The sequence below is a fragment of the Pseudochaenichthys georgianus genome, chromosome 16 (genome assembly GCF_902827115.2).
Source record: "Pseudochaenichthys georgianus chromosome 16, fPseGeo1.2, whole genome shotgun sequence".
Taxonomy (NCBI): Eukaryota; Metazoa; Chordata; class Actinopteri; order Perciformes; family Channichthyidae; genus Pseudochaenichthys; species Pseudochaenichthys georgianus.
Window position 1 is genome coordinate 34,228,951 of NC_047518.2, and position 63,783 is coordinate 34,292,733.

At 39.5% G+C, this 63,783-nt stretch overlaps 7 protein-coding genes, 1 long non-coding RNA gene and 1 pseudogene across 9 annotated transcripts; 5 read left to right on the forward strand and 4 right to left on the reverse strand.

The window, feature by feature from the left end:
* Window positions 1-3,136: 3,136 nt before the first annotated feature.
* LOC117460309 (B-cell receptor CD22) lies at window positions 3,137-9,238 on the reverse strand. 2 transcript variants are annotated; one of them, XM_034101654.2, is made up of 8 exons: window positions 9,046-9,238; window positions 7,737-8,138; window positions 6,902-7,213; window positions 6,571-6,834; window positions 5,472-5,744; window positions 4,998-5,100; window positions 4,741-4,912; window positions 3,137-4,628 (listed from the first exon to the last, which is right to left on the reverse strand). In XM_034101654.2, the coding sequence occupies exons 1-8, from the start codon at window positions 9,086-9,088 to the stop codon at window positions 4,476-4,478; spliced, it is 1,722 nt and encodes a 573-aa protein (XP_033957545.1). In that variant the 5' UTR covers window positions 9,089-9,238; the 3' UTR covers window positions 3,137-4,475. The 2 variants fall into 2 exon arrangements, with proteins under 2 accessions (XP_033957545.1, XP_033957544.1); XM_034101653.2 differs by having other exon boundaries at window positions 7,737-8,141.
* Window positions 9,239-10,025: 787 nt separating this feature from the next.
* Window positions 10,026-15,458, forward strand: LOC117460308 (NLR family CARD domain-containing protein 3-like). Its single transcript, XM_034101652.2, has 8 exons — window positions 10,026-10,110; window positions 10,257-10,595; window positions 11,216-11,290; window positions 11,374-11,424; window positions 11,533-13,342; window positions 13,521-13,607; window positions 13,873-14,040; window positions 14,170-15,458. The coding sequence occupies exons 2-8, from the start codon at window positions 10,271-10,273 to the stop codon at window positions 14,501-14,503; spliced, it is 2,850 nt and encodes a 949-aa protein (XP_033957543.1). The 5' UTR covers window positions 10,026-10,110; window positions 10,257-10,270; the 3' UTR covers window positions 14,504-15,458.
* Window positions 15,459-15,851: 393 nt separating this feature from the next.
* LOC139435409 (uncharacterized) lies at window positions 15,852-18,230 on the forward strand. Its single transcript, XM_071206065.1, has 3 exons — window positions 15,852-15,942; window positions 16,451-16,689; window positions 16,837-18,230. The coding sequence occupies exons 1-3, from the start codon at window positions 15,852-15,854 to the stop codon at window positions 17,767-17,769; spliced, it is 1,263 nt and encodes a 420-aa protein (XP_071062166.1). The 3' UTR covers window positions 17,770-18,230.
* A 5,020-nt stretch (window positions 18,231-23,250) lies between these two features.
* On the forward strand, window positions 23,251-27,075 carry LOC117461374 (sialic acid-binding Ig-like lectin 14; annotated as a pseudogene).
* A 3,405-nt stretch (window positions 27,076-30,480) lies between these two features.
* LOC117461589 (uncharacterized) lies at window positions 30,481-31,598 on the forward strand. Its single transcript, XR_004553720.1, has 4 exons — window positions 30,481-30,638; window positions 30,888-30,929; window positions 31,018-31,074; window positions 31,297-31,598. It is a non-coding gene; the product is annotated as an uncharacterized lncRNA (long non-coding RNA).
* Window positions 31,599-33,506: 1,908 nt separating this feature from the next.
* On the forward strand, window positions 33,507-38,810 carry LOC117461263 (free fatty acid receptor 3). Its single transcript, XM_034103076.2, has 2 exons — window positions 33,507-33,739; window positions 37,267-38,810. Exon 2 carries the CDS (start codon window positions 37,274-37,276, stop codon window positions 38,177-38,179), a length of 906 nt encoding a protein of 301 aa, XP_033958967.1. The 5' UTR covers window positions 33,507-33,739; window positions 37,267-37,273; the 3' UTR covers window positions 38,180-38,810.
* On the reverse strand, window positions 38,497-40,346 carry lim2.5 (lens intrinsic membrane protein 2.5). Its single transcript, XM_034103077.1, has 4 exons — window positions 40,169-40,346; window positions 39,267-39,416; window positions 38,943-39,077; window positions 38,497-38,584 (listed from the first exon to the last, which is right to left on the reverse strand). Exons 1-4 carry the CDS (start codon window positions 40,344-40,346, stop codon window positions 38,523-38,525), a joined length of 525 nt encoding a protein of 174 aa, XP_033958968.1. The 3' UTR covers window positions 38,497-38,522.
* Window positions 40,347-45,766: 5,420 nt separating this feature from the next.
* vsig10l (V-set and immunoglobulin domain containing 10 like) lies at window positions 45,767-51,724 on the reverse strand. The gene is made up of 12 exons (XM_034103114.1): window positions 51,529-51,724; window positions 50,908-51,237; window positions 50,073-50,342; window positions 49,716-49,979; window positions 49,104-49,346; window positions 48,708-48,986; window positions 47,706-47,798; window positions 46,975-47,199; window positions 46,764-46,883; window positions 46,637-46,677; window positions 46,137-46,223; window positions 45,767-46,039 (listed from the first exon to the last, which is right to left on the reverse strand). The coding sequence occupies exons 1-12, from the start codon at window positions 51,596-51,598 to the stop codon at window positions 45,965-45,967; spliced, it is 2,097 nt and encodes a 698-aa protein (XP_033959005.1). The 5' UTR covers window positions 51,599-51,724; the 3' UTR covers window positions 45,767-45,964.
* A 1,132-nt stretch (window positions 51,725-52,856) lies between these two features.
* Window positions 52,857-58,419, reverse strand: etfb (electron transfer flavoprotein subunit beta). Its single transcript, XM_034103189.2, has 7 exons — window positions 58,274-58,419; window positions 56,378-56,536; window positions 55,578-55,736; window positions 55,421-55,483; window positions 54,677-54,835; window positions 54,225-54,437; window positions 52,857-53,500 (listed from the first exon to the last, which is right to left on the reverse strand). Exons 1-6 carry the CDS (start codon window positions 58,325-58,327, stop codon window positions 54,267-54,269), a joined length of 765 nt encoding a protein of 254 aa, XP_033959080.1. The 5' UTR covers window positions 58,328-58,419; the 3' UTR covers window positions 52,857-53,500; window positions 54,225-54,266.
* Window positions 58,420-63,783: the final 5,364 nt, after the last annotated feature.

Sequence of the window (63,783 nt, forward strand, 5' to 3'; positions counted from 1 at the left end):
CGGAAACAGCTCTAAATTGGTTTGAATCCTACTTAAAGGACAGAAACAACTTTGTTTCTATAGGTAAATACACATCTGAGTTGACAAATATGACATGTGGGGTTCCTCAAGGCTCCATCTTGGGGCCTCTTCTCTTTAACATCTACATGCTACCACTGGCTCAGATAATGAAGAACAACAAAATAAGTTACCATAGCTATGCAGATGACACACAAATTTACGTAACAATTTCACCAGGAGACTATGCTCCAATTCAAACACTGAGTAAGTGCATTGAACAAATCAATGACTGGATGTGTCAGAACTTTCTCCAATTAAACAAAGATAAAACTGAGGTAATGGTCTTTGGAGCCAAGGCAGAACGTTTAAAAGTTAGCGCTGAGCTTCAGTCTGCAATGTTCAAACCAACAGATAAAGCCAGAAATCTAGGTGTAGTCATGGACTCTGACCTGAGTTTCAACAGTCACATTAAAACAGTTACTAAATCAGCCTACTATCACCTAAAGAATATATCTAGGATTAAAAGACTAATGTCACAGCAGGATTTGGAAAAACTTGTCCATGCCTTTATCTTCAGTAGACTCGACTACTGCAATGGTGTCTTCACAGGTCTCACTAAAAAATCTATTAGAAAGCTGCAGCTGATTCAGAACGCCGCTGCTCGAGTCCTCACTAACACTAAGAAAGTGGACCACATCACTCCTGTTCTGAAGTCTTTACACTGGCTTCCTGTGTGTCAAAGAATAGATTTCAAAATATTGCTGCTGGTTTATAAAGCACTGAATGGTTTAGGCCCAAAATACATTACTGACCTCCTGCTAAACTATGAACCATCCAGATCTCTCAGGTCTTCAGGGACTGGTCAGCTTTCTGTCCCCAGAGTCAGAACTAAACATGGTAAAGCAGCGTTCAGTTATTATGCTCCAAATATCTGGAACAAACTCCCAGAAACCTGCAGGTCCGCTGCAACTCTTACTACTTTTAAATCCAGGCTGAAGACTTTTCTTTTTGTCGGTGCTTTTAATTGAACTTTTCATATCTTAAACTGCACTGTAACTTTTATCCATGTACTTTTTCTTGTAATGTTTAAACGTAATTAAACTCCATGACATTTATGAGAGGGACTGCTCGAAAGCAGAGATATTTGGAATATCTGGCATCGACGGATGAAAAATAGTGTTTTGGTAACACTTTAAAGACTTTGTTATGGAAGCAAAGCAGGGGAGGGGGTGTGTACAGCCTCCTGAGGGTCCGATTGTGGATGTCATGCGAGCAAAATATGGTGAAGAAAGTCTGTCTAAATTCATATTTTAGACTGCACTGTAACTTTTATCCATGTATTTTTCCTTAATGTTTATTTTATTAGCACTGTAACTTTTATCCATGTACTTTTTCTTGTAATGTTTAATTGAACTATTCATATTTTAGACTGCACTGTAACTTTTATCCATGTATTTTTCCTTAATGTTTATTTTATTAGCTTTTCTTTTTTAATGCTTAATGTCTTTCATTTCTTTTTTGTAAAGCACTTTGAATTACCCTGCGTCGAAAAGTGCTATATAAATAAACTTGCCTTGCCTTGCCTTGCCTTGCCTAGTGTTTATATTAGGGCTGTCAGTCGATTAAAATATTTAATCGTGATTAATCGCATGATTGTCCATAGTTAATCGCGATTAATCGCAAATTAATCGCACATTTTGTATCTGTTCTAAATGTACAGATATAGGAATATATTTTTCAAGTTTTTAATACTCTTATCAACATATGAGTGGACAAATATGCTTTATGCTAATGTTTATTATCATTTGAACAATGACAAATATTCTCATGAATATTAAACACAACAACCTCTGAACATTACAAATATTCGCCTCAATTCAACCTGGAACCTCTCTCATACAATAATACAATACAAATGGTGTGTGTGTATGTGTGTGTGTGTGTGTGTGTGTGTGTGTGTGTGTGTGTGTGTGTGTGTGTGTGTGTGTGTGTGTGTGTGTGTGTGTGTGTGTGTGTGTGTGTGTGTGTGTGTGTGTGTGTGTGTGTGTGTGTGTGTGTGTGTGTGTGTGTGTGTGTGTGTGTGTGTGTGTGTGTGTGTGTCTGTGTGTGTGTGTGTTGTGGAAATTGATGTGAGATATTGTACCAAAGAACTGTGATACATGTAAAAGGGCAGAAAGTCTTGTTGCAATTTCTAGACACTAAAAGAGGTCTGTTGAGTTCCCTGGTAATTATCAAATAGTAGCAGTTAAGTGAATACTGTTCAAGCAATACCTGTGTTTGTGTTTTATAGTGATTTCTCTGTTTTGATCCTTTCATAAATGTGAGGATTAAAATGGCGAGAGACAAAGGGCTGTAAAAAATGAGTTTTATTGCGGTGGGGGAGGTCGAGGTATGCAGCACAGGGTGTGTGGGCCAGGGGAGAGGAAATTCTGTTTGAGATCTCTGGCAGGCCAGGTTTAAGGAAATCTATGTATCTTGAATAAGTATGTGTGAGTTTATACATTCCTGTGTGTTAATAGTTGAAGGAACAAAAGGTACATTTTTCCTCTCCAATATAGAGAGGTTTTTTTATATAGATTTCTGAAACAATGTTCCCTTTTTTGTTAGAAATAGATGAGCACAATAGTTTTTTCTTTGACTTTTTACCTGTTTATCAAAAGAGTGTTTTAAGCTATTTGTGAAGAAGGAAGATGCAGAATTAAGGGTGATTTCTGTTTGGAGTGTAAAGATTATCCCTGATAATGTTTTCTGGGTTAAACCATCGATAAGTTTTACAAATGGGGAGGGACATTTTCCTTGAGTTTTAATGGGGTGCCTTCCCAACACCTGTGGCTTTCAAAGCTGCCAGACGCTGATTTCCCTGTGAGATAGCGTTTTGGTATCTCCCCAATGAAACGCCACCCCTTCTTTACACTAGGGAAATGTTTTTCTGGTGGTTAGTCCTCTCTTCATGCGTGTGTGTGTGTGTGTGTGTGTGTGTGTGTGTGTGTGTGTGTGTGTGTGTGTGTGTGTGTGTGTGTGTGTGTGTGTGTGTGTGTGTGTGTGTGTGTGTGTGTGTGTGTGTGTGTGTGTGTGTGTGTGTGTGTGTGTGTGTGTGTGTGTGTGTGTGTGTGTGTGTGTGTGTGTGTGTGTGTGTGTGTGTGTGTGTGTGTGTGTGATGGATCGTTGGAGCTATGTGCAACTCAAGGCATATGCTCGAACGGGAGCTGCCTGGACGCTGCAATCATGTTGCCCACTATCCGTGCTGAGTGTGCTGACTTTTCGTACAGTGTCCCACTGTCTGGCTGCCTGCATAAAGTCAAGTGCTCGGCGCAGTTGTGGTGAAATGTCGCTCCTCTGTTTTCATTTAAACAGCTCCTTATATCCGTTAGCGCAGCTAGCTAGCACCAGATGCTAACAACAACAATGCACGTAAGGTCTCTCTCTCGCTCGCTCGAGCCACACATACACACACCCTCCCGGTCCTCCCAATAGCCAGTCGGTGCCTGCCGGTGAGCGTGGAAGTGTGGTCTGCTGCAAGCGGGCAGCAGGAGCAGGGCTGTCAGCATCAGCTTGTAGATGGTATTTTAAACTCGATGCGCTCTGAAGCTACGGGGCGGCCGAGGAAAAAAAATACACATGCGTTAATCGCGTTAAAATAATTAGTGGCGTTAATTTTTTTTTGTTATTAATGCGTTAACTTGACAGCCCTAGTTTATATATATCTCTGCTCCTTAGCAACGGTCATCACAGTCCTTGACAGTGGTCTGTTCTACTGGATTTACAACGTGTCACATGTTCTGAATTGACCAATCACAACTTTGTTTAGCCTCCGTATTGTTTATGGTTGAATGTGGGCCGCAACATTTTTTTTTTATTCTTAACTGGGCCCTGAGTTGAAAAAGGTTGAGAACCGCTGCTGTAGAGCTTTCTTCACACTGGCAACCCCTACTGAGAAACTTAATAGAACAGAGCCATTATTCTTGTTATAAATTACTCCTGGGCATTTCCTGTAATGACATGTTTGCTTTTGGTGAGGCATATTCTCTCATGAGCACTGGGAAACACTTTCTCATTTATGTAATAAATGTTGCAAATTGCATTACAGGTCTTTCTCCCTCTAGGAACTCCAAAATATCGCCTGAGGAACACTTTCTGTTAGAGTCTAACAGTTAGACATGCGGCAACTGTTGTGAATAATTTGAGCAGTAGAACGGTAAGACCAAATCAAATATGAGGGCTTGTGATTTAAAAAAAAAAAAATCTTCGTTTATAAAAAAAAGCACAGCCGCAGGTTACAGACAAAGACTGAAAACACTTAATTTGTTCGATTTGGAGATTATAAGAGACTAATATTGAAGATATCACAAAATGTATGGATGTATGATATTTACAATAACTGAAATATACAATGCATTACCATCAGTGTAAGAAAAAATATGAAGTGAAATGAGTTCAATGTATCAGGTTGATCCTGTGACTTATCCACAGTGAGTTTAAATGATCTCCAAGTAAATGGCCGTCTCTGCATCGGCCACATTACTCTGCACCTCTCTTGTGCCTCTGACTTCTAAACCTTCTCGTCTGTCGATGCCTCCGCCCTCTCCTCTTCGTCTTCTCTCCCCACCTCTCCTGCCTATCGGATGGATCTGAAAAAAAAGCACAAATGTTGCTAATCCGTCAAATATAGGAAATATATAATTTGTAGATTTAATGTTTTCTTTTAATGCAATGCCTTCTGTTGAAAAGGACGGTACCTACCTGCTTCGTATGGACAAAATTAGGTGTACAGTTTTGGTATACAAGTTGGTAGCTGCCGTTGGTGTAGATATGAGTCACCTCCGTGCAGTTAATGTAGAGGGGCATCTGATCCTGATAAATCCCCATTCCTTCAGGGTACACAGCTGGGAGCTGTGTTCTTTTCAGAACATGTCTGAAAGGAGCAGCACATGAATACTCACAATAAGCATGAGAACATTTTAGAGGAACATTCTTTAGGGCTGATTTGCTTCACATACTTTTCAGATCTCTTTCGGCAGCAGTAGAAAGAAAGAGACAGAAGGAATAAGACCAGGCAGATGGACACAGCAGGTATCACCAACCACATCAAAAAGGTTGTCTCTGTTTTAAGACAAAACAAGCAGCGAGGGATCAGATGTGAAACTCAGGTGGTTAACTACATGGATTATAGTTCCACTCTTGGCATTTCAGAAATACTGCTTGACCCTCGAGCTTAATGTAACAGCTTCACTTAGATATTCCATTATAAGAGCTAGCTTTTTTTTACGTACAAAATATATACATGCTGCCACAACTGAAAAGCTGTAAGAAATACAGCTCAAGGTTATCTTTGCAGCATTCTTCAGCAAATGATCTTATGTTTCCAAGCTGCAGGCATGTTGCACAGATGTCTCAGTTCCATCCCTATATCAGAGTGAATAAACAAGAGGCAGAGCTCGAGACTTTGTTAGAGTTACAAACTTTTAACACACCTTCTTCTCCCTGCAGCAACAACAGGGAGTCATTTCCCAGTGCGTTGAAAGCAAAGCAGATGACAGTCAGAGGTTTGTCCATGTGGCCCCTCAGAGTGGCTGTAAGCGCGCCGGGCTCAGATGTTACGGACCCGTTGTAATCACGAGGGGGAACAGTACCATTCACGCTCCAGGTGATGGCCGGTTTGGGTTTGGAGTCGACTGAACAGTGACACAGCACCTCCAGATACTCCACAACACAGGTGGAGGAGAGCTGGAGGATCACTGGTTTATCTGTAGGATAGAAAGAGCACATTTCAACTTCGCTGATAGCCTTTAAAGTATTGTTTGTGTGGGAGGAACTTTTTAATCTCTTCTTCTTTTTTTAACTATAAAGGATAACACATTTTTTGAAAATACGCTTATTGGCTTTATTGCAGAGCCAGTAAGCTGCTGAGTTGAGTACAAACTCTGGAAACAGAGAAACAGCTTGCCTGGCTCGGTCCAAATTAAATGAAATTACCTCTATACACTTTTAAAGCTCACTAATTTAGATGTTATATGTTGTTTGTTTAATCTGGAAACATACCACAGTGTAAAAACAACGATTTACCATTGTACAATGTTTATGCACATAACTTCCTCGAGTCCTTGACTGTTGGTAGTAGCTTCGTATTAACCATACAGACATTGAAGTGGCGTTAACATTTACATAGTGGCATTTGGCTACATTCCAATAAAAAAGGGAACCATGAAAAGTTTTCTTAAAAACCCTTAGAACTCTTTCAAGAAAAATGGAAACAAAGCCAACAAAAAAATCATGTTTTTTGCCGACCTCTATTGATTTATCTTCACCTTGCTGCAGTGATGTTAAAGTGTACTCCAGGTTGTGCACACTTTTACATCACTGTCGGGTGTGCAACAGAAACAAATCCTGACCCCCACAGGATTTCAAACAACCTTTCAACACAAAAGGGCGGTGAAACTTGTGTTATCTTGCTTATGTTACTCTGTCAGCAGCAAAAACCCAACACATGTAGGTGAGGCTTGTTGTCAAATATTCCAAATGTGTGTATGACCATCAGAGGGAGGGGTACAAGAAATTAGAAGAAAGTATTACATTGTATGTTCAGCGGCGTGGGCTTGGACTCTCCTCGACCAATCTGGTTTTGAACTAAGCAGCGGACCCTCATGTCCCGGGTCACGTTGAACACCCGGATTGTGTGTGTGCGATGGTGGAGGTGCACCGTGCGGCCGTGCTGACTGTAGGACCAGCGGTACTCTGACACCGGAGGGTCGGCTTTACACGAGCAGACCAACAAGGCGCTGCCCCCCTCCTGCACCACCAAGGTCTGGATCTGAATTACTACATCTTTGGGTGAAACTAAAGAAAATGTGTCAGTGTCAAACAAGCCAGGAAACACAAAGATAGTAGTCAAAGCCATCCTTACAGGTCACATGCAGATCCTTTGACGTGGATAATGCTTTGGCTCCTCGGTAGCTGGCTTCACATCTCAGCCTGGGTTTCACCTTGTGTGACGCAGTGAAGGACAGAGTGGAGAGTAACATCGGCCTGTGGGGCTCGGGGTGGAGTGTCTGCACCCCCGCGGGCTCAGTGCCGTTGGGCCAGTCTCCTCTCTCCCAGCTCCAGCGAAGGGTCGGGGGTCTGGAGGGACAGGAGTATCTGACGGAGCAGTTCAGCGTGACCAGCTGCCCCTCTGTGGCTGACAACATGCCGCTGATGACAGGAGCCTCAGGGGTGTCTGTCATTGAGGAATAACTCCATCAACGCTTTGCTTTTACTATACTGTGTCATGAAAACAAATTTCTAAAAGAGCACAGACGAGTATTTTGGATTATTGGTCTAAATGTCCATTACAAAGCTATTCAATCAATCATCCCAAAAGTGGTTGTGTATTTAGGGTGGATGATTCCAAATCATTATTATGTGATTATTATTCACATAATAATCACATAATATTATTATGTAATAATTTTGTTATTATTACATAATAACTAATTTATTATTTTGTTTCCTTGTAGAAAATAACTTTGTTCTATACTGCTCATTTTAGATATGTATTTGTATTTATTTGTTTGGCTATTTGTTTTAATATTACATTTAGCTCAGGTAATTTTTTTTAACTTTATACCGTATTTCTACTCTACGCTTTTATCTTTCCAAATTCTGAAGCTTTGAAAAGCCTACATTATCTTGTTGTCAAAGTTCCAAAGCAACAACTTCTTTTATGAGAGAAGAAAGAGAGAATATAGCAACCCACTCACCCAAAACATCCAGACTGAAGCTCCTTGGCTTCCCCCAAAGTAACTCGTCCCCTCTCTTCAGAGCCATCTCAAACTCCCGGGAGTTGTCCTGGCTGATCCTTTCGATCTTCACTGAGCAGTCTCCATCTGCAATTCGCCCAAAGAGAGACGCCCGGCCTTGGAAATCCCGACTCACTTGATCTCTGTCCTCGCTGTTAAAAGCTGTGCTGCGGAATGGAAAGATGTGTCCACCACCTCTGAACCTAATCCGAACGTCCACCCTCTTCCTCCCCCTGAGAGGGTGAGGAGTTTGAGGGGTGAAAGAGCAGGGGACCACCACACAGGAGCCCACCAGTGCTTGGACATGTGCAGGGACTGAGGGCACAGGGGACACAGCCTGGACCCTCCTCCACAAGGCTGCTGCTGCTGGGACAAAGAACTGGAAATAATTACCAATATCCATACACAGGATCACATGTTACTAGGCCAAGGTCTACAGTATAGGATCAGGTTCAAATCACAGTAGACAGCAGGTTTATATCAAGCCATCCTGCCATTAGTTGCCTCATAACTGTTCATGTATGATGTGTTCATGTTTGTTTAAACTTTGAGCAGAATTAAGCGAGAGACCATTTGCAGGGAACATGGCCAATTAAAGCATTAGTGTTCCAAGCCTTTATATCTTAAAGAAAGCTCATAATACTGAACACATTTGTAGACAATCAAAGGTTAAAGCTGCTGTATTTAGCTGCACTGTCTGCATAACATGACCCAGGACAGTTTTGCAACAGATGTATTTTTAGAAACGGGAAGAACCCCTATCCCCAACACAGCAGCAGTTTTTGCTCTGGAAAATCTACTATTAAACTGTTTTGTACATTGATATTGTGAATTTATCCTTATTGGTTTAGGGATTATTTGCATATATTATTAAACTTTTATTAACAGATAATAATCAGAATCAGATTGCCTTTATTCGTCTTACATAGGGGAAATGCATATCAAGCAAAAGTGAAGATAGACAAAAAGTAAAACACTATTAGATAAGGGCATGTACATATATTGAAAACAGAAATTAAGAATTAAAAAGTGTTTCCAGTTTATATGAAGATAATAAATGAGCTTGTAATTATTAAAGAAACAGGATTCATTGACTACAGTATGTTCTGCAGGAGACAAAAAATACCAATATCTCCATCTCTACAGTAGTAATTATGGTAATAAAAGAGATATTGGGATAATTTATTTAGGATAACATGACTTGATAAAGAATAACTTTGTAATTTATACAGATATCTGAAGCTAGTTAATTTAAATATGAATTACTCACCAAAAATGAGAGGACACAGAAGGAAGACAGTGTCAACGTGCATGACTGCAACCCTGCTCTGCCAGCACAGACAGAGGAAAGGATGAACAAAGGAGCAAAGAGGGGGAAGTGTTACATCGTGCTCCTGACTTCACTTTAATACATCCTCTTACTCTTCCAATATCTTCTATATCAGCTATGCGTAACACATAGATTTATAACAGACCACTGAGGATCATTTTGAATTTAGCAGTGGTAAGTTAACAACTTTCCCACATTTATTTTAACATGTAAACATATTCAAATACTCTTTCAAGTGATGAGGAATGGTTCGGAAAGAAAGACCTCAGCAAGTATCTATGAGACGACACATGACAAAGGGTGAGTCACTCTCATGCTGCTGGCCGTTTCCTCAAAGACTCCAAACACCAAATGTGTTCATTTCTGATTCCCTCTGTCTACGCACACTGTCCCAACCAAACCTCGAACAGTGTTAGAAAAGTGATAGTGGTAAAACTCCATAGAAAGTTGAACAAAACAAATTAATGATTAACTTTTCTGCCTGACACTGATTTGTATCCGTTCTGTCAACAATAAAGATCCGTCATTATAAGTAGGTCAGAGCAGTTGTGTAAGAAGACGGAGGGAAAAGTAAAAAGTGTCAAGATAAACATTTTGTATTTGAGCAGATACTGTTTAGACTGCTGGTCAATCTGTTAATTTACACACAAATACATACAAATATAATACTGCTATATAATATACACACAGTATACTTACTGTATAGTACGTTTTATTTCATTTGAAATGCATAATAGTTTGATATTTTGCTTCATAATGGCAATAATACCAAGTCACTTGATTGGCATGTTTCTGCAAGATCAAACATCGGCGATGAATCAGAGGCAGGGACAAAGAATGAACACTTTGAACTATGGACTCTTTGAATTATGCTTTGAATTGCTGAATGTACTCCTCCTCCCTGCACCTTACGGCAGAACACTATCAGCACTGCCAACACAAAAGTGCAATGGCACAAATAGACGAGAGGGAAGGTGACAGAGAACAATAACATATTTCGTTAAGGTAAGAATTTCAAATGAATAAGCATGGTAATGTGTTTTCCATATTGAGTTATAATAGTTTACTGAGTGTAAATGATAAGTAAGACATATTTCCCTTAATGTATATATTGTGTATTGACCATGTATTTATTGTATTCCTCCTGACAGTATATTCCAAAGCCATGAACTCAGCTCAGCACCTGCTCCGGTCTCAGAGGGACTTGCTGCTGAGCTTGACTCTGGATCACCCTGCTCCCTTGCTGCGTTGGCTGCGTGATGCTGAGGTGCTCTCTCCTGCTCACTACCTGTCCCTGCTGGAGAGGTCACCATCCAATGCTGTGGCCCAGGCCATGGAGATGGTGTGTGCCACTGAGGAGAGCAGCCAAAGGTTCCTGCAGGTGCTACGGGAGGTGCAGGACTATTACTGCAGAGATCTCCAGCTCTGGGTGGAGAGACACTGCAGGGAAGGTGTCAGTAAGCCAGCGCCTGAACCTTTGAAAGTCGAAGGTGAGGTTGTTTTAATATACTGCAGAGGATTGTTTATTTAAGGTGCATTTAAAGTGAGAAGAAAAGTGACTAACTGGAACTAAAGACAATAAGGTTGTACTGCCTGAGTACCATGCAGAGGTTGAGAAGATTATTAACACAGTACAATAATCGGTGATGTCTTGCCAAGTGATTTCTGCTGACTTTGGCAATTAAGGAGGGTGTACATGCACAAAAAGAATGTAACTCAGCTATCATAAGTTCAATGTTATGCCATTTTGATACCATTGTGGCTTTAAGAATGGCAATGCTTACCACATATCACTTTTGTCCAGACTTGTAAATATCTCAACAATTTATAACCAACATATCCCATGCTAAACAAAGGCAAATTGGCATTTCCTTTGTAAGCATTGTAGTATTTATCTCAAAGCACTTACAGCCTGAGTTGGTAGCATGTCTGTAGACTCCAAATGTCTTTCATATAAGATCATTTGTATTGAAAATATGCTCAGGAAACACCTTCTCCTGTGAATCTGACATTATAAATAAATGTATGATATTCAAACCATCTTGAAATTACACTGTGCAATATCATACATATCAAATATGTTAGCACATGCATCCTGTTTAATCCACAGACAAGAAGCCTAAAGGTTTTGCTAAACTGTTCAAAGGAAAGAGCAAAGGATTCACCCTGACTACTGAAGCAAAAGGTATAATATATCATTTCTACAACTTTCTTTGTAGTTGTCTGTTATTTGAAAAAGCATTTAAGTGAAATTATCTTTATGTGCAGCAAAAGAACAACTGAAACCTAGCAGGAGTTTAAAGCTGGCCAACCTCCGAGGTATGTAATCTTAGGGCATTGAAAATAAGTCAAAAGTATTTATCATATATATAAATAATAATTGAAGTTTGTTGGCAATGCATTTCATCTTTCTGTCTTCCATTGCAGTTCCTATTTCTGCCCATAAAACAACCCTGCTGAAACGCACAGAGCAGTTGAAGTGTTACTCAGAGGGAGAGGGAGTGGCTTCAAACTCAGCTTCTCACATCGAGATCCGCTACACTGACCTTTTCGTGACAGAAGATGATGACTTTGTAGACAGCAGCAAACATGAGTACTTTGACCTAGCGAGCAGACGGGCTCGCATCTATGTTCATCAGGCTTGCCAGCGTATACGACCATGCCATTTATTGGACCCCCAAGAAACATCAGGACGGCCCCCTAAAAGGGTTAAAGTGAAGGGTATTGCTGGAATCGGAAAGAGCGTAGTAGTACAGAGACTCGTCTATGAGTGGGCGATCGGGAAGAACATGCGTGAATTCACCTGCATTTTTGACCTACGCTTCAGAGAGCTCAATCTGATTGAAGCTCCACTGAGCTTATTTGAGCTGCTTGGAGAACGGTTCCGGTACCTAAAGGAAGCACTACCTGATCTCTTCACTTCACCAAGCTCTTTGCTCTTCATCTTGGATGGATTAGATGAGTTCAAATTCACCTTGGACTGGAACAGTCCTGACAGAAACATTGACTTTCGCTCAAAGGTGCCAGTGTCTGAGCTGGTGGTGGCTTTAATCAAGGGAAGCCTTCTCCCAGAGGCATCAGTCATTCTCACAACAAGACCGTCTACTGAGGCACCCAAGCGTTTCTTCCAAAGATGTAGTGTGGTGCTGGGCTTCGAGGAGGAACAGGTAAAAGAATATACCACCAAGTTCTACAAAGACGGAAAAGTTGCTGAAAAGGTCTATGATTATATCTTGAACAATGACAGCCTTTTCGTGCTTTCCTTCATTCCTCTTTATTGCTACATCATCTGTACCGCTATGGCTGAGTTCTTCTCTTCAGAAAATCCAGATGCGGGTGACTCAAAATCTCTGGATCTAAACCCGCCCAGAACGGTCAGCGAGGTTTACTTCTGCTACCTGTTTACAGCAATCAAGCACCATGCACTAAGGGGTAGTGCAGAGAGAAGCACCTCAAGATCGGAGGTTCTCTCCCTAGCAAAGCAACAACTGACAAAGTTAGGAAAACTGGCCTATGAAAACCTTCTTCAGAAGAAGATCATGTTCAGCAGAGCAGATTTGGAGAAGTATGATGTTACACCTGGCGATCTTCAGAGCACATTTCTCTGTCAAATCCTCCAGCCTGTCGAAGAGGAAACAGTGGATATGTTTTCTTTCTTTCACTTGACTGTTCAAGAACATCTGGCTTCACTCTACTGTGCCGTTAACCTCTTCAGCCAGGAGGACATAATCCAAGCTCTTGACTTGTGGTGCTTGGGGCTACGCCCTCCATCCTCCACAGCTGCACCCCTGAGAAACACAGACATCAACATGGACCAGCTGGAGAGTCTCCAGATGTTCACACGCTTCTTCTTCGGGATGCTCCGAGCTCGGCTGGCAGGTCAGTTGGATGGCCTTGAAGTTTCCCCAATGGAGCAAGGGGATGGCATCCCCACCAGGCTGGGTTTGTGGTTCCAAGAGCAATTTAAGCATGGGGAGCTAAAGAACCAGGCATCCCTAAATCTTCTCCACTGCCTGATGGAGTTCCACATGAAGGAAGCCACCAGCCTGGCAGCACCAGAGATTAAGAAACTGTACCTGTTTAAAATTAAGCTGAGTGTAGTGGACTGTGCAGCCATGCATTACGTGCTGCAGTTCTCTCCACACAAACTCCAAGAGCTCAACTTGGGCTACTCCAACATTGGAAACAGAGGCCTCAAAAGACTATGGCCAATCCTACATCGCTGTGAATCTCTCTAGTGAGTAACTGACTCTACATTAACCTTTCATATAGATGATACATTACAATATTACTACTCGACAATAAAAACAAGTTATATATAATGCATCCTGTGATTAAGGTCAGCTCCACTCTTTTTTAAGAGAGGAATGGTATGCCACAATCAATGTTAACTTGTTTTTTTCTATATTTTTCAGTTTGAGATACAACTGCCTGGATAGGCAAGCTGCTATTTTGGAATCTGCAGTTCTGAAGTCGAATGAGTGCCAAGTGAAGAAGCTCTTGTAAGTCATTACAGAGTATATTTTAGAGCTATCATAATAAAACTTTGAATAAGGTTATAACGAATTACATAATAATATAAACAACTTTAGCTAACTGTCTTCAGCAGATTGTATTTCAAGATTCGCACACATTCTAAGGCCTTTGTTTTTGAGGGACTGAATAAGATGTTTGCTGCAGATAGCCTGGCCCTGGCACAAAGCCCTTGATATGAAACACTACACTTTAGGTATTTAATTGCAACACAATTCCTCTGCATGTCCACAGTATGTGTGGCAATAACCTGGGACCAGACGGGGTTTTGGAGCTGTGGAACGCTCTTGAGCACAACACCACTGTGGAGGAAATGTATCTAGACATCACCGGCATCACAGAACGAGGAACAGAAAACATTGTCCACTGCCTCAGCAAAAACAAGGCCCTGAAGACACTGACGTAAGATTGAAACTTCTGCTCCGTGGTCTCATTGTTATAATGCATGGAAACACTGCCCTATAGTGTGAGTCTATGCTTTGAAAGGTAATACAAAGTAATCTCTTACCTGCTTATCTTCTCCTCCATCAGCATTGTTGGGAATGACATCGGAGAGGTGGGGAGGGCGAGGCTGAGGGAGCTGGAGAAATGTCGACCTGGACTCCGGATTATTGCAAATTTTGTGGATGACCTGGGATTACTTCAGGCGTACCTGGACTGGGTGGAGGAGATCCGGGAAGACAGAGATCAGATGGATTCAGTGAAGAATGCAGACGCCCTGCAGTCTGTGCTGAGAGGGCTCCAGGTGGCAGAAGAGCAGGTGGAGACAGGAGAGAACGCAGAGAAAGCCAAGGAGCTCAAGAAAAATATTTTAGAGTTGCTGGAGTCTTCTACAAATCTGACCGGAGGAAGACATGTTATGTAGCAAGTGTTTGTAAAAGGTCTCCATCTAAGCAGCAGCTGCTTTCAAGGCATCCACCATTAGTCAACTAACAGTAGACTAATGTTCGGCTTTGAGGCTTCTTTAACTCAATTGACATACTTATTATCTTTTTATCTGCTTGACTCAACCATCACAACATGTCTCCCGTTTTCTTTACATGTTTTATATTGATGTATTAAATCACACTTGTTTCCAGCTTCTTTAATTAAAATATTATTTGGAATCCCTTGAAAAGTGAAGTCAACAGATGTTACTTTGGGGGATTACAGCTACCACAGAGGGAAGAAGAGAAACACTGTCATCTGCTTCAGCAGGAAATAAACCTTCTCCTGCTCAGTTACAACAAATGAACACACTGCCATCTTGTGTTGGGTTTAGGTTAGGCTACTACTTGCTTAGTAGCACTGTTGGAAATTAGGTTGGCGAAATTAGTCGGCGAAAAATAAATCCTGTAAGAATCAAGATTGTAAGACTACTATACTAAAATACTACATAAAATCACTTACCATTTCCCTGATTTTTTTAGATCTTATTTTCAATGATACATGATCAGGAGTGGTGGTGGAGCAGTAACAGCGGGGCAATGTCTACCGCAGGGGTAAAAGTTAACATTTCCTGATCTGTATATGAAGCTGTGATGAACATTAGCTGTGGCATTTTAAGGTACAGTACAAACAGTGATTCCTGTGGTTAAACTGACCTGGATATATATTTATGATCAGAGCATAGTTCCAGGAATATTCATGACCTAAAGCCTGACATAAATGTTGAACCCAAAAGCGTGTAAGAACTTTTCTTGACTCTATGATAGAAAATGGTCCAGGGAGAAGCATAGGGGAGTAGCCTGAAGTTTGTCATGGGTTTGGGAGACTCATAAGAATTGCGAGATTTAATATATAGGAGACAAGATTCGAAATAGGAAGTGGCTTAAATTAAATGATTAATACAAATTATAAAAAGGCATGTGTGAATATGTGTCTGCTTCCCATAGGTGAAAGGGATTATGTCTTTTATCAATCAATTTCCCTAAACAATGTTCAGGATGATCAAATTCAAACACTGAGTAAGTGCATTGAACAAATCAATGACTGGATGTGTCAGAACTTTCTTCAATTAAACAAAGATAAAACTGAGGTAATTGTTTTTGTAGCCAAGGCAGAACGTTTAAAAGTTAGCACTGAGCTTCAGTCTGCTATGTTCAAAGCAACAGAAAAAAGCCAGAAATCTAGGTGTAGTCATGGACTCTGACCTGAGTTTCAATAGTCACATTAAAACAGTTACTAAATCAGCCTACTATCACCTAAAGAATATATCTAGGATTAAAAGACTAATGTCACAGCAGGAGTTGGTCAAACTTGTCCATGCTTTTATCTTCAGTAGACTGGACTACTGTAATGGGGTCATTCTACAGAAAGGTGGAAGTACTGTCACTTACTTTTGCAGACACCAAAATACATGACGTTGACCTAATACTCACATTCATTATAAATGTTGAATAAATAGAGATTGTCTTTGCAATGGTACTAAATAAAGAAATTAAAAAAATTGTTTTATACATAAATTGCAATTTATTTAAAATGCCAAGTTCAAGGAACTGCCTGGTCACTCTGATCATACATGGAAGTGGAGCCTATAGTTTTCATTTAAAATGTTTTTTTTTCAAGAAATAAATCTCATTCATATTTACATAACATTACATACATTAAATATAACACTGAAATGGTAAAAAAAAACGCAAATTATTATTAATAATATCCAATAAATGTCAGTCACCCAAAATTACGTCATTGGTGTTACTGCTACACAAAACGCTTTTATTTTGAAGTAATGTACTGTCTGAAGTGCCTCCTGTAACAAGAGATCATTTGAGGCAGTGCAGTGGACAAAGACATAAAGAAAGTCAGTTACTTCTGACTTTGTTTGTTAAAGGTGTCATTTTATCTTCAAAGGCAGAGCCCAGCGCTCTGAAATCTGCATTGCTATCACCCAGGAAGAGCGCCTCTTCAACCCCTATTCATACTAGGAAACAGCAGTGGACAGCTGCTAAAGGGAGAATTACAAACAATCCTCCTAAACCACCAAGTGTGCCAATCCAGAACAGATACGCTCCGCTGACCGAGAACCGGAGATCTGATGACCTGGATAACCTGTCCTCTTCACACAGCAGGGTAAGGACTAATAGCTACTCCAAAAGTAAAAGGCTAGAGGGAAAGCTAACGACTGGGCCTGAAACTCTGATTGTGGGTGACTCTGCTGTAAGAGATGTAAAAGGTCTGTGTAATAAGAACAACACCAAAGTACTCTGTTTTCCCAAGGATGTCGACTTGGCTGAGAAAATCCTGCATATTGGGGCTGAACATCAGACTGTGAAGAATGTGGTACTACACATTGGAACAAATGATGTTGTGAAACAACAGTCAGAAGTGCTGAAAGAAGACTTTAAACGTTTGTTGGAAACTGCCAGCTCTCTAAATGCAGAGGTGTTCATCAGTGGCCCTCTACCGCCAGTCAGAAGAGGAGTGGAGAGATTCAGCAGATTGTTTGCACTGAACACCTGGCTTTCAACTGCCTGTACTGACCATTCTGTTCATTTTATTGACAATTTTAACTTTTTCTGGGATCGTAGACATCTTTTCAAGGCAAATGGAGTTTGCCTGAACAAGTCAGGAGTGAAATTGTTTATCTCTAACATATTCAACTGCCTGCGTCATCAATCTGTTCCCTCTGCCAAGGACAAGCAACAAGAGGAATCAAAACAGGAGAAAGACACAACACATCGCTCAGAAAACCCTGAAGAATTATCACTGCACCCGCCTGAGGAATGTTCTGATTATGGGAGACCTATGAGACACATGAAGGAGTCTCCACTGCCCCCCCCCCCCCCTGTCAACGCCTTTGAGGATACTCCGTTCACCCTTTCACCCTCGCCCACCCTCCTGGAGATCGCTGAACACACAAAGGAGATACAGAGGGTTGGCACCGATTCCTTCCTGGAGTTCAAAGACCAAACTAAGGCAATACGCAGGATTGGCAGCATGTCCTTTACCCCCGCTCCTCAACGACGCCCACCAAAATCACTGCAGAGACACGAACCATCTCCCCCGTCCTCATCACCGCGCCTACGTCAACCACCTCCCCCCCTGGCAGCATGTCCTCTACCCCCGCACCATCTCCCCCGTCTCCATCGCCGTGCCTACGTCAACCACCTCCCCTCCCTTCTCCGAAGCCTGATAAGGATGTGTGTGTAAACAAAACAAACTCTTACTGATATGTGCTGGGTCCAGGCTCAAGGGCGTATGGCACTCTCAACGATTTCCAGGACATGCCGGAGCCCTGCCTGCCAGTAGCTTTGCTATATCTTTGGTATATCTGTGTTGATAAGTAATATCTGTGTTGATAGGTAATAGATTAAGAGCGGTGAATCATCTTAGAAACAGGAAGCGCTCAAACGTTTGTGTGAGTTTATCTAATTTAGCAGTGATTCCATGTCAGCCACAGCTTGTTACAAAAAACATGACTGATAGTGTGTTTAACGAACTTAAACTAGCTTTATTAAATGTCAGGTCTTTGGCAGGAAAAACATTTTTAATCAATGATTTTATCACTGATCACAATCTCGATTTTATGTTTTTAACAGAAACTTGGATTGAACAAAATAACAGTGCAGCTGTTCTTATCGAATCAACCCCTCCCAACCTTAGTTTTATGAGTCAGGAAGAATGCATAAGAAAGGGGGTGGAGTTGCTATTCTGTTCAATGATTCCATTCAATGCAGGAAGACATCGTATGGAAACTTTGATTCTTTTGAATATGTGGCCCTTCAGCTGAAATGCTCCTCTCGAGCTCTGTTCCTAAATATCTATAGACCACCCAAATACTGTGCAAGCTTTTTTGATGACTTTACTGAACTGCTGTCTATAGTGTGTATTGACTTTGACCGTCTAGTCATTGTTGGCGATTTTAACATCAATGTTGACAACCCCCAGGACAGAGGGGCTAAAGAACTGTTTTGTGTTCTTGATAGCTATGGACTGACTCAGCCTGTGACAGAGCCCACGCACAATAAGGGGCACGCTCTGGACTTAATTATCTCAAAGGGTCTGAATATCTCTAAGGTTGTGGTGACTGATGTTGCACTCTCTGACCATTCCTGTGTGTTCTTTGAGAGCTCTATTTCTGTTCACAAAAATGTTCAAAAAGAGGTAACCACAAAGCGATATTTAACTGAAAATACTAGGGAAATGTTTACTCAGAATTTTTTCTTCCACACTTGCCCCTGCTAACATCTCAGTAAATGAGCTAGTAGATCATTTTAATTCAAAAATTAAAAATGTTATAGATGCCATTGCTCCAACTAAGGTAAAGGAAGTGTCTGGCAAGAAAATATCTCCATGGAGAAAGGCCATGACCGTGAGAGCAGAAAAAAGAGAATGTCGAAAAGCTGAACGCAGGTGGCAAAAAACTAATCTTCAGGTTCACTTTGAAATCTATAAAGAGAGACTTGGCCTTTATAATTTGGAATTGAAAAACGCACGACAATCGTTCTTCTCTGACATCATTACCAAAAACAAAAACAACGCCCGTGCCTTGTTTGCTACCGTCGACAGACTAACTAACCCCCCAGTGTCAGTAGCCTCTGAATGTCTATGATTTTGCCTCCTTCTTCACTGACAAAATTCAGAAAATCAGACAAGCAGTCAGTGCCTCTGTATCAGGAACAGCAAATGTGTTGTTGTGTCCACTTAACATCAATTCAAACACCATGACACAATTCCATCAGATTAATGATAAAAACCTAGAGGACATTATACAACTTCTGAAGTCCTCCTCCTGCTGCCTTGATATTATTCCAACAGGATTTTTCAAAGATGTTTTGCCTTGCATGGCCTCAGATCTACTTCATATAGTAAACACATCTCTTCACTCAGGTATTTCTCCACAGGCCCTGAAAACTGCAGTCATTAAACCGCTCTTAAAAAATAATAATCTAGATGCTTCAGTAATGAACAATTACAGGCCCATATCAAACCTGCCATTTCTAGGTAAAATCATTGAAAAAGTAGTTTTTCAACAGTTGAGTAATTTTTTGCATTTAAATAACTGTTTCGATGTGTTCCAGTCAGGCTTTCGTCCAAACCACAGCACTGAGACTGCTCTTGTAAAGGTCTTTAATGACATCCACTTAAACACAGACAGTGGCAGAACTTCAGTGTTAGTATTATTAGATCTCAGTGCTGCATTTGACACTGTTGACCACAGCATATTACTCGACCGACTGGAAAACTGGGTGGGACTTTCGGAAACAGTTCTAAATTGGTTTGAATCCTACCTAAAGGACAGAAACAACTTTGTTTCTATAGGTAAATACACATCTGAGTTGACAAATATGACATGTGGGGTTCCTCAAAGCTCCATCTTGGGGCCTCTTCTCTTTAACATCTACATGCTACCACTGGCTCAGATAATGAAAAACAACAAAATAAGTTACCATAGCTATGCAGATGACACACAAATGTACGTAACAATTTCACCAGGAGACTATGCTCCAATTCAAACACTGAGTAAGTGCATTGAACAAATCAATGACTGGATGTGTCAGAACTTTCTCCAATTAAACAAAGATAAAACTGAGGTAATGGTTTTTGGAGCCAAGACAGAACGTATAAAAGTTAGCGCTGAGCTTCAGTCTGCAATGTTCAAAACAACAGATAAAGCCAGAAATCTAGGTGTAGTCATGGACTCTGACCTGAGTTTCAACAGTCACATTAAAACAGTTACTAAATCAGCCTACTATCACCTAAAGAATATATCTAGGATTAAAAGACTAATGTCACAGCAGGATTTGGAAAAACGTGTCCATGCTTTTATCTTCAGTAGACTCGACTACTGCAATGGTGTCTTCACAGGTCTCACTAAAAAATCTATTAGAAAGCTGCAGCTGATTCAGAACGCCGCTGCTCGAGTCCTCACTAACACTAAGAAAGTGGATCACATCACTCCTGTTCTGAAGTCTTTACACTGGCTTCCTGTGTGTCAAAGAATAGATTTCAAAATACTGCTGCTGGTTTATAAAGCTTTGAATGGTTTAGGCCCAAAATACATTTCTGACCTCCTGCTAAATTATGAACCATCCAGATCTCTCAGGTCTTCAGGGACTGGTCAACTTTCTGTCCACAGAGTCAGAACTAAACATGGTACAGTAAAGCAGCGTTCAGTTATTATGCTCCAAATATCTGGAACAAACTCCCATAAACCTGCAGGTCCGCTGCAACTCTGACTACTTTTAAATCCAGGCTGAAGATTTCTCTTTTTGTCGCTGCTTTTAATTGAACTATTCATATCCTAGACTGCACTGTAACTTTTATCCTTGTACTTTTTCTTTTAATGTTTAATTGAACTATTCATATCTTAGACTGCACTGTAACTTTTATCCATGTATTTTTTCTTTTAATGTTTATTTTATTAGCTTTTCTTTTTAATGACTGATTTTAAATGCCATTTTCTTAATGTCTTTAATTCTTTGTAAAGCACTTTGAATTGCCGTTGAAAAGTGCTATATAAATAAACGTGCCTTGCCTTGCCTTGCCTTCAAATTGTACGTGCGTCTTTCATTGCATAGCCCTAGGGGTGAACATTTGAATGGGAAAATGTATTGTATTGAAGAGTTACACGATTTTGATATTGACTGAAGCCATATGTGGGTTGCGTTCCGATAATCCAAAAATCAGCTCCTAAATTCTAACCCTATCTCCTATTCCTTGACCTCTGAGTGAAACGTCACGGGGTTAAGGGATAGTGGATAGGAGAATTCAAAAGGACTTAGGAGAAGAGACTGCGGTACTTTAGAGAATCCGACTGCACTTTCACTATCCGACGTGTTTATGATGGGCCAGCGGACGTCATGAATGTGCGTCTGCTGCTGTGGGGAAACTATGGAAACTACAGTTTTCTATACAGCGGACTACAACATGGATGTTTAATAAGAACGAGGGACTCATCTAGAGACTCTGCACCGTGCTCTGATGCTGCTGCTTTGCTTTATGAACGTGGACAACAGAGAAACATATTCTTCATGACCAAAGTTGGAATTGAAATAAAAAAGGAAAGTGAAACTTATGCTCGTCACCCTCTCCCTCCGGTCCACATTAATACAAATGATCCCAATACGTATGATTGTATGAACTATGAAAATATCTTAAAATCAATACAAATGTATTTATTATAAATGTTAATCCTTAATATCTATCACTGTGTATATCACCATTCAAACATCTTTTAAAAGTTGAACAAACCCCACACAGCTCAGTAAAGACTGTGAAATGTTGACTTTATTTGATCATTTCAGTAAAAACTAACGTTAATATTTCTCTTTTTGATTATAATACTGATGAACGTTCAAAACAAAGCACTTTGGCAACTTACCACATACGTTTTAAAATGCTTAATAAGCACCGTAACGTTCATGATATAATTTCTCGGTCATAATCGGTTGTTTCCGTGAACGGCCGACTGTTGAGTGACGGCAAATGCTGCGGCTGCAATGCATTGTGGGGCAGCATGTTCTCCTCTCCTTTCGTCAAGGGAGGTCCAGTGGTTCCTAAGCTAAAGGAGGTTATAAAGGAAGTTTGAAACCTCCTTTCCTTTCATTAGGAGAATTGGAACGGCACTTAACATGGCTGCCACTGACGTACTTCCGGGTCATTTCACTTGGTTAGGAAGGTTCATAAGCTAAATGGACTATTGGAACGCAACCGTGGTCTGACACATGGCAGCCATTTTGTTAAAATGGTAGTGTTTTCTCCAAATTGTCACTGGTGTTACCATCACTGGTGTTACTCTTCTTTCTGGTAACACGTAACAGTGACGTTCCTATATAAATAAGCTGTGTATAATGTATACACATAAAAAAAATACTTTAAGCTCTACTTGTTGTGGATTTAATCTTTGCAGGTCTCACTAAAAAGAAATTAGAAATCTGCAGCTAATTCAGAACGCCGCGGCTCGAGTCCTCACTAACACTAAGAAAGTGGATCACATCACTCCTGTTCTGAAGTCTTTACACTGGCTTCCTGTCTTTCAAATAATTGATTACAAAATACTGCTGCTGGTTTATAAAGCTTTGAATGGTTTTAGGCCCAAAATACATTTATGACCTACTGATACATTATGAACCATCCAGATCTCTCAGGTCTTCAGGGACTGGTCAGCTTTCTGTCCCCAGAGTCAGAACTAAACATGGAGAAGCAGCTTTCAGTTACTATGCTCCAAATATCTGCAACAAACCAGAAACCTGCAGGTCCCCTGTAACTCTTACTACTTTTAAATCCAGGCTGAAGACTTTTCTTTTTGCCGCTGCTTTTAAATGTAACCATTGACATCTAACACTGAACTGTAACTTCTATTATTATTATTATTATTATTATCTATTATATTTTTAAATGCCATTTTATAATGTGTTTCCGCTGCATTATGTCTTAATGCTCTTAACGTATATTTCAATGTTTGTAAAGCACTTTGAATTGCCTTGTGTTGAAAGGTGCTAAAAGTAATATTTTTACTTTGTGCTACACATGTGCCCTTCCTCATTTACACGTCTTGCAGACTGTTTATAAAAGCAGCGTCACTTCACTTCTCTAAACATCAACATCTCTAGGTAAGAGGTAAGTCCTCATAACTTCTAAATGGCACATATCAAATAAGATACATTTATTTAAAACTACTCTAAAATCTAAAAGTTTAGACGTTTCATCATCATCAAAGTATATTGATATAAAATGTCTTATCCTATATCTGGTTTCAAAATATGTCATATACTAATTTACCTCAGCTCTAACCAGTATTACCCATTGTTGAATCAAAGCTTTATAAAAGACTGCACAGTTTGGGAAATAATGTATTTAATCGAGAAATTATACATTTAATTGTTCAGTTAAAATCCAGATACATTTTGTTCAAATGATGGCCTTTAAAGAAACCTAAACTAAAAATCTGAGTTAATAAGGGATGAAATGCTCTAGATGTTGTTGCATATATTTCCAGAGTTTCTTTCTCTTCTGAGACACAAAGATGGCAACAGCTCTGACTGTCCTCCTCGCCGTCTCCCTGTTGCAAGGTGAGTTAAACTTCATTTACACTTTCATTAGTTCTTCTAAAATGTATAAAAACTCTTACTTGCTTCACATTCAGTGGTTTATGCAACACTGCAGAAAAAATAAGTCTGCGGAGAGCTAATTAAGGTTTTTTTAAATGACTAATAATTTGTTATTATACTTAAACCTAAAAGCAGGTTTTTTACAGTTGTCTTTTTGGATTATTGGTAAGCGAGTCAGCAAAAAATACTCCCGATGTCTCATCATTTTAAAATGTGATGAACTCTTATACAGATATGTGCTTGTTGTGTTCTAGGTGCCCTGTGTGTAACGTTTAAGGTGATTATGCCACAGACTATAGACGCTCTCAGTGGATCCTGTGTGACCATCCCCTGCTCCTTTGACGTACCCAACACACATAAACCAACGTTGGATTGCACATGCAGAGCAGTATGGAACATTCATCAAGGAACCGTTGTGTTCAACAGCAGGGATCCACACCAGACTACAATAAAGGGGACACTGATAGGAGACTTGACAAAAAAAGACTAGACCACAACCCAAAATAACATGCAAACTGCTCACAGCAATACATATGCCTTTCGACTGGAATGCAATGGCCTGAAATATAAATGTTTGCAATCAACCGTGAATATTTCAGTCAAAGGTAGGTTCTAAAGTCTATTTATTTGAACTTAATTTCCCCTTGTAGAACCGACCTGACATTGTTTTGCATTTATTGCAATTTGAAAATAGTGTAAAGAAAGACAGGGAATGACTGTGTATTCAGCGGATGATTCATATGTACACTCTGCTTGCATTATGTAATGACAATAAAGTCATCTAATTTAATATGTACCTTCATACCTTCCCAGACGACCCTCCCAGACCGACTCCTTCCACACTGAGGGTGAAGGAGGGAGCCTCGGTGAGTTTGGTGTGCTCCGCTCCAGCTCCCTGTCGGTCTCATCCTCCAACTCTGACATGGACCCCCGGCCTGGGGCTCAGTCAGGAGACACTGCAGGAGAATGAGGACAAATTGAAGTCAAGACCTCTGTTGTGAATTTCACGGCTTCCCACCAACATCAAGGAAAGACCATTTCCTGTACAGCCACCTACAACAAACAGGAAGGGAGTGCTGAGTCAGCTGTTAGCACGAGATTAACAACTAATATTTCATGTAGGTTAACTTGTCCTCTGCTGAAACTCATTATTACCAATGTTTTAATTGACTTGAGCTTTTTCTCTTAACTTTTTGGACTCAGCGCAGAAAACCTTGTGTTAAATATCTACAAATAAATAATGAATTTATTTATTTATGTGCATTCTGATTTTTCACACACAACTTTTCAATTATGATTTCATTCCCTAAATCTTGACATTTGTTTAACGTTAAGATATATAGATGAGACTTTTCTTGACTATAACCCATCTGTTTTCTCTACATCCATTAAAGTTGCTCCACAGATCTTGCCATCATCTGATTGCACCAAAGATGAAGCCCAGCTCAACTGTTCCTGCAACACCGCTGGAAACCCTTCTCCCACCTTACAGTGGTATTTGGATGGGTCACCTGTCAATCACTCTGACATGTTCTCCATCAGTTATGAGCCTCTGAATGACACAGGTCTGAGGAGCATCATTGCTGTGAGTCGACATGAGGAGAGGGATCTTTCCACCCTGCTCTGCCGCAGCTACAACTCCCTGGGATCTGCCAGTCAACTATTCTGTGTCAACAGCCTTGGGCCTGAAACATCTGTAAACAGCCAAGGTCTGTCTTATGTGCCCTGATTTCAAATGTTATTGGTTAGCTGGAATCTAGGATTTACGGAAATTCCGGTGAAATCAAGATATTTATTTATTTGTGTATTGAGCTATGGACTAGGTTTATACACTAGAGACAACCAATTATGTTTGAAACACTTTTGGATTGGTTTCTATGAAGTATTGCATTCATTTTTGAAATAATTAAATGACCAGAAATGCCTGAGGTAACCAAGTGGGAGTGGGTATTGTATGTGGCAGGGGAACTTAGTGTTGTTATTCAACAGATTTCACAAATGTGTGAAAATGGATGGAAATTCTGGTGTGACTTCCTGAGGTGTGAACACACCCTCATTTCTTCTATCTAGCATACTGCTAACGTATTAGTTAAAAGTGAGTAAGAGGTGATGAGTGGTGATAACACATTTGAGTTAACAACTGCTGGTGGAATGTCTGTATATAGAGTAAGTCCAAACTGTTATCCAATTAATAAACCCCTATACTTTTATTGTCCCTTGTTTGTTTCAGATCGAGTGATGTTTCCAGTCTTCATCACCACAGTTTTCACTCTATTAGTACTAGTCTGTGCTCTGCTGTTTGTTATCAGGTAGGGTAAAGTGTTATATAGTGCCCAGTACAGTGTTTGTTTGCGTCTTTATTCATTAAAACACATTCAACAAATTGCAACTGCAAAATGTACCCTCATAACAATGATTTTAGGAAAGACAAGAGGAAGAGGAAAAGTGCCTTTTCATAAAGGATCACTGCCAACACTGGTGTATATTATAAAAACATGTCAAACAGCACTTTTCAATCCCCGACATGTACATCTCATCACTCTGATAGTTTAAACCTCCACTTGGCTGACTAAAATTAACACCCTTAACAGAGTTTAAATTCATATCCATGACATTTAGTTCCTTTAAGCTATTTCCTTTTCTGTGCTTTCACTGTGATCAGCGGTTTCATCCTGTCCATGAATACATGAAAAATTACACATAGTTGAATGTACTATTGCCTTTGCCAGGATTCGGCGGACCCAACACAACCTTCAGGAGGGTCAACGCACGGGGGATACCAGCACAGTTATGAGCCAACTTCTAACAAGTGGAGAGGGGAATGAGGTACATTGACTTAAAGCCAAGCAGTTTTCTATTTCTAGTTCTCTTTCACCGTTAGCTGATGTTGTCTCTTTAATTGTATAGATACCAAACTCAACAGAAGAAGACATTTATGTCAACAGCGAAGCGCTGTTACAGGCAGATGTCGCACTCTACAATCATCTCTGAGCCAAACAGCACCAACTTGCAAGGCATGAGACCAAACAATGCAGAAGGAGCCCGTAAAAGCTCAGAGAAGGAGAAAGGCAATACTGTTATTTACTCTAGTGTGAATTGGAATTCCAAGAAGAAGACAGAAAGCTCTGTGGACATGCTTCAGCCTGGAAGCGCCTCTCTGGAGGAGGAGAGGTGAAAGGTCAGAGAAATTCAGGACTCTGATCTGGCATAAAACATCTCTTCTCTTTTCTGATATTCATGTATTTGTATGCATAGTTTAAATAAATACCTAAATACAAAAAAAATAAAGAAAATAAAGAGGCATGTGCTGAAGCTTTGTGGGCAATGCTGGAGATGGGAAATATCTATTTAGATTAATAATAATTAAACATTTTCATTATTTACTGTGTAATTTATATTATTCTAAGACACTGCATTTTCTTTCATATATTGATGTTGGCATGTGTTAATTAAAAGAGTCCCTGCTGTTGACATTTTTTTTCAGTGTGGTTTATTTTCTTCATGAAGCTTATTCTTTTTTAACATTGACTTTTTTGTTCAAAGTAAACTGGTTGTATATATCAGTCCTATATATGGTCACAGGCCTAACATGAACAGATAACCAATACTCTAGCTGACTGCCGTCAGCAAGTTTCCTGTTTGATACCAATACCATGGTGAGTGTAGAGAGGCGGAGGTGGACTACACATCAGAGGGCAATCGTAGACTCATGCAGAAGATCGTCTGACAAGGTAAGCGCTCCTGTCAATCAACTCAATTAAAACATGAATACTACATTTCAAATTCTCAATACTTTTTACTTTTTTTTTTACAACAGAAAATAATAGTGTGTAATTGCTACTCTGATAATGAGGTGCTTCAGGCCTTTAAGTGTTCAAAAGTGACTGCTCTAAAGGATTCGCAGTAACATATGGACTTATATGATTGATGTGTGACTCAACATCGAAAATTGCTAGGTATATATAGTTTCCTGTACAAAAGTATAAAAGACCAAAGTAATGTACAGAAATAACACAAATATTTTAAACTGTAATTAAAGTAACATGTGTAATGCTGCTGTGTTTCAGAAATTCTGATGTCAAAGGTGGCTTACTAAATGTATACAGCGACTACTTTCTTCGATGGGAACTGCACTTCTGTTCAGACTGCTCGGCTTGTTTACTGGTAATATTAAGCTTTATTTGTTTAAGTTTCTTCTCTACATTTTAAAGATTAAAAGATAACACAATGAGCTAGTATTTCAAATATGAGTTTCATCTTAAGAGAACTAGGCCTATTCCAAATGTATGAGAGTTTTGCTGCGACATAGAAAAAGTAAAAAGCAGCAATAAAACTGAAAGATTAGGAAATACAGACAAATCAATAACAATTACTACTTTCATTACTACCAACATTATTATTACACAGTTGCAGTTGTTTTTTGTGTGTGTAAAGTTACTCGCGTTACATTTAAACAAAAAAAAAGGCTTAAGTGGTGTAAACTGGTGTAAATGCATTACTAATGCTGTATTACCACACCATTTGAAGCCAATTTGCAATGTAGTGCATCAGCATAGAAGAAAAAGGCTGATGTAAAGTCCTTATATGTTTTAATAAATTCTAGCTGTAAACGGCTTTAAAAGTAATATGGTTTGTTACAGAATTATTTTTACTTTTTGTTTCCAAGAAGTCATAGGAAATGATTTCCTGTCACTCTGCTATGGTTAAATGTCTCTAATACTGCAGCACACTCAGCGCTGTGGTTAATCGGCTCTCTCAGTTACATGTGCAGAATAATTCATAGTTGTCACGTACATTACTTTCTCATCTATTACCAAAAGTAGCATCACAAAATAGACCAACCACAACAAACATTTGTTATCTCTAAACTACCCCCTCCTCCTCTCACCCCACGAAGGCATCTCAATGCTTCAGCAGGTGATCAGCTGGAACATCAATGTACCCAAAACAGTTACTGCAGTGGAGGGGAGCTGTGTTGTGGTGCCATGTCAGACAAAACCTCATTCTAGGGTCATATGGTACCAGTACCATACAATAAATTATCCTGTTGTGTATGATGGACGCCGTCCCAATGCAGTGGAAAAACAGTTCAGAGGACACACATCAATACTGGGTGAAGCTTCAGAGGGGAACTGCAGCCTGATGATAGATAATGTAAAAACATCCGACAACAACCTACGAACTTATGTTTGGATCGACCCAGACTCTGAATCATCATCAAACTGTAACTATCTCTGTCGGTAAGTAGGCTAAGTATTTGTAAACTATTATCATAAGAATGCCAGGTTAACCAGGGTGAGAGATATAAAGTGAAGGGAAAAATGCCATTGGAAATAATAATTCCCATATGACATTTCTTTACACAATTGTCAATCTAAAAATGTATAGTTTTTTATCTACACTTTTACTAGTTTTCTTTCCATTATCATTTTGTTTTGACTTCCAGAGAGAAACACTATTAAAATGCAGATTCAGAAACGGATAGTGAATGGGGAGATGTTCCAGGCTAACTGCAGCGTTAAGCACCCCTGCCCTTCCTTACCCCCATCCCTTCATTGGAACAAAAGTCCATTTCTAAACGACTCCACTTCAATGACTTTTGACACGCTTGGACAGAGCCAATGGTGGCATACAGAGACACTTCATGGACTAGCAACCTATAAAATGCATAACAGCAAAATGTGGTGCTCTGCAAAGTTCACCAAAGAAAGTGAACGGACAACACTCAACGTTTTATGTAAGTGATACAGTTTACCTCGTCAAAATAATTACAGGAGTAGATTCACTTGCCAGGTATTACTATATGTATTGTTTGTGATTTTCTTTCTCCACAGATGAACCTGTGAATGTGACCCTGACACAGCAAAAGGAACCAGTGATGGAGGGTGGCAGCATCACCCTGGACTGTGCTGCTGACTGTAACCCACAACCACACACGTACAAATGGCTCAGAAGACAGATGGGTCAGATGAAGGGAATAAATTCAACTGAGAAAAAAAGCTTACAATGACATTGGAACAAGGTAGTCCGACTGGTTGGATCTGAACGTTCAATGTAAAAACAATTATATTCCATGTCCTCTATTCCTCTAGTGTAGTGATGAAATCCTAATTTACTAAAGTGCTAAACATTCATACCAAGATTTTGCTCAGCTGGCTACTGAACAACACCACCAGAGAAATGTAACTACATCCATCAAGGCGCCTGGTCATTTAATACCACCTGACACAATTCATAGTAAGCTTGCAAATTGCAATGTAACCTTACCTTCGGCTCCGACGTGCTGATTTAACAGAATAACCATCCGCACATTTATCTTTATTTTATGCATTTATTGGTTATATTTTATATGGCGTTAAAATATGTTCAGTTATGTCAAATTGTAATATAAGCTATACATTATCTTTCAAAACTAACAGTGTAAATAATAACAGCAAAGACACAGTTCAAGTTTATCAAGCAAGAAATAGGGTGCAGGCTTCCTGTGATTAGCCTGCACACGTTCATACAATGGATGATATGTGGTACAGTATGCGTTGTAGAAACAAGCCATTAAAATCCCCTATAAATATTTAACAATAACATAAATGTTTTTTTAAAGGAAACATGTTATAAGCTTGTTGACAATGAATCTTTGAATATAATCATACAATACATTGTAGAGGATGATTGTGATAACTTGGTAGATAACATGACATCCTGTAGATGGCCCTGTAATCCTACCAGAGTCCTCCTGCCTCCTGACAGGGAAAAGTCTAAAGTGTGTCTGCACGGCTGAAGCGTCGCCTTACCCCTCTATACACTGGACCATTGATGGAAATTACACTCTTCCGTCTTCCTTCAGCTTTGTTTCCACAAATGTAGTCTCTGGGGAAATCAATTGTGCAGCTCAAATGCAATCCAACATATCTTGCACCGCCGCAAACTACCTGGGCAGCAACACAAAATTGCTGTCCGTAGAAACATGTAAGTCACTATTGTGTTTCCCCTAACTACACTTAAAGGCAGATCAAGAGTATTTTGTTTATTTATATTTTTATTTCACAGCCTCCATGTATATGTGGCTGTTAGCTTTTGTGATCCCAGGAATTGGTTTGCTATTTGGAAGTGCAGTGTTCATTTGCAGGAAAAAATCGAGAAACAGGTAGACTTTACTCTTTGTCATGTACAGTAGAGCTGTGAATAATCGTTCTATTGTTGTTGTATTATCCACAGACCACCAGCATACGTTGTGTGCAACACTGATATCCTTTTAAGGTACAACTGGAATGTATCAGTTGTCTATTATTTATTTCAAATTGCTAAATTCAAATCACATCTTTTTGTTTTGCATTATTTTTTCAAGGGAACCAAGCTTACCTGACGTCGCAGAACAAGAAGAGAGATATGGCAACTTTGAAAGGTAAATAAAACTATTGTATTCCCAATGTATGTATATTTATAAGGTGGAAACTGACAAAACCGATAGATTATTTTACATAGTCCAATTTATTGTTGTCTTTTCTCTTATACCTTAAACTAAAAATATATAGAATGGAAGATATTAAGAGTATCAAGTCGGTTTTCATTTACCCACTTCTCCCCTACCGCTCTTTGTCTCTCCCTTCCTCTCTCTCTCAATCAGATTTCAAGCTGAGGACATACTATCACCATGCGGACCAGATAAAGGCCCAGATGAGGACAGTCTTTCCTGTGTTTATGACAATGAATTTTTGGAAGATATGAAAAAAAACAACCAGAGCTCAACAGCACCACAATAACAAAATGGCTCACTGAAGAGAATGCAAAATACAGCCACAAGCAAAGGTGCAGTGACTAAGACTCATGATTAAATTATGCCATGATCCAGACCATCACGTGTCACTCAAAGTAGCATTCAAGATTTTAAAACTCTATACATAGATTAGATTGTTAGCAGGGGAAGACCTTAACACCACATTTTTCCAAGAATCAAATGAGATTTTTGTAACTATTGCTATTATTAGTTTTGTTTCTATGATGACATAGAAGAAGACTTTGTTAATCTGTAATGACCCTTTATCTGATCTAGCTGCAAATAAAAGCAGGCTCTTGTCCTAATAAAATTCAAAATGTTATATCAGGGTTTATTACTGTAGAGATCCACTGGTCCTTAAATAACATGCCTAACACGAAAGTCAACATGAGCTTCCATTTTGCATTTTGGTTAATATTAACCAATAGGTGTGTGTGCATTGCTCAATATAGAAATAAGATCAGTGAGTCATACGGGAATAGAAAGGGACTTTTCATTTCCGGCTGCTTCTGGAACTTTATATATCAACTCATCTTTGAACTATATTGTCTTTGATGAAACACACAGCAAGACAAACAGCACTAAGCTTTAGTGTTTATTTATTTGAAGGCCAAACACTTGAGAAAACGTCCAGTGTATGTGAGTAAATACAATTATTTATTTAATCAAACATTTCAGATTATCTTTGCAAATGAAATTCCCACATCTGGTTTTTGGAACCTGAGCTTGAGAGCCGATATGGTTTGTTTATTTTAAATTGTTCTGTAATCATAGAGGGCTTGTATGAGGTACCGGGGAATTTATGTTGTTATCTATGCTCTCTTCAAAGACAAAATGCTACTTTGACAAAAACAGTGTTTGATGATTAAGTTCAGAGCCAACGAATAAACATAATTACACAAACCACCTAAATAATTGAGGCAGCATTAGACAAGCAACTCTCCTCTTCTGCATTGTGAAATTACTGTTTTTGACAAAGGAGTAGGGTTGGGTACCGAGAACCGGTTCCGATCCAACGGCATCATTTAGACATGTGAATTTCGGTTCCGCTTTTCGATGCCTGAGGAAATGTTTCTCGCCGCTCTCCGTAGCCTTCTGTATGACTGCGGCGGGGCGGGAAATGTAGCGTTGTACCTACACTTCCTACACTTACACCTACACTTGAGCAAGGAGAGAAAAACACTTCTTATTTCTTCAATCTTGAAAAGCAAAGACAAGTGAAAAAGAAAATCCAAAAACTGAGTGTTAATGATGTCACTATTGAAAATCAAGACCAGATAAACGAAGAAATTAGAATTTTTTTTTATAGCAATTTATATAACTCAAAGTTTTCTAAAGAAAATTGTGATAACTTTTTTAGTAAAATTACAGAATTCAAAAAGACAATAGATGATCCTTTTAAACAGTATATGGACGATCGACTAAAAATGTAAGAATTAGATAGTGCATTACTGCAAATGTCTGGTGGCAAATCACCAGGGCTGGACGGTATAACCATAGAGTTTTACAAATATTTTTGGTCAGATGTGCGAAAAATGCTTTATAAGGCTTTCACAGATTGCATTTCAGCAGGAAACATTTCTATAAAGATTTGCAATGACATTTCCAAATGGTTATTATTTTAAGCTTAATGCCTCTCAAATGTTTTTGTGCCTTTATGCTTTTTTTTCTCTCCCCCCTGGCTCATGGATATATTATGTTTGTCTTATTGTGAATGAATGTCTTGCACTTATGTTGATAAGTTGATGATATCCTCACCGAGCTTTTGTATGTTTTAAAAATGTTCAATAAAACATTTATAAAAAATGTTTTATTAATTAAAAAAACCTACACTTCCTACAGCGTAACCTGAGACCAGGGCCGGCCCGTTGCACTGGCTTTATAGATGTTTGCCTAGGGAGCCAGTTCTGTGGAAGCGCTGCGCTGACAGCTCTGGGAGGGAAAAAAAAGGTTTTGACCGTTGGTGCTCATCCTAATTTTCGGACTTGATGTAACAACATTCATAATTAAGTAAATGTAACACCCTTTTCACCCCAGTTAGACGTTTCATTTGCCCTGTACGATGGGCGCTGCAAGTGATGAAAATGGGGGATGTTGGCTTATCTGGCACCCGCAGCTCATAGCCAAAGTGCGAGTGAGCGAGGGAGAAAGGGAGGGTGCACTGGAACCGGCGCTGTTTTTAGTAGCATCTGGTGCTAGCTGCTCTAACGGAAGAAGAAGATGTTTCTCCAATGATGTGGAGGGAGAGTCCTCTCCAGTCAGACTGAGTGGCTGATAACTACAGCTCAGTGAGGTAAAGGACTCTTGAGTGTTTAGATAGTTCACTTTAGTCTAAGTTATCTCAGTGGGTCTCAAACGTTTTGATCACAATTTATGTAAACACATATTTCCAAGGCACTCCTTTATAATTATTGGGATAAAACAGGTTTCAAATCATTCCAATGTCTACTATAGGACAGTAAACCAGACATATCGTTTTAAACTGGAGAGATACAAAAAATATGCATAAATAAAATAGTAAAACAGGATATGAATGAACAACAAAAATAAAATAAGTTACATATTTGTTATTGGCTATGGTAGGTTACTGGTTATGTTCACATACTTATTTGATTATTAAAATGTAAACCGATCTTTTTCATATGGGTGTTTAGAGTTGTACCCCCTAGATCAGGGATGGGCAACTTTGATGGTGGTGGGGGCCACATCATTGATGTACTGGCCACCAGGGGGCCGCAGATTCACTTGGAACACACACACACACACACACACACACACACACACACACACACACACACAAATGTCATGTGTTGTATGTAATTATTAACAAATATACTAAGTCTGACATCTTCATTGACATTTTACAATCAAAGGGAACATCCCCCCAAAATGGGAAGATCCTCTAATAAGCTCACTAAACAAATATCAGAAATGTTATTTCATTTTTACAAGTGGCATGTTTGTATTGAACAGGTTATTAAACAGTGGAATACAACTATTTTAAACTATTGGAAAGCACGGAAAATGTGTGTGTATTGAGATTAACCATTAGATGACATACACATGAAGTCATGAACACTAACCCAGACATTAGTTGTCTAACTTGAACCTAAAACACTTGTAGCCAGTCTCTGCATTCCCCTTATTCCACAATAAGGGGAATGTCAACACAGACACCTGTCAGCCCGCACTCTGCTGTTCCTCAGCACCACTCCCCTCCCGCTGAAATTATGAATGCAAAGCGTAGTAATCATAGATAACATGGCAGGGTCCGTGACAGTTAGTTTTCATCTGATTTCAAATAAACAAAGTCTTGGTTTTAAGAATATTAAACTTGTTTCGCCAAATTCAGATGATAAAAACAACTTTTAAGCTTGTAAAGGCATAATTACAAGAGGCAACTTAATGTCACAGCAGGCATAACAACAGCCAGTGTTTCTTGTGAGGGTTTCCCCGGGAAACAAACACAATACACACAAATGCGTCACAGATTATTTCGCGGTATTTTAAATCATCGACGCAGCTCACGACGTAACTAGTGGACGGTATCAGTACTACAAGTAAAAATTAAAATATATATATATATTTTTTAAATTACATTTTTTTTTATTAATTACGTTGTTTATAAATTAATCTGAGGGCCGCAAAAAGAGGAGGTGGGGCCGCATGCGGCCCGCGGGACGCCATTTGCCCATCCCTGCCCTAGATCTAGTCTCTAGTAATTCTGCTTAAAGTGCACCAGATTTAAGCATTTTACTTCAAAAATGTTCAAACATTTCTTCCCGGTATGCCTGAGAAGGCAGATATGCTTGTTTTTCTCAACAAGAACTGTTTTTAAATGGGGGGTGGGTTTCCTTTAAAAGTTGGACTGTTGCACTGTTGTAGCTTCAGTGGTTCTCAGGTTACAGTTACATAGCAGTGAATATAAACAGACTGATTAATGTGAATATTACTGTAAACCAGGGGTAGGGAACCTTTTTCCTCTCAAGGGCCATTTCAATGTTTCCAACATCCTCCGAGGGCCGTACAAATGATTGACCTCTGCTTAAAAATACTAAAATCACAGCCCATTCATTTGGCCTTTCTTTCATGCTGTGCAAAGAAAAAGCAACCTCTTATGCCTTTATCTGAATGTCTTTCATGTTTGTAAAGCACCTTGAATTGCCTGGTGCTGAAAGGTGCTATATAAATAAACTTGCCTTGCCTTGCCTTAATCCAGATATTTTACCATGACTCACGCATGCATGCACGTGCACGGTTGTGGCATGACCACCAAAACAGAAAGATTTGGACACAAGATGTGTCCAAATGTATTTAGTTTCCTATCCATGTGGACATGATTTAAGTGGGGGGGGGGACCTAATTTCCTCAGGGAGGTCCGGGGGGCATGCTCCCCCGGGAAGATTTTTTGTTAAATATTAGGGTTAAAAGCATCAATCTGGTGCACTTTGAGAGCAAAATTAGGAGATATGGACACATCTCTCAACACCCATATGAAACAGAACTGTAAGCTGATTTATTTTTCTTTATGGATATTTTACAAATCACTCCCCTTTCAAACTGTATTCTTGTTTACAACTTTTTTTTTACTGTCATATAGTATTTTATACCTGTTTACTTTATTCTCTTATTTTTTTATAACTATAATGATCATACAAAGATGTGCATTTACCTCACTGGTTGGAGAAATAGCTTCTTATATTCGTTATTATAGCTATAGCTAACCAGATGCTAATAACAACAAAGTTATTGACTGTCTGTATGATCAGTATGTCAGATGAACAGATCGCCACTGGGCTTTCAACTAAGACACAGCCAAGCAAAAACTGCGGCATGTGTACGCCTCCTTATGGGTTCTGCAATTTTTGGAAGTGCCGGAGCCGCGTTTTGGTGCTCTCCGTCAGCACTGCACCCCTGTCAGGCGAGACATATACCACGTGATGACAGTTAGGCTCGTGTTGTGTTCAAGGACCCTGACCATGGCCAGGAAAAACAGGCACTCGCTTGTTTAATTATTTGGCGGTCGAGATTTCTTTAATTTTTTTCTTTTTTGCGTGTGTTTATAAATTACCTCGAGGGCCGTACCAAATTGTCTCGCGGGCCGGATACGGCCCGGGGCCGCAGGTTCCCCACCCCTGCTGTAAACTAACCTGTGTAAAAGTTTCTCGAATAAATGTAATTTTTTTTTGGTGGAAGAAGCATGTATCATTTTTTTTACCCTGCCCCTCAAAGAATCGGAATTGAGAACCGTTAAGAATCGGAATCGGAATCAGAATCGTGGAAATTCAAACGATACCCAACCCTACAAAGGAGTGGTGGCTTTAAAAGGGGGATGGAGCAATATTAGGGTTTTAGTTCGCCAACATAAAAGGATGTCGAGCACAAAAGTGGAGAATACTTTCTCAATATAATGTACATTTAAACTGATAGCGTTGGCCTTTTTTTAGGTTGCTAAAATATATATTTTCTGCTGCCCAAAAACTCTGTAGTGCATTACTTAGGTCCTGTGTCTATAGTCCAACCTTTTTCCACTTGACACCCTGTATTCTACTTTAGGTATTACACTGACTATGTACCTCATACAACCCAAATTCAAAACGTCCTATCTTCGGTCCCAATTATGTGGTTATTTAAACAAATATTCCTTCATAATTCGTTATGTATCAGCAGGAGTGTTTCTTTTGTTGACCATGGTCACATCGTCAAAATGAATTGCTTAATAACTTGTCAGTGATATAAAAACAGAGAACTAACTTGATCAACTGTTTCTGTAACCTTTTATGTTTTGAGTTCCGTTTTTTTCTTTTTTCTTTGGAATAGGATAAAAATGGAACCAGGGGTGAGGAGTGAGGTCATTCTCTCAGTTTACATCATATCCTTTCTCCTTGGCCTCCCAACAAACCTTGTGGCTCTCTACGCCTTCAGCGTCAAGATCAACTCCAAGCCCGTTTTAACAGACATCCTGCTTCTCAATCTGACGGTCTCTGACCTGCTCTTTCTGATCATCCTTCCTCTCAAGATGCATGAGGCAGTGTCAGGCATGCAATGGCATTTATCCAGCGTCCTGTGCTCCATCACCTCCTTTATCTTCTTCTCAACAATCTACAGCAGCTCCTTGCTGCTAATGGCAGTCAGTGTGGTTCGCTACATTGCACTAGCTTTCCCCGTCACCTATCATAAGCTGCAGAAACCTGTGTATGCGATGATTATCAGTGCTGCTATTTGGCTGATTACAACAGCACACTGCAGCATCACTTTTATTACCCAGCATCTACCATCCCTGTCCAGCGAAGACTCCGGTGTTTGCTATGAGAACTTTACGGCGCAGCAGCTGACGATCGTCCTCCCTGTACGTTTGGAGTTTTTCTTCGTGCTCTGCGTAATACCTCTTTTAATTTGTGTTTACTGCTACTTGAGGTGCATCGTTATCCTGTACAGTCGCCCCAGGATATCCCTGAAGCAGAAGCAGAAGGCCATCGGCATGGCCTTGGGGACTCTAGCTGTGTTTCTCATCTGTGTGCTGCCGTACAACATCTCTCACTTAATGAGTTTCTTAGAGGGTGAGAGCCCCAAATGGAGGCACTACACCTTGCTGCTTAGCACCTTCAACACCTGTATTGATCCCATCATCTTCTACTTTTCCTCCTCCACTTTCCAGGGCATTGGTAAAAAGTTGATTTTCAAGAAGTGTGTATTCACTGTTTTAGGAAAACAGCCCACTAACTCTAGCTAAGTCTATAATACAACACCTCCAGCTGAAATATTCTTGTTGTATTGTATATAATGATTATTATTTTGGAATTTGTTATGCTTTACAGATTGCTTTAATAGTTCAGTTCCTTAATGAAACCACGTCTCACATGGTTTGCTGTTAATAAGTAACACAATATTATTTTAAGATTATAACATCCTGCTCAAAGGGTATGACCTGCTTTCCATAACAAAACATTGACAAAACCACAAGTTATCTTTGGTGCATAAGCAAATTCCAAATTTTATTATTTTACAGTTAATTCTCAATTTTCGAAAGGGAATTGTTATTCTTTGCACCCTTGAGACATTATTTCCTGTCTACTTTAACGTGGGCCTGCAACTCTTCTGCACTCGTGCATTCTGTAGGCACACATGTAGAATATACCTGCAAAACAAAACATAGGTCATGTTACCACAAGTTAATGGCACTATAACAATCTGTTGTCCTGTAATACACAATGTTTGACAGCAAGACATATTCTCTTGTGTTAAAGTTACTGATGTGTGAGACTGAAAACTGTATTGTTAGCATTTAAGTGCAAAATAAAAGCTAAAAAGTCTGTAGTAACCAACAATTTCTGTAAATAAAATAAAAAGTGTTTGTGTGCTGAGCTGAGCTGTTAATTAAGGTTTATAACGTTTTCTCTGTGTGCAAATAACAATGTAATATTTTTTTTAAAAGAGTCAAACTGATATAGAAAGTAGTTACACCAACTTTACTGCACTATTTCATTTGAACAAACCGGCAAAGAAGTTCATGAGCAGTGCCACCCAGCCTAGTATGTAGGACCAAGAGAAGCGCCAGTCCCCAAAGCGCTTGCCCAGGAAGTTCACAGTCACTCCAGTGTAAATGGCCATTGCAAGCAGAACAAAGAGAGCTGACATATTGGGCAGAGAGTGACACATATTAAAATAATATCCATAAAAGTTAAGTTCATCTCAGTTGGAAGTTGGAAGAGTTTCAATAGCAGGCGTAGTAAACTTTATTGATATACAAATTAAATAATAATGGCAGATGTGATGAAAAAAAAGATGACGTAATTTGGTTGATTGTATCCTTGACTCACTTGAAACAAAGAACATGATCCCAGCAGCAAATGAGCGGTTGAACCTCTCAAAGGCCGAAAAGTGGGCAAATGAGAGGATTCCTGCGATGATGCCAGCAAAGCATGACATGGCAGAAAGGATCATGAAAGCACGAGTGGCATTCCAGTAGGCTGTAGGAGAGAGAACGAAGATATGATATAGAATATTATGTTAACCATGAACAGTTTCATACTAAAATGTACTCGGGGTCATTTGAAACTCGCTAGAAATTAAACTGACCAATTTAACTCCAGACACATCCAAACTACGAAATGTTGTTATGAAGTGTTATAAACAAGCCTGTCACTTACTGTTAAACAGAATGATAATTTTAAACTTTTAAAAGGGTTTTATTGATTTTACTTCAGTAAGATGCTATTCCTTTTTTGTATACTATATTATTGCAGTATTTAAATGTGTAGCCAGATATGAATGTTCAAGGAATAGTTACATCAGTCCACCACTAAAACATTTTTGAACATTTGATCATTAGGCCAAAATGTAACTTTAACAATACCTTTCGACCAAATACCTACAAAACTAATAACTTTCCTATCAGCCTCATCTTTTCTTTGTATTAAGTCATTATAAGCTAATTTTAGCATGCTAAAAAGCTGGTTAACTTGTTACATTACACATGCTTATCACCATTACATTAGCATTGTCCTTGTGAACATGCTAGCATGCTGACATTAGCATTAAACTAAATACAGCTTTATTTATTCTTTATTGTTACTCTTAAAAGGTAAAATATGTGTTCCACCATTGTTGCTGTCGTTCTACTCGGCCTGGAAGTCATCAAAGTCACCTAATAAAGGTGAGTTATTGATTCAGGGAGACAGAAGGGACTTATTAGGGGAAGAGGAATGTATTTCCCACTTACCAATGCTGTCAGTCTGCATGTAACACTTGCCAGACATGCAGTACCTCCACAGGCCCTGGTGGGCAAAGCTGCCGGACAGACGGTACTGCATCCAGTAGTCTGTGGCTGCGGACACCACCAACAGGATGTTTCCCACAATGGCACAAAAGAGGCCCCCTCCCATGAAGCTGTGCATCATGAGTGACTCTAGGAAAGTGGTCTAGGCTTTATGCACTGTGCAGGAGAAAAACAAGATGGAAGTCAGTGTTGCAAGTGTACTTGTAGCAATATCATGAGTCTTTTTAACATGGTTTGTAGCTTTAGTCTTAATGCTTTTTCAGTAGGAGATGTATTAAAGAGACAGGAATGGCCTGAGGAGAGGATGCAGAGGCAGGACAAAAGTGTAGTCAGTCTGCTGTGATATGGGCCAACACCGCCACAGGTGAAAATGGGGGCTTATCGTTGAGCTACAGTTAAAACACCACCATTTTAGTATTTAATGAAGGGAAGACGTTGATTTACATTTCCTATTCAGAATTACCATGCAGGCCTAGGAGCTTAAAACAAAATGTTCACTGCCACATACCATTAACTCCAATCATTCACATCAATCACAACTTCCTGGCAGCAGTGTTTACCACAACATTTCCTCAAATACCGACTCATTTTGGTAGACTCTTTGTGACCTTTGAGTCAGAGATGTGGTTCAGCAATATGCAATATCATTCAAGGAGGAAGCTGCCCAAATATACACGAGGATGTTAGAGCTATAGTCTAGCTGTGTTTGCCTATCCCTGAGAGCTGCTGGACTGGACAGAGTAATCATACTAACAATACATTTAGCTCATATGGACTCTCTCTCTATCTGTTTGAACATGCTTTTCACACTAACTGAATATGTCAATTACCTAGACCAACCACATGAAACCCAAATCAGCAAATAGCTGAAGAAAATATGAAAGATAATAGAGGATACAAGTAAAACCACAAATTAAATATTGAACAAGGGTCTCAAACATAAGCTATAGCTTAAAAGAAAGAGGTCACTTTTGAGAAATGTGTCCAACTCCTAAAAGATATCCCTTAGGTTAAACCATTTCTCCTGTGAAGCTGCACAGACCGTAACTGATGTTTTAAGCATGACAACAAAAGATTGATATGAAATGGCAAAAGAAATGAGCTCTTCACAGCAGAACATGTAAAACATCTGTTCCAATGGTATCCCTTTAGCTCTGAGCTTTCAGAGATAACATGCATCATCAATACTCTTGTGGAGGGGTGTGAACAGCTTAGATTTCTCTGTACACATGAAAGGAACCAGAAAAATGGCAAAGAACCATGAGAAATGTATCAAGTAATAAACAAAAACAATTTAAGCATCACACATTTACGCAAAAAGGCACATTGAATGTGGATAATGCGAGCTATGTATTGAAAGCCTGTCACTCTCACATGGTGGAGGCCCTCTAGGCCCACCTGTAAGATATACACTTTCTGGTTAACATGTTCTGATATGATATTTATTATTTGTATCCCACATCTAAGTGGCAGCAGCAATTAACAAACAACCCAACATCATCTTACCTGAATTTCTCAGGATAAATTAATCGTCTTAAGTACCAGCTTTTCCTCAGGGAAAGAGTAAGAGAGAGTGCAAGCTGGGAGAGAGCGAAACGTCAAAGAGGAATCCCTAGCCTGAACTCCAAAAAGTTATCCCCTCCACTTTTCTGTTGATGGAGGCACAATCCTCTAAAACAATCAGCACAGAACAAATGCACTTGAGCTGGTGGGCCAAAAGTCACGTGACTCTTTCACACTGAACTACATGGGAGTATTTTGGGGGGCGAGGGGAGGGTGATGGATGGTGATGGGGGAGGGTGTGGTATACGAGGGCGCTGCACTACAGTCCCCGTCTGTTGTTCTATATGGCATTCTGGAACTGTGGATATGCAAAGGCTTGCAGTACTGCACCGGTCAATGGAACATGCTGAAGCGCACACTTTCTTTCACTGTGGCTGGGGTGTGGTTACGGGGACACGCTTACAACAGACCCATGACCAAAGAGCTGCTTAAAAAACAGAGTGCTTGACATGTTCACTCTGAATATGTAACACCATTGCAGAAACACTGACAGTAAAAGGCTGCCAAATACTGAATAAGAAAAAGTGTTCATATAATGCTATATTTGGCATGCATATAATAACACAATAGTACACACGTAGCAATGTTATTCACACAACTTCATTAAAGCATTAACAGCTGCTATGATGGATGGGTTATTTGAGGTTATTAAAGTAATTTGAGCACAGGTAATTACGTGTCAGATGGTCTGTGTTAATATTCAGGAAAATGCCCTCTGGGACACCTGAGCAGTGATTCCATCTTTTGTAAGTAACTACCTAATTATTCCACACAAGGGATTTTTGTAGGTAATTAGATTTAGAAGACAATGCAATAAGCATACCCTGCTTGATAACGAATAATGCAAAAGATAAAAACACAAGGTACCAGGCTTATTTCTAAGGTGGACGCATGAAAAAAGTCTCATATTAGGAAAACTAAAACAGCATTATCTTTAAACTGCACATATCTATTTTGGGTTTGGGGTACATTAGAACTCTAGCAGTAAAGTATCGTTCTTACTTTTGTGGTTAGTATGTGTACCTTACTGACTCATTCTCCTACACTTCAGCTTCCTCATTTTGCCCTTTACCAAAGTGATCTTAAAAAACAAACAAAAAAACAACTCAAATATGGTGAGTGGGTTGTTTTTATATCGACTGTTCAGGTAAAATCTGTAATCTGCATTTGTCCATTGGTGGTGTAGAAATATTTAAATAGAGATGGAATGAAACAAAGCACCAAGTAAAATCCTCCACATGAAAATCACCTATTATATTAAATAATAAATGTGCATGGTATGATGGCTGGTTATCTGAGACATGAGAAAGAGAAAGACACCGGTGTGTCAAGAATCAGGTATAACCTTTACTGACCTCCACAGGAAGCAGCTGTACATATCACAAGTATGTGGTAAATGATCTTGCAACCCATTTCGAGGTAGACCAATTTATCTTCAATGTCACACTTTCCTCAACTATCCTCATTGAACCATCCCACGGTGCGCTATTTCCTTTTTGAAAGTGTAAGATAAACACTAGCAGCATTAGGAAACATTGATAACTTTTTCTTAACATTCAGTGGCGGTCAGTAGGGGTTATTACATATACCAATGTGTTTGGAGTTATTTAGGCTTTTACCATTCCTGTGTTTTATATTTGTTAGTGTTGCATCCCTGTGGATTGAGCCTTTCAAATGATTTGGCTAATAACATAATTTCATATATTTAGCCGTGCAGCATTGTCAATTCAATTGTCAAGTATTTTTATATCATTGATGTTACCAACAGCTATTCAGAATCTTTATGTGATGGGATGTGTTTAGCACTGCCCAATAGCACCATCTGCTGCACTTATAAGGCATCCGATCACCATGATGGAAACATATTTTGAATATGTTTTTCCTCTCAACAGAAGATGGATCAGGGAAAAACATGTACTGTCTCTCAGTCATAGGTCATACTGGGCACTGTTTACCGGTTGGCCTGCTGCTGTCAGTGAAGCCTTTCCATGATCCTCCACTCTGTCTCCCACAGGAGAGGCAGGGAAGAGGTGAGGACCGGGCGCGTCTGATCTCATGGGTCAACCTGAAAACACCTCCCTCTGTGGGCTCCCGGCTGAGGAATCAAAGGTTTAGTTGCTGTTCCTGTTTCAAATACTACTGCACTATAAAACATTCAAAAGCAAGGGATCATCAAGTGTGTGTGTGTGTGTGTGTGTGTGTGTGTGTGTGTGTGTGTGTGTGTGTGTGTGTGTGTGTGTGTGTGTGTGTGTGTGTGTGTGTGAAGACATGGGATTAACTTGGGGACCGCTGAGTTTACATTATTTTTCTATATTTAATATTAAGGTTATTTGTGTATCTAATTCCACATTGCTTTGAAAATGTACATTTGTTTTGTATGTGTGACTGCTTTGGTGGAAGTGCTTTCCAATGTCAACAAAATATTTCAGTTTCAATATGAATTTAATTGTGTAGTGTCTCCTCCACTTGAACTTACAGTGGGGAAAAAAGGTCAAAATTAATTAAATATGTCCCAACAAATCAGGATTTCGAATATCTATTTGAAAAGAGAGAATTAACTTTTATGCCCTTGGACACTTTTTTTTGCTGGACTGTCTCGTTAGTGATCATCGAGTGTCTCTTACTACAGGGGGCAATGTTGAGCAGTTGAGCTACCTGCAAATGCCTCCTTTGTTGTGTGGTTGTGTGCTGCTGTGGATTTTTTAAAAAGGTGCAGTGATAGTACTGAGAAGGATCTTGGAATACTGATAACACAGAACGAGGGGTGATCCAAGGACACACTGTGAAGTTAGCTTCCTGAGAAACTCTTCAATTCACCGAGCATCACATCACTGGAAACTGAGAGGAGGCTGATCAAAGAGCAAGCAAGTGAAAGAGAATAATAGGATGTAATGGTAAGACACACTGTGGGTATAGCATGATGATCAGCACAACAGAGAATTATGGAGGAAAATAAAACAGATCGGACATCTTTACAAAGGCTTTGTGTTTATCCATCAGCCCATGGCAAGGGGTGATGCAACATACAGCAGCAGAACACAGAAATGAGGGTAAGCATTAACATAATGCAGCCTATAGTTACTCTAATAAGCTTCTCATGCATTTCAAGTGTAAACATGTTTTACATATTTAACATTTAATTGCATTTGTAATTGAATATTATATTGTAAAACAGGGTTACCTTGGCAGTTGTTTTCCCCAGCCATGTCTTGTGTGGTGCTGCAGAAACTTGGTTGTTCTGGATCAAATGAAAGAATAATCACAAGATTACTTTAATAACTCAAGATATGGAAACACATTATCAAATCATGCGTGTTGTTGACTGAAAGGAACATCTGTATCAGTCTATAAACCATATGGAAACATTTGAAAGTACGTAGGGAGCAGTCTCTAAAACAGTTTTAAGATTATAGAATTATAGATTATTGCAACATGCTGAAAAAGGGAATGTAGAGACAGGTATTACTAGCCTACATGTCGAGATTTAACCCAACACAATTTGTGACAGGATGTATGAAAAACCTTAACACACAAATATAACAAATCCAGAAAGTAAATATGTATACTTGCATGATGAAGCAAGTGAAATTGCCACTTTAATTCAGGTCTTAAATACACATGATCACTGGGATACATGTTTGCTGTTGCAGCACACATTCAAATAATACCTTGTTTATTATTCCATAAATGTAAGTGTTAGACGTTAAGTTTAACTAACTGTTAATGTGCCTTTTTTTAAACTTACATATTGATACTGCAATTTATTTTCAAAGAAATGCAAAAATCAATTGCAGCCCTAAAATAAACCTAAATCAAAAGCATTGCCTTCATCCGTGAGATGATGAAGCGTTGTGCGTTTTGGTCCATTAGGTTCTGAGTGTCCAAGACGAACAGCATGTTGTAAAGTGATAGCAAAGAGGAACGAAACATTTCAGGTTCTCTTCATATAAAGTTGAATAAATGTACAGGCATGGCGTATACTTAGATTTATTATGACTACATACATTACAAATTAATGAGAGTTTAAAATTGCAGATTATACAGGAAGGTAGAACAAAAACACAGAATATTCACTGAAATAAATATAAGATCGATTCGAGTAATTCAAATATAGAAAAAAAATATCATACAATAAAACATTAGATATAAAATATAGTTAAAAAAATAATATAGACATCAAACAGTTGTAGCAACTCTGACAGGAGCTGGAGGGACAAATGTGGGGAGAGCCATCGATCTCTCAGAGGGAGTCTGAAACAACAAACACACAGGTTATCTACTACTAAGCAACACATATGGACCAGAAGCAGCATTTGTCTGCTTATGCATCTTTTATTAGAAGGTTTACCAGGTTTAATCTGTTGTAGTCAGGGGGAGACTTCAGCCCTCCTGTCAGCAGGATGTGAGGGGTCGTTTCTGCTTGGGTTGTTATTGCCTGCGAGAGAAAAGAAAGACATTGAAACAACCGGCCGAGAGACAGGAGCAGTATTCATTGCATCATTAGCCCTTCATGATTCAAGATTAAACAGATTCTGCTATCTCATAATGATAGCATTATAAGGGTCTTGGGTGAGGAGCTCACAAACAGAGCCATTAGAGAATTACAATAAATGACGTGGGATAAAACCAATAGGATCAAAAACAAACAAAAACATGATAGCAAGAATACACCCCAAGTTGTTCAGACAAAGAAGAACTTCATACCCTGTAACAAGACTACAACTTAAATATATAACATTCTATATTATGCATGATAAGGAGTGTATGGCATGTATATACATAACTTAATGTGCCCTACAAACTCCTCATTGGTAGTCTTTAATTATGTTTTAGTACAATTATTCTAACCTTCTCAACTGCTCTGGACACTGGATATCTTATCTTCCGCCCTACAAAACAGAGGGAAGAAGGTCCAAATGTGATATTTCACCCGGTTTAAAAATAGATCGGTATTTTTTGCAAAGCCATCACCTACTTTTGTTCTTGTCTGAGTGGACACAGAAGTAAATGGCGATGCCCAGCAGGACGATGAAGAGCAGACTGCAGGGGATTCCAGCTGCGATGCCCACGATGGCAGCTCTACTCAGCCCTTCCCCTAGTATCACCATCACAACAAGTAGGCAATAAAAGGTACTATAGAAAGAAAAGATGATTTCATTAAAACACACTAACTGATCGAGCCATACCTGGACCAATTCTCTGGACCTCAGACGGCTCTCCTTCCGTCATAAGAGCTCTAGGGATGACTCGAAATCTGTACGTCAAGCTGGGATCGAGGAAAAAGATGTCCACACTCCTGACCGAGCCAGGTTTCTGCTGGATGGTTTGAAACACGTCTGCACTGCCTCTCCTCTGGGTGCCGCTACGACTTTTGTTCGGAAGGTATGGTCCTTTCATTTGGATGTCAAACCCTATGCACAAAGCACATGCAATTATGTTTTGTTTGATACATCACAAAAGTGGTGCCACATTACACACCTTTTTAATGAGGAAAACTAAGGTGTTATTTGATGTACATATAAAAATAGATAAGTACTTTATTGATACCAATTTGGGAAATGTTTGCGTTGGAGCAGCATAAAAGACACAAGTCAATAAGATAAATTAAGACACAATAAATAAAAAGTCCAACATATTTCAGAAATAGAAATAAAATAGCATTAAAAATAAACTAGCTGAGAGGGAGACGAAACAAATGCTGACATTTGCCATTTGCAGCACTTTGTTCCTTTAATTATTTTTAGGCTTCACACATTACACAATATTTACACCCCTATGCTCCATGTTGTCTGTTTTCAACTGTGTGGAGTTCTGCTGAGATGTACATATTCAAAACAGGAACGTTGGGTTGGTGTGTGTGTGCTGTTCAAAGATTTTCTTGTGAGAAAAAAATGAACCTGGAGAATCACTGCTTTACCTGTAACGACAGAGGTAGGCGGGACCTCCCAGGTCAACGTGACGATGGTGCCGTTGAGATTACGGAACAAACTGAAATCTGAGATGGATGGTCCTGGAAAGAGGGATTGTGAGCAAGGGGCGATCAAGAGAGGGCACGAGAGAGGGGGGATAACAAGACTAGAGGGCTTTGTTCGACAGAGAAAGAGCAATGTCAGGTATTCCTTAGCTCTGAGGGCCCGTTGTTTTTTACTTTTGTAATTTTGCAAGTGTTTCATATCAGAAGCTGAAGGCAACAGAATCCTTACAGTATTTAAAAAAAACATAACATAAATTAGTGTGTGGCAGAAGACCACACTATCAATATAACAATATAAACATTTGAACAACACCTTCATATCAAAAGCAATCATTTCCTATTTTTTTTTTATATTAACAATTAGTCTGCTGATTGTTTCCCTGTTTTAACAATTCAAAAGTTTGGTCTGCAACATGCCAACAAGAGGTGCCCACAATGCATCTTAAGAGTCCTCAAGCCCAGGGTGACTTATTTAAATCTATGTATGTTTGGCAGTCAAACGTATATAGATTTATATCACAGGAGTTACTTAAGAAATTACTTTTAATTTCAAAATAATTCTTATAATCTGAATTGTTACCGATTCATTTTACATTGATCAGGAAGATGATTGATTAACAATTTCATTCCTTTTCTGTATCTATCTATTATTTCCCCTTCAGAGTGTCAAATTACGTATTCACTTATTAGCAGCATTTCAATGTTTTAGTTGTTCAATTTAGGGCTACATTTTTGCATTTACATATTGACATATTTAATATATTCATGTTTAACCTTCTAAAAATGCCACCTGAAATAGTTGTTAATGTTTTACTTATAAAATAGTCAAATTACATGAATATAATGAATCAAAAATACAAGAACCTGCAAACTGCATGTCCTACAGTACTTCAGTAAGTATCTGGAGTTTTACCACAGCTTCATTTGACAGCAGCCACACTGCACCTTGTAAGTGCACTTCCCTCCTCTGGCTGCCCAGTGGGTTGCTGCAGGAGCAGGTGTAGTTCTGGAGGATGAAGTTGCTGACATTGTAATCCCGAATCTGGAGCTGTGTGGCATTGCTGCTGATCTGGTATGTTGTTCCCGCGGCGACGGTCTCGCTGCCTTGGGACCAGGACACCACAGCTTCAGGCGAGGCCTCACTCACACACTCGATGGTGACCACTATTTTGCCATCAGAGGAAACTCTGGTCATCAAATAAGGCAGGAACTTCATTGGACTACCTGGGGAACAAAATAATGTTGTTCTGGGCTGGCCACTAACTTCTCTAATGAACACACAAAGTGACATTTTTGTAAGAACCAAATACTGGCTTCTTTATCTGAAAACGTAAGACTTACTTGCAGTCACCCTGCACTGATTCTGTTCCACTGGGTGGTCTGCCATGCAGGCGACAGTTTTCCCGTTGAGGTTATCTGAGGCGTTGAAGGTCAGGCTGAAGGTCTCCGCTCCGCTGCTGGTGTTGCTCAGTGTTGGGAAAGAAAGCACGGCCTGTGGGGTTCCCCCCGGCCACATACAGTAGTACTGCAGATTGACGTTATTTACCGACTGCACCGAGCACATCGGGTTGCCTGACGGTCTCTCTGTCCAAAGGAAAAGACATTATTAAAATGAACCAGGCATTCAGTCAAATGTGGGTAAATATAAACAGATGTTATTCAGACAAGCATGCGGAGTCGGCGCCATGTATTTGCAGGAACTTAAAGTTGTCCTAATTATTGTAATTTCAGCCATCTTCTTTTACAGTAGGTGCAAAGATAGTAGACTGCAATCTCATAGCTCTACTAAAGATATTAAAACACTATCCTTGAAGTATATATATATATAAGATTGTAATGTAGCGATATGCAATTCAAAACAGACAGTTCTGTTATTTTCAGAAATGTTGATACAAGTTGAAACAGTCCTTTCAAATGCTCACCAAAAAAGGTAAAATCATGCTTTAGACTTACCATAAACTTTTAAAATGATGTTCATTTGAAGCTTTTCTTTAGACTGCTCAGTGACCAGCGTGCACGTATAAGTGCCTGCTTGATTGGTCTGCACATTTGTTAGATTTAAGACTCCGTTGAGTTGATCAGGAATCTGACTACCGAAGTCCCACTTGGCAGTCGGCAGTGGGAACCCTTCAGCTTTGCAGGAAACGCTCAGCGTATCTCCTGATAAATAGAAAGGCTGAGCTGGAAGAGCCTCCAGTATTGGCTTTTCTGGTCCATCTATAAACAGATCACATATAAAAAGAGGAGTCCCATGAGAAGGAGGGGATACTATCAAGGGACAGATCTATACAGACATTTTATTAATCTTACACAGCACGGTGACGTTTATGTGAGTTGTCACACTGCTGAAGGGGTTCTTCAGGAACACCGTGTACCGTCCTGTGTCTCTTCGGTTTAGCCCGTGGATCACAAGGCTCCTCTTCTCCACTGTGTACTGCGAGTTGGAATTTATTTCTATATCATTGAATAACCACATCTGTTGCTGGACCACTCCCTGCAGCATGCCGTACTGAAGGGTGAACAGTTTACGTCCCTCTATGGCAAATTCAGGCTGTGTCAGAATCACACTCTGGATTCTTTCTGTAAAAGAAAAGTATTTAGAAGAACAGTTGGGTGAAGTAATTAGAGCAGGTCAATGTGGTTGTACCCGTTTCACTTTAAAATGCACCAAAAGTACAAAGCACATTTCATTTAGATGGAAAAACTAGACTGAATTGTAAAGATAATAAATAGTGAAACTTTATGAATGCCTGAAAGACTCTCAAAATGCATTTTTGTTTTACTTGAACACATAACACGGTTCATTACACAACCACCAATCAGCAGCCCTGGAGCTGGGAGGAATTCAGAGAAATTGCTTTAGGCATTATTCAGAAATAGCCAATTGAACCATCCCGTTGCCCATAAATATAGCAGTTAAGTTCAAAATAAAGGTTTAGTTAGGAAATGGGTGTGGTCCGAGCGAGGACTCTTCTAATTTAGGGCCCTAGCCTACATTAGCGGCCACTTTAGCTGGTTTGATCCCATCAAAAGATGGTCTATAAAGAAAAAGTGTGAAAGTGTCAGACTGTAGAACATTCAGGTTAATAAAGGTTTAAGTAGACATTAAATGCAAACCCTAAGAGCACACAATCATGTTTCTCACCAAATACTTCCAAAGTGAAAGAAGTCACTGATTTGGCCAGTCCAGATTTTGTCATTTCAAATGTGTAGTTACTGGTATATCCAAGTGGCACATTGACAAAGGTAAGGGATCCCTTTGGCTCAATGTTCAGCACCTTCTTTCTGTCTTCGACTATGTCTGGGGGGACATCAGAGCCAATAGTCCATGTGACGACAGGTAAGTCTCCCATGAGCCAGGTAACAGTTGGGTCATCGGCCCCGGTGAAGGACACAGCCAGAGTCACATTGCTGCCAGCTAAAGCATTCACCAGAGTAGGACCGACAGGAGAGACCACCAGCTGACTGGAAGCACCTGTATAATCAGTTAGAAGGAGGAAATATTCTAAATATTTATCTCTTCGTTCACCAAATCCATGTTACAGAAGGCCTACATGCTATAAATACTGGAAAGTGAATATGGTATGTGTCTGTTCGTCTTACTAAAGTAAGCACACATATCATGTTAAACCTTAACAAAATTAGCAACATGAGAACAATTTAAAGCTAATTTCTTGTGTGGCTCTTAATGACAACCTTATAGTCTAGGTAGGAACAAGCAGAGCAAACATGCCATTTAAATCCAGGAATTTAGTTTTAGGCTTACCTTGAAAAGAAAAGCTAAAAATGGCCAGAAAAACTGCGCAAAATCTCCCAAATCCACCAAGCCACGCCATTTTAGTGAAACAGCCGAAGTTGTTTGTCTGTTTTGAGTTGATTTAAATGTTATATTTCGGCACATGAAAAGCAAAGAAATGTCCTTGGTGTCTTGGACAACGAGACTGAACAGTGTGTGGTCTGCTGTAGCAGGGCGCGTGAGTGGCTCACCTGTGCTGAATCAAAGCCTTTATTGTGCACGTGAGGCCACGCCCCTCATCTAATTTAACATCATAGTTCCGACTTTAATTCTGTTTACCTATAAGCCATTATTACTCTAATATAACGTGACACATGAAGAGACTGATGATTTATTTTTTCAGTTTGAGTATACTATGTAAACATGTTAAGGTCTTCATGCTGGTACCTTTACCACAGCAGTCAATTTGAAAGCAGTGTGAGAAAGTAAACACGTTAAGTCTGTTTAGTGTCTAACATGTTCGATGTTACATTAAATACGCACCTTATTTCTCCTCTGTGTACAAAGATCCGTTTTTAATCAACAGCCCATGTTTTGTGTTGTGTTTAATATAAGAGTGTTCCTAAATGCAAGATGGCTAGCTGCAATACAACCTTGCCATTTAAAATAAAAATGGTCTACTTAGTCCTGCTTCCTTTCACATTTGAAATAAATATTTTCTTTTAAATTTCAAAATAGTCCCACTGTTTTAATTTCATGTCACTTTTACCAAAAGCCATTACATATAAAAATGTAAAAAAGAATGACACAGGTTGTTGTTTTGGTCTGAATGAGAAATTAGATTATCAATTGTTTAACACAAGAATCAAATAATTGAAATGAAAATGACCTGAAATAATTGCTTTATTAAATTGTTGGAGCAGTTTTCTGAAGGTGATTTAGCTTTATGTTCAGTCTGCTGTTTGTGCTGCTGGTGTTTATAACTATTAGCAGGTAAAAGCCCTCAATATGGCACAGTATGATTCAACAGCAACATTATTATACCTTTATGAAAGTAGGATTTAATGCAGGATTTTGTTTAAGACTGAAACAATATGTGTACCAAAAGGATAACTAAGTATTGCTGCATGACTGAACATAACATGCTGCAGAAATCGTTTTCCGGACAAACTATATTTATTTACCATGTTATAGAACAAGAACACCGTCTAACAATGAATACACTAAATCCTCCTTTCTCACCACTCCAACATAAATCGTTCTTTCTTCACAATGTTACCTCAATGTAATCTCTTATACCTGTATACACGTCAAATTCACACCAACAAAAGTGCAACAAAAAAACAGTCACAAGTGTATTTAGATATGAAATAGACTAGCTGCTTTATTGTCATGGTAATGTTCTGTACAATCAACAGATTATTGAGGCGCTTATGGTTCCATTCAGATTCATGACCATCTTCCTTTGCTTGTACTGAGACACACAGTCTTAATCCTGAAACCCTGCTACAATCACACAAGCTTTACAAATCACCAGCAGGCATGACGCTAATCTTGGAAGGAATAATCATCTCGACATGTGTGGGTCCATATTTACAAATATCATTTACAGAAACTGCACCTCATAACATGCGTGACTACAGATTCACAAGATTAAACAGCAGAGTCAAGCAACTGTTGATGAAATGCATTGCTCTGGTAGTGTAATAAAACAGCAGCATGAATTACACCGATAGACAATTCTGTGGTTCCATTATTGCATATAGACAGCTTGTCTTAAGTCCGATTCTGAGCCTGTGATACAGATGAGTTTAGACGTTAAAATGCAGATAAAAGACAAGCTCATTCTTGTGTGGTGGTCTGGGTGGGCTGCAGACAGTGTTTCTCAGTACCTCCCTGCATTTATCAGGAGTCACAATCTCAAACGGAGGGATTAGACTGATGCATAAACTGGTCCTCCGGTCGTGCCTGTGCAATTCAGTCCAGTTATTCATTCAGAGTCCTGCAAGGAGAGAAGACAATGCAGATAGATAGTTACAATCTTTTATTATTAGCTTAGCTTCCGCTTCCACAGTACACAATATAGTCTTTGCCAGAGAAATTAATTAGGTTTTCACGCTGAAGAGATGGTGATATAAAAGGATGTAACAATAATATTCCAAGCAGATAATTGTGTCTTTCCAAACCAGAGGTAACTTTACAGCATATGCACAAACAAGCTGAACATGTATCAAGTAAGTCATAATAAAGAGGAAGATATAGGTTTATTAAGAATAATGATTTGTGCCCACTCAATTGATATAAATATTACAAACTCTTAATGTTACGATATATAGGAAGGATTCTCTCCAAAATGATAGAATCTTTGTTTTTTGCCATAGCTAGAGCCATCTGATATCCTTTGCTGACATAAGAGCTGTGACAAGTAGTTGATTAATTTTTTAGTTGATTAAGGGGAAATTAATCAGCACATCTTTCGATAATCCAAGTTTCTACATCGGCTTGGAGATTGAAACATCTCATTTCCTGTCATCTCTTTATTGGTAGCATCAGGTAAAGGCATCAAATGCACCCCATACACTTGGAAGGCATTTTCTAAGCCATTGTGAATTGTTTGTTACTGAAACTTGAGATCCTTGCTGAAGATGTGTGTTGCAGGGTTTAATAAGTTATAATGATCGAGTTCTTAGGTCAGGCTCTACACTGGTAGATTCAGGGAAACTCACCCTTCTGCCAAGTTGTTCTCCCTGCGTATGCTCCCAAAGCCTCTATATCCTCCCTGCCTCCTTCAGTCTGGCAATCAGGTCGTCCACCGTCTCCACCTTCACCCCCGCCTGTCTTTGGGCAGGCTCGTCCACCCTCAACACTTCCAACCGTGACGTGATGTCCACCCCTAAGTCTGCAGGCTTCACGTTGGCTATCTTCTTCTTCTTGGCTTTCTGAAAGTAGGGAAACACAGGAGTGGGATAAAGAACAGATTCTGTACTATTTGTTTTTAAAAAGTACCTGTCAATCAAACTATGATGAATATTGAATGCTGAATAGAGTGGAGCCCTAAACTGAGCTCCAGGCGTTTTATAGTTTCTGAATAAAATACCAAGGTCATTCCTAAAAACAAGAATATGTCTGGCTTTGTTTCTGCCTCCTGCATTTCTGAACATATTTTCCGGCTACCTACCATGATATTGGGCAGGGTGGCATATCTGGGAGTGTTGAGTCGAAGGTCTGCAGTAATCACTGCTGGTGTGTTGATCTTAACAGTTTCCAGGCCACCATCAATTTCTCTCACTACTTTAATCTTGTCTCCTTCCATTGACAATTCTGATGCAAAAGTACCCTGTAATTATAAGGTAAAGCACAAATACATGACATTAAATACAAACAAAATCATTGTTGCCAAAACAGGAACAGGAACATTTCTGACCATGCTTTGGAAAGAGCGAACAAAAATAGTGTAAGAGAGCCACACTTGGATTGTAACTAATCCTGGGGATATGTGTCTTAAGAATTAACCAATTGACTATAAAATGTCAGGTAACAATTGTAATAATATCCGACTATATATATATCTAAATATAGGTAACTTTGGGGATTAGCTTGTTAAAATTTGATTACGACTATCTACCTATTGAGGCCTCACACAGAAAGCTTACACTGAGAGATAATGTATCAACAAAGAGCTCCATCTATTGGTCAGCCAGTGGAAATTGCCCTCCACTGTCCAAACAGCGTTTGACCTGCTGATCTGTGCAGGATCACTGTAGCTCTTACCGACTCAAACTAGTCTCCGCTTACTTCGATAGAGCAGTCTGTACAGGGGCATAGCCTGACCTCACCACTGCTGCATTACAAGAATTATTAACTGTGTTGATCTAATTTAGAGCAATCCCAAGTAACGGGCTGTTCTTAAGTTAAAACTCACCTGAGGCCAGTCCAGTAAGGCTGCTGTCATCTGACCAGTCTGATTGCAGTCATCATCGATGGCCTACAGGAGCAACACAAGTCATTTCATTACAACAACATTGGTGTGGATGGTTTCATCACCGTATGAGAGCAGGAAGTGTTTTTTTTGTAATAACCTGTTTGCCGAGGATGACGAGTAGAGCATCCTCCTTCTTGGCCAGAGCAGCCATGATCTTAGAGACCTGCAGGGGTCCCAAATTCTCATAGTCTTTGCCAGTCACTTCCACGTGAATGCCACGGTCTGCTCCCATGGCAAGGGCAGTACGGATGGTCTCCTAAGAGAGGGGGGAAAGAAAAGAAAGAACTGGTTTGAATAGAGTTGAAATATTTAGGTTGTGCTGCTCCCCAATTAAAAAAGTTATCAGACCCACAATAACTTAAACACAATATGGTATCTAATAAATGCAACATTTACTTTTTTAAATATCAGTAGGTAATTACAGTATGACTAACTTAACATTGTGGACTATAAATCCTGTATATATATATATATATATATATATTGGTGATTTAAACTATTCTCAGTTTATATACTGTACATTAAATCATTTTTTCTGTATTACAAAAAGCATAATATAAGCAATTATAGGACTGCATTTTGGTTTGGTGATATTTACAAATGATTTACAATAATTGTTATTGTTCTAAAGATAACTGAAACATACGGAAATTAAACATTTAAATAAGCTTTTAAATAAATCAAACCACACTGCCTAATTATGCTAAATGTATGATGATTTTAAAGTAGTACCCTCTAATTGTTTATAATGTATTAGTACTTGTGAAATGATATCCATTCTACAGCATGATTCGGCTAAACCATTATGAAAGATAGAGCTGAAGTCCAGCAAAAGAAAACGATTAAACAGTGGAACTACTATAAATAACTTCTCTAAAGTAGTTCCAGCTCACCCACCATTGCTTGCTGTGGCCCGCAGCTGACCACCACAACCTCCTTAATAAGCTTCTTCTCCTTCATCTTGACCGCCTCCTCAACAGCGATCTCACAGAAGGGGTTCATTGAGTGCTTAACTCCATCCGTCACCACGCAACTGTTGTCGGGCTTCACACGAATCTGAGAGGGGAACAAGACCGCAGGACAGAGTCACTACAGGGGTGCTAGAAGACAAACAATCCAGATAACCTGGATTCAGGGGCAAACTGTCAGACACAAAGACAGAGACTCACACAGAAAGAAAGCACAATGTCTAAACAGGCAAGACATGGTAAATGAAAGAGAATACATTTGCTTGAGGGTATTAAACATGGAATCTGGATAAAGGTCTGCTGTTTCATTAGTAGGACAGAAGTATATATTATGGACATTCAAATAAAGTATGTGAATGTTCATTTGCAGCTAGAACAGGAATCTGCATGAAGGGTTTTAATCCTATTCTGTGATAATAGCAAGAGAGAGGTCTGGCGATGAGGCTTAGCTAACAGCTCACGTTTCACCTGATACCGAAGGCATTTGATCTGGTTAAGGTCAGGCCTTTGTGCCGGGCCATATAACTTCTTCCACCTCTAACTGGAAGAAAAAAAATGTGTGGACCACCAGACAGTGCATGCTGTTTGTATGTTCTGTGTCTATTGGCATTGGGCTTCAGCTTTAAGATGTCCCAGAAACCGATTCAAGGGACCTGGCTAAAATCACTGAAAAACAGCCACTGACCATATAAGAACACAGAAATATTTGTATGGCCATATAACAAACCTGTATCATTTAACTTTATGTTCTAAACATATGCAGAATAACAGTTACAAATTCATGTATTTGAGCTCAATTGACCTAGTTAAGTATGTGAAATATAAGGGTGGGAGCATAAAAATGAATAATTCACAACAATAAATTATGAGACATCGCAAATCATATGCTGATTCTAGATGACTTTTATATCTGACATAACAGCATACATTCAACATATTCCCCCCCAAAAAAAACTTTTAAAAGAAGCAACTTTCCTAAATCAATGTATTTTAATCATCTGACTGATAACCAGAGAGCAGAGGGGAGAGAAGTGAGTATTGAACACTGACACTGCACATGTGCATGAAACAGCTGCAAACACATTTTATGATGTGCTCAATCTGAGTGCCAGTATCTTTGCTGAAAATGTGAAATGATATTGACCTTACAATGATTATGTGACTTCAACATTGTCTTGCAGACTTAAGACGGGGGGAAGCTGATCTAACAACTAGAAGGACATGCCAATTGTTAAGACTAAAATTAGGTAACATCATTTTTAAATGATTTGCTTTACAGCTGCTCAGTTAACCTACAAAAGCTCATGCATTGCAACAATGGTGACAATAATCTAGCTGCAAATAACTCCTCTCTGTCATCAACCAAAAGTCACTCCAACTGCTGCAAACTTCTTACTTTCTTTGGTTTTTAGTTGAGAAAAGTACAACATAACACTACCCTTATTTAAAGTACATGTTTTATTTAACTGTATCCATTGTACTATTTGTACTATTGCCTTTCGTCGTCTGTCTCCATGTCTTATTTAACCTTTATTTGTCTCACTTAGTTTGGCTTTGTGTTGTGAAATGGACTTGTATCCGGCATTTGCTTTGCTAAATCTCCTTTTAACTGTGCTTTATAAAAAAAAAAGGTATTATTATGTTGTTATTATGCAGGTTATCTGTCAAGAACGTCAATAGTTATGTTACTTAAGCTATGATAATGTGCCACAGCCAGCTGGTATCAGGAGGCTAACGTTAGCTACACAGAAAGTCAACTGACTGAGTACAGAAAAAGAGTCTTTCAAACGTTAATACGCCCGTCGAGACATCAAAACGATATTACCTTAACGGCGTAGTCAATAACTCGCTTAACTCCAACGAGGACACGTCCAGACATTATTGCTGAAACGTTTATCAATGCAGAAGTAGACAGCTAAAGAAACAGTGTCACCGCAGTGAACCTTCACCCAAGGAGTAGAGGTCGGACATATTTTAGGGTGACACCAGAGTGGAACGCCTCCCGTTCCAGCCAACAGAAAACGGACAAGAGTAACCAATCTCTACGCGGATTCGCTAAGAAGTAGTTTAAAGCCGTTGTTAAATTAAACAATAAGTCACCAAGTACATTGGTGGTTTTTGTCAAATAAATTGAATTTAGGATGTTTGGAGAACGTCTTAAATCCACATTAATTCCCATGATCTACTATCGTTATTGTTTACATTACTGAAACTGTGGGAAATACGACAAATCACAGGTGCATGGTGTGGTGCTCCTCATATATTTGTCGTAAATAGGAGCCAAAGAAGAAACGTTCCGCATAATGTGTGGCAAAGTTCACCGAGGTAGAGTGATGTAACGAGGGTTAAGCGATGTTTCATCTATTTATTCATCTATTGTGTTGGGGGCTCTGAATGAAATTTAAGACACAGACAAAAAAACGATCAAATACAGTTATTCTGATAGGGAAAACATTAATTTTCAAAGCCTAATCAATAGCTAATCTTGATATAAGTTTTTTAATATTCCTAAAATGAAAGAAATATATGTATTGTGTCTGTTTTAAGTACAAACCTCGAAAAGCCCTTGTTCCGTTGATATTTTTTATGTTTAATCTTTATTTTAATTTAATGCTCGATGTTGAGCCAGACAATTAGCCACCTTTTTATTACTATAAAACCTATCATGCACAATGAGCTTATTGATGTCTTTTATACATAAATATGTGTCCCCTGTGTGTCAGGGAACCCACAAAGTGTCAGAAAACAAAACCTTCTCTCTTTTCCTCCATACCCAAATCTCTAAAAACTGGGGTACAACGGAGCTGATCCAGATTTGCGTCCGATATGACGTAGGCCTAATATCGGAAATGTGGACCCACGGCACTATCAGAAACGTTGCCATCAGAAACAATGCCCGACTGTTTTGGACGTAATCGACGTAATATGGTCTTTGTTTACATTAGCAAGCATCGCTAACACTCAGAGCTAACATGTACTGGAGAGAGTGGGTGTTTCTCAATAGAGAACCGCAGTGACGCGTCCTAAAACCCGGCAGCAAGTTAGCATTTTTACCACGTCCGGTTCATTCGATAAAAAGCAATGCAATTTCTCCATAGGATTTTGGAAAATAGCTCCAAATAAGGTCTGTGTTTGACACAAATTGAAGAGACAGATCACGTTTTGTTCTACTTAAATACATCAGCAGTGATCCCGCTGGTGATTTTTGAAGAGTTTACGTGTCTGAAAAACGATGGTTGTTAACATTTGGCTGAATAGGACTACAGAAGTTGTCCAGGCCGTTTTACGTCATTACACCGAACACGTAAAACACTCACGCTAAGTTTATTTGCCCTGTTCTGCTTGGAAGCAAGTGCCTGCCTCCTGCAAACTGTTCAAACAAACGCTTCAACTTGTACCATTTATAATCTGTATGTTTGAATATGGATCTTAAGTTGGCGTGACGTTAGGGTTGCCAACTTCCAGAAATGGAGAAACGGGACACATGCACGTGTCCCCCGGGGGGCGCACGTGCGCGCGAAGATTTTCGGGTTTCTGGCGGATTTAGTTACTTTTTTTTGTTACTTTATTTCGGTGTTAGGGTTAGGGTCAGGTTAGGGTTATGTTATTTAATTCTTTTGGGGGAGCCAGCCCCTAGGGTTCGAAAATGTTTTTGGGGGTCAAACCCCCCTAAATCCTCAAAATGCATAGAAAATGCATTTCACACAATACAAACACAATGGTCTTACACCTGCATTAGGCTACTACATCACATTGTACATCAGCATGTTCAAATCGGATAGGTGGGCACTAGGGACATCTGGGCACCTCGATGTACAATTGGCTATTTTGTCCAAAATGTTAAAAAATAAATATTTGAAAAATGGTATTAAGTAATGCAAAGTATACATGATGTGAACATGCACGGTACATCATTATTAGACTTAATGTTATCCTTCAACCAACCATTTCCCCAGCATTTCCCCATCAATCAGCTGACTCACACACACACACACACACACACACACACACACACACACACACACACACACACACACACACACACACACACACACACACACACACACACACACACACACACACACACACATGCGAGCATTGTGCCTGCCCTGTCAACTGAGCGGTCCTATAGCGCCCTTCGCATACAGCACACAAACACACACTGACAGACACACTGCATTGCGCGCAAACAGAAACATATTTTTTATTTTTCCCTTTACACGGGAGTCCGGGACAAACAAAGTCCCGTACGGGACACGCCCCTTTTGGCTCAAATACGGGACGTCCCGGCTAATACGGGATGGTTGGCAACCCTACGTGACGTTGAAGCAGCAACCCTGCTGTAGTTCGTTTATAGCATAATGTTAACATTTTGCTTCTGCCGACTACATTTATGATTCGAAAATTATAAAAGTAGGGTAGACATGTGGATATTATCCGGCTGAACAAAACGTGATCCGTCTCTTAAATGTGTGTCAACCACAGACCTTATTTCAAGCTATTTTCCAAAATCCTATGGAGAAATTGCATTTCGTTTCTGACTGCGGTTCTCTGGCCGTTTCTCAATCTCGAGGAAACTGGCTTCCAAGCCAATATTTCAAGGATGCTACGTCATCGAGTGCCGCCGAAGGACTGTTCCAATCTCTAGCATACTTGGAATTCCACCGTCCTTGGTTTGGGGGTAATTTCGAGGCTGCACATGGGTAGACTTCACCTCCTTAAAATCCCCACAATGCTTTGCGCACGGACCAATTTCCCCAAATCTGTGGCGGAAAATGTAAGGCGGGGCCTCTCATATGACGCACACCTGCACACTTGCTAGCCTGTTCCACTCTTTGTTTTCTGAATGCCAGGAAGGATTCTTGCCTAGCTTCTGAAGCAAGTGACTCGGAAGACATGTGCTACCAAGCAGGCATCCTCGCGATTGAGAAACGGCCTCTATGTCGAGTAAAGCTGCTCCAGAGCCACTATTTCAAGCATACTACGTAATCGAGTGCTGCCGAAGGACTGTTCCAGTGTCCAGCATACTTGGAATTCTACCGAGCCCGGCGTACTTCGTAACGAGACATTTCGAGGCTGCACATGCCACGTGCTACCAAGCAAGCGTACTCGACATTGAGAAACACCCAGAATGTGTACAAAAGCAGGAAATAATAAAAGGAACTCACCTTGTGGTAAACCTGCAAGAGAAAAGGCATTTGAGCTCCATACTGTTTCAGAAATAATCCTTGATGTGGTTTGGAACATGATATGGCATTTTCACACGGCAGAATAGCAGTATCTGCCGGTAGAATTCTGAGCAGGCTCCTACTCCTTTTTTCTTTTTTTTCAAGCCAAGGACCCCGAACCTGCAGTTCTCTAAGCTGAAATAGAGGGATGAGGGATGTCTAAAATGCATGATCTGATGAATTTTTAGCAAAACACATCATACACATGTTTTTATATATTTGTACATATCTGAGACCCATAATATAGGCCTAAAAATAGTATAATAGGAGACCTTTAAATATACTGTTAAACATGTGTATACTCTCAGATCAGTAAATGGTGATTCACAACACATTATTATTATTACAATATTTATTATACTGCATTTTACCTGTACCATTATGTCTGAAGCACTCTTTTATTACACTAGTTATGTTGTATATTGTTATGGCCTAAGTGCAGTATGTTTCATTCAGTGGCATAGCCACCATAGGGCCAGGGTGGGCCCAGGCCCACCCAGTTTACTCATTGGCCCACCCTGAGAAAGCTTCGGTGTCATTTAACCTGTTAAACCCCGAGCCTGTTTTTCAGGTTTCAGGCTCGAAAATGACATTCCCAGAACAAATTACTATAACTTCACTTCTAAAAGGTTTATATGAATAATTGTTGTTGTTAAAGCAAGGTCTGTGAGTTGGATGTAGAAGTGTCAGAATCAATATAGATTTTTCTGTGTCAGAGTAAATTTAGATGGAACATAGCAAAAAATGTCCAAAGTATAACATATAATACGATTGAGGCAAAACAAGTGACATTTGACCTTTTTAGAGAGGTTTATGTAAATAAAGACCAGGCGGAATAAGCTTTGGGCACATTTGGTTCCATCAGTGCCATTTGACCTTTTTCAGGTACCAGACTATAACAATTATTGTATTATATTGAATCACCACTATAGGTATTCATTCCACCCAAACATTTTTTTTTTTAAATGTCTTAAAAAAAACACCACAGCATTTCACATTGGACGGAAAGGGTATTCCTTTAGGGAGAACACTTCTTGTTTGTGATTGGACAGAGCCAGCCAGAGAAGCACTGCTGTGATTGGTTGTTTTTGCTGCCAGTCAAGAAATGACGCTTCGTGATTGGTCAACACCCGACAGCGAAATATGTCCCAACCATGGTCCCACAACGTATGGTCCCAACACATCAGCCGTTAGCACACACTCAGATCTCACAGCTCCTCATATCTGTTCAGAAACTGGACAAAAGTTAAACATGTACAAACCACAGACTGTCTGTGTCATTTTGAATACAGTCGCTGCTTTATTTATGTCTGTATGATGTTGTTGTGTGGACGGAGCAGCTACAGGTTAGTTTAGCCTGATGAATCCGATTCAGAAAACACGCATTTTAAAAGCTTTTCGCCTGCCGTCTTGTCTGCAGACTTGTCAAAGCGTTAATTCATGGTTTTTACTAACTGCTATCAGTATGTAGTTACTTCGGCATCACTTTGAAACGTGTATTACAATTAAATCACGGTCACATATGTTCATTTTGTTGTAGGATTTACATGGAGATACGCCCCGTCCCCTCTCCAGCGCCTCTTGTTTGAATGACAGCATTGACAGGAGCAAACACAGCTGACAGCCGCGGTGAAACTCGAGCGATTAGAGCGATACGAATATTGGGTGGTCTACCATAGTATTTACATGGAGATAAGCCCCTTAAAAACCATGAGTTAATAAAGCATTAATTCTGTATTTACTCCTGTCATTCAAACAAGACGCTGGAGAGGGGGCGGGCCGTATCTCCATGTAAATCCTATCGGAATCGGATCCATCAGGCTAAACTAACCTGTAGCTGCTCCGTCCACGCTCACAACAACGTCATACAGACATAAATAAAGCAGAGACTGTATTCACCATGACATAGACAGTCTGCGGTTTGTACATGTTTAACTTTTGTCCAGTTTCTGAACAGATATGAGGAGCTGTGAGCTCTGAGTGTGTGCTAACAGCTGAGCTAACGGCTGATGTGTTGGGCTAATCACAAGCGTCATTTCTTGACTGGCAGCAAAAACAACCAATCACAGCAGTGCTTCTCTGGCTGGCTCTGTCCAATCACAAACAA

Coding starts and splice junctions, on each gene's coding strand:
- LOC139435409 (XM_071206065.1), top strand. CDS start 15,852: ATGTCACAGCAGGAGTTGGTCAAACTTGTCCATGCTTTTATCTTCAGT. Junction 15,943..16,450: donor CATTCTACAGAAAGGTGGAA/GTACTGTCACTT, acceptor TGTTTGTTAAAG/GTGTCATTTTATCTTCAAAG. Junction 16,690..16,836: donor TGTCCTCTTCACACAGCAGG/GTAAGGACTAAT, acceptor TGTTTTCCCAAG/GATGTCGACTTGGCTGAGAA.
- lim2.5 (XM_034103077.1), bottom strand. CDS start 40,346: ATGATGCACAGCTTCATGGGAGGGGGCCTCTTTTGTGCCATTGTGGGA. Junction 39,417..40,168: donor CATGCAGACTGACAGCATTG/GTAAGTGGGAAA, acceptor TCTCTCCTACAG/CCTACTGGAATGCCACTCGT. Junction 39,078..39,266: donor GATCATGTTCTTTGTTTCAA/GTGAGTCAAGGA, acceptor CCAATATGTCAG/CTCTCTTTGTTCTGCTTGCA.
- etfb (XM_034103189.2), bottom strand. CDS start 58,327: ATGTCTGGACGTGTCCTCGTTGGAGTTAAGCGAGTTATTGACTACGCC. Junction 55,737..56,377: donor GCGGGCCACAGCAAGCAATG/GTGGGTGAGCTG, acceptor CCCCTCTCTTAG/GAGACCATCCGTACTGCCCT. Junction 54,438..54,676: donor CCACCCTGCCCAATATCATG/GTAGGTAGCCGG, acceptor CCCTACTTTCAG/AAAGCCAAGAAGAAGAAGAT.
- LOC117460308 (XM_034101652.2), top strand. CDS start 10,271: ATGAACTCAGCTCAGCACCTGCTCCGGTCTCAGAGGGACTTGCTGCTG. Junction 11,425..11,532: donor AAAGCTGGCCAACCTCCGAG/GTATGTAATCTT, acceptor CTTCCATTGCAG/TTCCTATTTCTGCCCATAAA. Junction 13,608..13,872: donor TGCCAAGTGAAGAAGCTCTT/GTAAGTCATTAC, acceptor GCATGTCCACAG/TATGTGTGGCAATAACCTGG.
- LOC117461263 (XM_034103076.2), top strand. CDS start 37,274: ATGGAACCAGGGGTGAGGAGTGAGGTCATTCTCTCAGTTTACATCATA.
- vsig10l (XM_034103114.1), bottom strand. CDS start 51,598: ATGGCGTGGCTTGGTGGATTTGGGAGATTTTGCGCAGTTTTTCTGGCC. Junction 51,238..51,528: donor TTTTAGCTTTTCTTTTCAAG/GTAAGCCTAAAA, acceptor CTGATTATACAG/GTGCTTCCAGTCAGCTGGTG. Junction 49,347..49,715: donor CATCATTTTAAAAGTTTATG/GTAAGTCTAAAG, acceptor TCCTTTGGACAG/AGAGACCGTCAGGCAACCCG.
- LOC117460309 (XM_034101653.2), bottom strand. CDS start 9,088: ATGCACGTTGACACTGTCTTCCTTCTGTGTCCTCTCATTTTTG. Junction 8,142..9,045: donor TCTGTGTCCTCTCATTTTTG/GTGAGTAATTCA, acceptor TCTTTGTCCCAG/CAGCAGCAGCCTTGTGGAGG. Junction 7,214..7,736: donor CTTCAGTCTGGATGTTTTGG/GTGAGTGGGTTG, acceptor CCTCAATGACAG/ACACCCCTGAGGCTCCTGTC.